Source organism: Chenopodium quinoa, unplaced genomic scaffold, assembly GCF_001683475.1.
Source record: "Chenopodium quinoa cultivar QQ74 unplaced genomic scaffold, ASM168347v1, whole genome shotgun sequence".
NCBI lineage: Eukaryota > Viridiplantae > Streptophyta > Magnoliopsida > Caryophyllales > Amaranthaceae > Chenopodium > Chenopodium quinoa.
The window spans coordinates 1-72089 of NW_018745207.1; the positions used below are offsets into that span (position 1 = coordinate 1).

General features: G+C 36.4%; 1 protein-coding gene, 2 long non-coding RNA genes and 1 pseudogene across 3 annotated transcripts; 3 read left to right on the forward strand and 1 right to left on the reverse strand.

Moving 5' to 3' along the window:
- Nucleotides 1–1313: 1313 nt before the first annotated feature.
- LOC110711062 lies at nucleotides 1314–3485 on the forward strand. The gene is made up of 3 exons (XR_002509249.1): nucleotides 1314–2203; nucleotides 2318–2389; nucleotides 2654–3485. It is a non-coding gene; the product is annotated as an uncharacterized LOC110711062 (long non-coding RNA).
- A 1972-nt stretch (nucleotides 3486–5457) lies between these two features.
- Nucleotides 5458–12926, forward strand: LOC110711063. The gene is made up of 14 exons (XM_021889437.1): nucleotides 5458–5882; nucleotides 5973–6081; nucleotides 6264–6359; nucleotides 7650–7754; nucleotides 8412–8495; nucleotides 8583–8698; nucleotides 9450–9551; nucleotides 9635–9748; nucleotides 9834–9890; nucleotides 10401–10467; nucleotides 10672–10725; nucleotides 11184–11258; nucleotides 12061–12096; nucleotides 12317–12926. Exons 1-14 carry the CDS (start codon nucleotides 5851–5853, stop codon nucleotides 12407–12409), a joined length of 1140 nt encoding a protein of 379 aa, XP_021745129.1. The 5' UTR covers nucleotides 5458–5850; the 3' UTR covers nucleotides 12410–12926.
- Nucleotides 12927–13079: 153 nt separating this feature from the next.
- Nucleotides 13080–18026, reverse strand: LOC110711064. The gene is made up of 3 exons (XR_002509250.1): nucleotides 17358–18026; nucleotides 16941–17082; nucleotides 13080–13564 (listed from the first exon to the last, which is right to left on the reverse strand). It is a non-coding gene; the product is annotated as an uncharacterized LOC110711064 (long non-coding RNA).
- Nucleotides 18027–59891: 41865 nt separating this feature from the next.
- LOC110711060 lies at nucleotides 59892–67780 on the forward strand (annotated as a pseudogene).
- Nucleotides 67781–72089: the final 4309 nt, after the last annotated feature.

Below are 72089 nucleotides of genomic sequence, written 5' to 3' on the forward strand. Positions count from 1 at the left end.
GGAAGTTCGGGTCAGTCGGCTTGTCAGAACAGGCGGTAGGCAGAAAAAGTCCGAAAATGTCAGAGCAAGTTCAGGGGTCCGAATGTTCTCGCAAAGTTCTCAAATGTGAAAATGACCGAAGTCAGCACTTCCTTTTATAGGCAAAATGAGAAGGCGAAGGGTCGCTTCAAATTCAAATTTGGGCGGGAAAATCTCTCGGCCGTCTGCAAGGTGACACCTGTAACGGGCCGTCGCCTGTCACCGTGCGACACCTGTCACAGGCGACACGTGACCAGTCGCGTGCCACCTGTGAGGGGCAAATGATTAGGGGATTTTTATCCACCAATCACCGTCTGACAAGTGGACCAACCAGGTTCCGCCACGTGTCCTTCACGAAGGCCAACAGGAGCTTGCCACGTGTCAGTCACAGATACGTCCTCCACGGACCACTTAAGACACGCCACGTGTCCCACCCATGCCAAAGTGGGACAACCGGCCATCAAGGCCCATTTCAGTCTAGAGGCCCGATCAGCCCTAGGTTTACCTTAAGCCTAGAGAGTTGCACGCTTCCCAAGGCTATAAATACTCGATTAATCCTCATTAATCAGAAAACAAAAAAAACAACCGAATAATTAAGAGATCAAGCAGAGAAGAACAGACTTATTAACAACCGGCTAATCACGCTAACAACGCAGATTACCAACACTAAGCACTCTCACCTAGAGAGATCTCATTACTTTACTTTCTGTATTGATTACTCCTTAATCAGGTACTAACTTGACCGTTGGAGGCGGAGCTCTCAGGAGTCTCCGTTATTTTGCAGGTACAGACGTCCGGTTCCAGTCTCGGAATTGTAACTCTCCCGCAGGACATCAGAAAACCCCGAAACAAAAGTAGTAAATTCAAAAATCGAAAGTGAATAATAATACATCAATTAAGTTCAAAATTAACAGAGCATTATAACAGAACAAATTAGGGATAATTAAAAATTGAAAAATTATGATCACAATTACTCACATTGTTGCACAAACGAATCAACGAAACGAAGTCCAGAAGGAAACACACGCTCGCAATCGCGATCAAAATCAACGCAATCTCCAGATGCAGAATTCGCCATTGACGATCGGTAACAATTAACGAATTCGTTCAAAAAAATCAAATGAAGAAGATGAATTAGCGAGAGAAAAATGTAGATCAAAAATGGAGGTTGGTTGATCAATTGAAGAGAGAGAAAAAATAGGGTTTAAAATCATATATATACATAAATTGAATAATAAGAATCAAAGGAAAAAGGAAAAAAGAGGAAGAAAAGAAAAAAAGAAAAAAAGAAAAAAAAAAAAAAAAAAAAAAGGAAAGAATCGCAAAAGAGAACTCAATACCAGCTACAAAACGACGTAGCATAGGGGGGTGTAGGGAACACACCCTACACTAGGGTGTAGGGTAAAATTTTCACGTGCCTAGTAAGTGAAGTTTGTGAAAATTCTGCTTCTCCTAACTTCCAATTTCAAAATTAAAGGCACGTGGCTGATGTGGGTCCAGGGAACTAAAATTATCTTTTATGCCACCTTTTGAAGGTTTTACAAGTTCGCTGAGAACACCCCACCGTAGCCACTACCTGCAGCCAACAAGCCTCCTTTCGGATCACCTTCTAAAACAAACAGTCCAATCACTGATTTTCACACCGGCGAATTATCCACCATGGTCTCCTGGGTGGACCTTCAAACTCGCCTCTGCCTATGTTGTCGTTGGCGACGAAACAGAAAAGTTTCACACTTCGTTACTTTCCTTTGTCATCCTCTGATCTTAATGGAAGCTTCTTACTTATGTCTTCTCTTTCCACCCCATCAACTACCATCTCATGTTCTTCTAGTATCTAAATTATTAAAACATCCTAAAATACCCTTAGCCTACTGATATTGATGCATAACATGTGATTTCTAAAAATTTCATATAAGTTGCAACAATGTTTTATTTCTTTGTTTGGAAATTCTTTGTCCCTATCTTTCTTTCTCCATTAAACGCTCAGCAAATTTTTTTGTCTTGGAATCAGTTTTGAGAAGTTTATTGCAACTTATTTGACACGGAGGAAGTATTAATCTGCTTATTATAGACAAACAAGCTCAAGCTGATGACTGATGAGCGAGACAAATTTAAGGCACAAGTTGAAGATCTGTTGACAAATGAGGATGAACTTAAACTTACTTTTCAATCTATTGAGGATAAGGTAAAATTCATGGTTTCTTGGCACTTTCATAACTCCATGTGTTATACTTGATAGCTACTAAAACTCTAAGCTTATAACTATAGCTTTTCCACACTAAGATCCATTTACTTGCAGGTTTCGACAGAACAACATGAAGCAGATTATCTTTCAAGGAGAGTAGCCAAACTGGAAGAGGATATGCATGATGTAAGTTGTGTGTGTGCCATTTTTTTTTCATGGTGCAATATTAGTTAATCCGTTCTCTCATTGCATATAAGTTTATCTAAATTTAAACTGTTAATCTGTTATAGTCTAATTTATTTTAAACTGGCTCATGGTGTTATAGCCTTATATGCATAAAAAGGTATCTAGTGGGTCTGTAGTGGTTTATATTAAAGACTTAAAAGGGAAAAATACTTAAATGGAAAATTCTAGGTAGGTTCTGACGATACTTTGTACTCCATTAAGCAGGTGATAGGAAAGATTTGCAAGGAGAATGAGAAACAAGCAAGTTGAGAAGGATGTGTACCTTTCATTTTTGTGAAGCTGTAAATCCTGTTTGTCCCTTTTGAAAGCTGAGAAGATGTAAATCCTGTTTGTCCCTTTTGAAGCTGAGAAGTTGTAAATTCTGTTTGTGCCTATTATTTCTTAGAGAAGCAAGTTGAGAAGTTGCAATCTCCGTCTGCACATTTCTAGTTTGCCTTGACTGCAGCAACACCCAGAAGAGTCTAGTGTGGTACAGTTAACAAACAGAAATTTTGGAAACTGATGTGATGTGAAATAGGGGTGCAGTTTCAGAAACTTGTTTTCATGACTATTGACTTGATGTCGAATCATCACCATATGTTCAAATTAACAGATATCAGAACTCTTTACATTACGAACAAATCATTGTCTTAATATGCAAATGCAGTCAAGTTTTTAATAGACATTTGGCTATCAGCGTACGCATATATATGTCAAAATAGAAGGGTTCAGATTTCTGTATGCATAAAATGTGTACATGTTTGTTTGACTTGCTGGTAGGGCGATCCAGAGTAAGGGGCTTGTAATTGAAGCTGAGACCTCAACGATATCATGGAGGTTTGGATGCTCAAGGTCCAAGTTCCACGTGTTGTAGTTCTTACAGACATTAGGATTTGTGATTGTAATCTCCTTTATTAGTTTTATAGTCTCCTTTATTAGTTTTGTAAAAGTCTTAAATTTAGATTATACGATCCAAGTGTAAAAGTGTCATTTGGAGTGAATACCAACTTCCCTATTAGGCTATTAGCTTATATATAGAGATTATTCATAATGTTTAGAATAAGGGCTTCTTTGGTGCACCTTATTTTTGCTTATCTTAACTTATATGATCTGATCTGAATGTCAAATTTGACCAAACTTTGACCTTATATATACGATAATCTATGCGGAAAAAATATATCAAGTGGGGTCTTGTTAGATTCGTGATAATGTGTACTTTATTAATATATGATTTTCATTACGAAATTAAAGATATTTAGCGATAAAAAACTGCACATAGAACGATGATCTGATTTGTACTTATATTTTCTGTTCTAAACTTATTTTTTCTGAAATAAGTAAAACTAAGGTGAATTAAACATGGCCTATTTTATATGTACGTATGTGTACTGATAAGGCATAAAGATGTCATCGAAGATTATCAACGCACCCCACGTCCCCACCTAAATAAGTCTCGAGATAGGAAATAGAAAGAACACAACTAATACAAAGGGTGTTAGCGCCTGTTCTCCCCAACTTCTTTCAGTACAATTCAGTTGAGTTTAGTTCAATTCAATTCAATTCAGTTCCTAATTTCTTCCTTTTATTAAATATTCTTTTTAACTCAATTCAATTCAATCCTAATTTCCTTCTCTAATAAAATATTCTTTTTACCTTAATTCAATTCAATTCAGTTTGGTTCGGTTCAATTCAATTCAGCTTAGCTGTTTTCATCCAAAGCAAACATGCCCTTAATTACTCTATAAATCATTCCAAATCATGATGGATTTTAATTATTAACAAGGTCTAGTTTAGTAATGTTAACACCCGTGCAAATGTGTGATGCAACACCATACTTATAAACCAATATTTGACTATAATAATTTAATTTCTTACACTTATAATCTAATATCTGATAATTATAATCTAATTTCTGACAATTACAATCTATTATATGATAAATATAATCTAATATCTGATAATTATAATCTAATTTTTGAAAATTAAAACCTAATACCTTGACACTTATAATCTAATATCTGATAACTATAATCTACTCGTAATATCTAACCATTATTATCAAAATTATGTTACTTTTAATCTAATATCTTATATTTATAACTTAATATCTGACCATTATTATGAATATTATCTAATTTATGACAATTAAAATTTTTTATTTTTTTTTTCTGTTTGTATGACCGGACTCACGTGAGTCCGTTCTACACAATACTTTCACTTTAATGTCAATCATTAAAAAATGAAGAGTATTTGCAATTAATGGTTATAATCTAGTATCTTCAAACCAAACATAAACATTGTTTCAGCTAATTTTTCTCAAACTTAAGAATTTAAAATTTCAAATCTCTACTACATTTATATGGTTATGTAACACTTTCTTGTTTTCATGAAACTTTAACTACACTTATATACTTATAACCCGAAACGCTCGAATCAAATCTCGTACGATTTGCATCACTTTATTGTTTTCATTACTAACTTTATTTTGGTGTTTCACCCGCTTCACCCTTTACACTAATTTGGATTCGGGGTTCTTCCACCAAGTGCAGCCTTATTACCACTTCACTAACAGTCAATTCAATTGATTCTATTACTAACTTTAATTGTACATAAACCCAAATATCTCGTATCAAATCTCGTCTACATCATTATTAACCGTGCGACACCATCTATCCATCTTGTACGGACTATAATTGTTTTCATACTTGTATTTAAAAAAAAAAGGAGGGCACAATGAAGAAAGGAAGAAAGAGAAAAAGGGTGTAAAGATCCAAAAATCCGACAGGTCAATAAAATGTTGCACTCATGTGGGTGGGGGTTAGTTCAACAACGTAGTGCCACGTACGTGGTTCCCACCTTCACATGCCTTCTTATGTGCCATATCTTGGTTGGCCGACACCAATCATAATAAAATTCCTAATTTTTTTTATTTTTATTTTTTTTTTGTTTTCACATATTCTAAATAAAATTAAAACACAAAATTAAAAAAAATAAAAATTAAAACCCAGAAATTTACAATTTTATTTTTTTCACCCAAAAACCTTAGTTAAATCATATTTCCTTCAAAAAAAAAAAAAAAAAACCTTAGTTAAATCATATCAGATTCTCAACACTGTTAATATTTCAATTTTTTTTTTTGACAAGATCTAGGTTGATATAACCTATTTCATCAACACTAATCTTTTCCACTTCGATTAATTTTCATTGATTTTTTCCCCAATTCAATTCCAATTTTAATTTTTCTCAATTGGAAAGATTTAGGGTTTTTGCCGCTTTTTCAATTTGAAATTTTGTCAATTGATCGCCTTGAGTTTGAGTACTAGATCGCCGATTACAGCGATTTGGTACTCCGGCGAACGGCGGACGTCTTGATTCTCTTGTTGAATGTGCTCGAAGTTTAGTTTTTGATTCTGGGAAGATTAATGCATAATAAAATGGGCCCACCTCTTCGCAGGTTTGAAATTTTTCTGGGAAATTTCTGGGCTTTTTTTGTAGTGATTAACGGCTATTTTTGTTGATCTTATTCGTTTGATTATGTTTTTAGTGGGGTTTCGAAACGATCGAATGATAGCGCAAGGCTTGTAATGACTACTATTCTAGGTGTTGTTTTTGGGTTCTTCATTGGAGTTTCATTTCCTTCAGTTTCTGATAAGGTACATTGATTTATTTTGTAATTAATTTTTCAGTTTTCCATGATTTGGGTTCCAAATAAATGAAAAATGTTACTAGCATTTAGTTTAATTTAATAATTTCGATCGGAATTTTGAATTATGCTGTTTTTTTTTTTTTAAAAAAAAATTAATAAGTTATGATTGAGCTATGATTTGGGTTTCAGATTAAATTATCTTCAAGACTTATTTCCTCTTTTGATGGAATTTCTAAAAGTTCCGCGAAGTCTCTTGAAGATCTTGCATCATTGACAATCCCTAAGGTATGTCATTAATCGTTTTTCGTGTTTCGAATCGCGTGTTTTTTTTTCATTGTTTTCTTACCTTTGCTAGCTATCTTAGAAACTTGAATGAATTCTATTGATGGTTTTTACCAATTGCCACTACTTATTTTATTTTATTTTTTAGATATTTTACAATGCTTTAAATGAACTTCCTATTTTGCCTTTGACCCTTTGTTGTGTTGAAATAAGGGATTTCCAGAATTCCAGTTGGTCCTAATCTGAAATTCAGAAAAGGGCCAATGAGGTCGGATAAGGGTCAATGAGTTTTAATGAGTTCAGACTTCTTAAGAGGAATTCAAGTGAAAATTAAATAATATGATAATGTTTTTATATTGTTGTGTGCCTTATATTTGGGTTGCTTGGGTGTTTGTTAAGTTATCATAGTTTCAAACATATTAATTTAGGCTGGCATTGTTTAAATTTCTGCATCATATTAATACACGAAATGCCTGACTAGAAGCTTTTGTTGTCCAATTATATGCTGTATCATGATTGCATAACTACATGAAAATATCATATCTTTATTTTTAATCAACAAGAAGAATGTATATAGTCTGCATTAAGGTTTTTTGAGAGTTCTGTTTTTCGACCCACCATCATTTATAGCAAAAAACTGTTACTCTCTTCATTGATTTATGTTTGTACTAGTTTCTTTTGCATAGTTTAAATGTAATATTGTAATTTAATATCCTTCAAAATTCTTGTAAAATTGCATTTTTGACAAATAGAAATAAAAGATGAATCTACAAGATTCCATATGACTATATTTTGAGGTAATGAAAACTTTTGAAGTGTTAGATTCCATTTCCATTGGAATCTCTCAAAATTCCAAATGAGACAAACAAAAGAAAACTGAGGGTCGAGGGAGTACATTTTCCCAGTATATAAATAGAATCAAATTTTGATAACAAAAACAATCAGGACTTATGTTTCAAATTTTTATTGCAATTTTTTTAGCTTTATTCTTATTGCAGTGCTATTGTATATGGAGACCATGGCAGTTGATCAACATATTATCTTCACTTTTCTGCCCTTTATTGTAGCTTTGCCTATGTCATAGACAGTATTTGTTATGACTTTTGATGGATAAAGTTGTAGAGTTGATTTTTTAATTTTATAGTAAGAGCTTTTATCGAAGGAGTTCCAGATCTGTTGTAGACTTGTAGCCTCACCAAATATCATATCGTGCCTGAATTAAAGTATGATTGTTATTGTTGTGAAACTTGCTTTATTCTGTGGCTGGTAACATTAATACTGGTATTCTTTCAGATATATGTACCGACCAATCCGCGTGGTGCTGAGATGTTACCTCCAGGAATTGTAGTAGGAGAAAGTGATTTTTTTCTTCGAAGACTGTGGGGTGAACCGAGTGAGGTATACTTCTGTTGACTCAACAAATACCTATATTAGTGCTGTTGAGTGTTTCTAAGTATCTGACTGATACTCCCTCAATTCTGAGGCTGAAACATTGCATAAGTTCATAATAAAGGAACCTTGCTAAATTCCCATATATTTTTCATTGAATTAAATTTCTCTGTCTGAGGGCAAAGCTGCAGAAAACCTTGAGACAGAAAAGCAATTGAAATCTAAATAAGTTGATTTAACTTCTCAGGATCTCAATTTTTTTTCAAATAGTTCTCAAAGTCTGTTATCTACTTATTTTGCATTAATGACCTGGTCTCATTGATGTAATGTATACTTTATCTAAATGAAAAAAGGCAGACTGTTGGTTTGAAGGATGTTCTTGCAATTTCTGTGTGCACTTTTCACTCAAATTGTTTCTTAGTGTCTGGACTGTCATTTTTTTTTCGCTCTTTACTAATAGCATACAAACTTATGCATTAGGAATTGTTGTTATGTCTTAATTTGATAACAACCCCCCCCCCCCCACCCCCACCCCCCACCCTTTTCTCTTTTTTTGAGATATGTTGATTGATTTTGAAGAAAAAAATTGAAACTACCCTTTCCTTTCCCTTCGTTTTTGCAAAAAAAACTTCTCTTTTTTCATTATTGTATCGCTTTTACCTGCAGGATTTGAAAAAGAAGCCAAAATACTTGGTAACTTTCACTGTTGGATTAGCTCAGAGGGACAACATTAATAAAGCTGTAAAGAAGGTATTGAAATGTTAGCTTCTTCTAGAATACCACTGAAAGTATAAAATTATATTCAAGGACATGATATGAGTTCAAACTGTGTTGCAGTTCTCTGACGATTTCCAAATTTTGCTCTTCCACTATGATGGCAAAGTTACTGAATGGGATGAGTTTGAATGGTCCAAAAAAGCTATCCATGTCAGTGCTCCAAAGCAAACAAAATGGTTTGAATCCTTCTTACAACTCTTGCTATGTATAGCTAATAGCCTAGTTCTGTAGAAACGGATAATGGTAAATGTTGTTCCTATAACACAATCCATGGAATGATAGAAGTATAAATGATGTTTATATATGGAGTACTAGTTTTGTCAATTTTTTTGTGAATACAACAGCCCATTTAGTCAATCTGATTTCTCTCACAAATGCTTTAGCTGTATGAAATCTATTTGAAACAATGCTGAAAGCTGATAAGAGTTGATACTTTTAGATTCATGCATGGTTAAAATGACTAAGTAGTCCTGAATTTTGATTGCCTTGCGTGCACACTTTGTAACATGATTAGAACAATGAAGTAAATTTTCTCCCCATTATATATTCTGTTTTACTCTTGGTTTTGGCGCTCCTTTTTGTATCATATTTCCATTTTCCTTGATCTTAATTTGTATTCTGTTCCATAAAAAATAAGCTTTGTTGAGCTTGTGACATGCAAGGCATGATTTTTGTAAAGACTTGGGGATCAATGGTTCTTATCCATCTAATTTGTCAGGACTTATCTCCAAATTGGCAGGCATTTCTGACCTTTTTCTTTTTCCAATGGTTTACGGGAATATTTGTTAGCATTAGGTGCAAAGAATATGTAATTTCTGTTGTAAGCTTGTAACATAGTGATGTAATATGATTTAGACATACAGCTTATTGTGCTGCTTATATTTGACGTGGTCACCTTGTTCTGTCTCTCACTTAAATAATCTGCAGGTGGTATGCAAAGAGATTTCTCCACCCTGATGTTGTTGCTGCTTATGACTATATCTTTATCTGGGATGAAGATCTTGGTGTTGAACATTTCAATGCTGAGAAGTAAGTTGAAAATTTTCAATTGATTTGGTTTTATTATGATTTTAATTTCTAAGACAACTTTTTCTTGTTCAATTTTTTATTAGGTATATTCAATTGGTGAAGAAGTATGGCTTGGAGATTTCTCAACCTGGTCTTGAGCCTAATAATGGTTTGACATGGGAGATGACTAAGAGGAGAGGGGATAGAGAAGTTCACAAGTGTGCCTTCTATTTTAAGTTATGCAGTTGACATCAGTAATCCTTTTCCTCTCATGTGACCAAATTGTTTTTTTTTTTGCACTAGGGATACTGAGGAGAAACCAGGCTGGTGCTCCAACCCACACTTGCCTCCTTGTGCTGCGTATGTTCTTCTGTTCCTTGCGCGCTTATGACATTTGACAAAATAGTGGGAAAAGGAGGCTGAAGTAAAATAGAAAGATAAAAATTAAAAAAAAGAAAAAAAAAAAGAAAAGAAATAATCCTTGTATCATGTTATGGGTTGTTTTTTAGGACCTTAATAGCTTGATTTAATGCTGGGTCACATAATTTGAGCAAAACTGGGGTCACTCTACTTTTATTAACATGCACATACTTCAGTATTCATTGCATGTTTAATAGCTGCTTGATTGATATCTAATGCAAATGAATCTCTGTTTTGCTGATTAATTGCAGTTACTTTTCATGATTGGGAATGTTATGGATCTCTGAAAATTGAATATTGTGTGAATAAAATAATCCGAAGCATATCTAGTTAAAGAAATCACTCAAAGCCTATTACTTATCTCATGAAAGATTAAAGGGATTAGTAAACCATTCCCACACATTCTTTCTCTTCCTATTTAACTGTATTTTTGCTCTGGAAATGCTGCAGATTTGTGGAAATCATGGCCCCTGTTTTTTCTCGGGATGCTTGGCGCTGTGTGTGGCATATGATTCAGGTATTTGGTTTACGTTTTACATTTTTTTTTTATTTTTATTATTATTGCAAATTATTATCTATGGTTTTAATGTGCATAATCCTGTATGAATATTTATGCGAAGAATCTAAGTTTTTGTGTTATGTTTCACAGTTGAAGTTCGATGTTGGAGTATTTTGATGTTCTTATATCTCTAATTGATTGTCATTCTTATCATGCTTTCAGAATGATTTGGTACATGGGTGGGGACTGGATTTTGCTCTGAGAAGATGTGTAGAAGTAAGTCTTTCGTTTCTGGTTGTCATATCATTTTCATTTTCACTACCTATTCGGAGAGTTATATTGTAATACTTGCTTTTTCTTCTGTCTAGTATGTAATTAGTGTGTCACTGACTCACTTTCAAGGTAATTCCTTGCTTGTGTTTTGACTTGGGCAGCTAAGTATAGCATTAATTCTTTCTATAGCTGAATTCTGATCATTTTTATAATTTTTTTTTTATTTTTTTATTGGTGATTCTCGACAATAATGCCAGATAATTTTTTTTTTAAGTAGGCCCTATTAGTTTGAGCTCTTTATAAATGATATTTATCTTGATAATTTTTATGATTTTTTTTTTCTTTTTTGTGGAATTGGCCAAGTGGCCCTATCACTATTCTGGCTAAAAGTTTTTATGATCTGCATCTTTCATTTCGAATAATGTACTCCATTCTTAACTTTTTTGTTGTTTGTTCTGTAGCCTGCGCATGAGAAAATTGGTGTTGTAGATCAGCAATGGATAGTTCATCAAGTAATTCCTTCTCTTGGGAACCAGGTAAATAAATCTTTAAATAGCATATTTAAAATCTGAAGTGCTACTCCCCTCTCTTTTCTCTCTCTCTCCCTCTCGTTTTCCAAAAAATTACACTCAATTGCGAGGGGGAAAATGAGTTATCAGGTAGAGGCAAAGTTATCTATCAAGTATTCGAGGTCACTTGGGACCTGAGGTGGTTCTTAGTACTTACAGACTGTATATAAAATTGTATCCATTGAAGTCTATCTGTACCCTTGTACTATCAGTTAGTAGAGATAGGGCGTCCTATAATGGTTTAAGATGATGTCTTGGTTCTGAGTATTTTTTGTGTATTTGGAAATCATCGTGTCCTGCAGAAACAATTTTGATAGCTTTTAAAGATTAACAGATTGTTTTGCATTTTTTTTTTTTTAAATGTTAGAAATGTAATCTTATTTGATGAAAAGGCTGTACACAATTATGAGATTTAACTTGATTTTTACATTTTCAAAACTTGTATAAGTAACGGTGAATTTGTAGTGGCTTTGGACATGTAAAGTCTTCGTAGGTTTTTGAGGTCCTAAAAGTGAAACTTCACATACAAGTGTTTTTTAGAGTAATATTTATAATTTATAATAATAAAGCATGAGTGGCTTTAAATCTTTGGAGACGGTGCTTCCCTATTAAATTGTTAACGATCTCCCTTCATTTGCAGTGTGTTCTTAATCTCACAAACTCGTATATTTACTTTCATCCCACATACATGCTATTCTGCAGCTTTCTTTGAATTCAATGTTTTATCATTTTGTGATTCTTTTTAAGTAGTGCATCTATCCATTTTCAGGGTCAGGCTGAGAATGGCAAGGCTCCATGGCAAGGGGTAGGGACTTGTACTTTAATATCTTTAATCTGCTTGTGAATTTCTCTCTTCTTCTGTTTCTTTTTGCTCACATTGATCATGTAGACATGTTTGCTCACATATGTTGTGTAGTAGATGTAATGTTAATCTTTTAACTACTACAGTCATGCTATATTTTGACTGCTTTTTCCCTAGAAGTTCCAAACTGATTTCTTTTGTTCATCTATGATCTTATATCAAGGTCCGTGAGAGATGCAAGAAAGAGTGGTCTCTGTTCCAAAATCGACTTGCAAATGCTGACAAGGAATACCTTGCACAACTCGGGAAGGGCTAATGACTATTCTTTATGTGTAGCGTAGCCGCATGCTAATGCTGATCACTTTTGATCTCTCTACCAGCATCGTGATTGGAAGATTAGTTCAGTTCTTACTAATGATGTGCTTTCTGGTTTGGTAATGGGTATTCCTTTGGCCTCTAAGGATATAGGGAAGAAATAACTACACATTGTGCATAGAATACTATATTAATGCTAGGTAACCTGTGTAGATTATTATTCTTCCCCACCTTTGCGTCCAATATTGCTGTTATATTGGATTTACCCTAGTGGTTGTGTTGCAGATATGCGTAGATTTTAGGGGTCATCCTTGTATTAAATTGTTGTACAAATTTTGAACAGCTGAGGCAAACTGTTAGATGAGACTTAGTCCCCATTCCTTTGTTTTTGCGGAGGCGAGGGATTGTTCATCCTTGTGGATTTCTTTGGGTAGCTTCGTGTTAGAAACATGGTTGATGAATTCTTTCTGCCACATCAACCGATTTTTCTATCTTAATTCCAGTTCTCTTTCTCTTCACTGTCTCTATATATCTGGTCCAGGTTTTTTTTTATCCAACTTTTACAGATTTTCATAATCTTTGTTTTACTTCGCTGTGAGAATTACTTATAAGCATTAGTGCATTACAAGTAATTAATTCTCTAACATTGTTGCATTTGGACTTGACATATGTGCGATCCTGTAGGCTGTAGCATGCATATTTGGCAAACTTAGATGTTTCTTGATTGGGATGCATTAAAAAACTTAAAAAATAATCTAATTTGTCAAAAAAAAAAAAAACAGTAATTTGTAAGTTGTGGAAATAGAGGGCTGCATACATATGCATTCTCAAAATACTCCGTATGATTTAAACCTTAAATAATCTCTTTATTTTGACCATTTTGAGATCTTTCGGATTTGGAACGTTAACCACCGTGTAATAAGTGTAAAGCAAGCGACTTTGTCTAAAGCCCTTTTTTTTTCACCAATCCAACCACTATTTTTTACAAACTTGCTCAACACCATGCATAAATAGAAAATTGGTTTAAAACCATATTTTGATCTTGTTGGTAAAAGGCAATATGTCTTAGCTACAACAAGGGCAAGCCCAAAACACGCGGCCCAAATCAAATAACCTAAACAGCATGTCCGCGATCCGCCCAAATCAACACCATGCTCTATAAAATGAACATTTAGTATTTAGTTAAAAAATATGAACATGGAAAAAAAATGAACATTTAATAACAAAAAATGAACACGTAAAAAAATGAACATTTAATACTAAAAAGTGAACATGTTATAAGAAAATGAACATTTATTAAAAATGAACATGATTATCATATAATCATAAATTTGGTAGACCATGACCTTAAAAATGAACATTTAGTTAAAAAAAAAAAAATCTGTGATAAAAAATGAACACTTAGTAATAAAAAGTGAACATGCCAAAAAAAGAAATGAACATTTAGTATATTAGAAATGAACCATCATATAACACTTTAAAAAATGAACATTTAGTATGAAAAAATGAACACTTATAAAATTGAACATGTAACAAAACGTTATGAACATTTAGGATATTAAAAATGAACATGATTTTCATAAAGTTTCAAATTCATTTTAGATAATTATTAATGAAAAATAAAGATAAAATAAATTAGTAAAATATGTTCATTTTTTATGTATTTAATATTCATTTTCGGTGTACTAAATGCTCATTTTGTAAAAGATGTTCATTTTTAAATTCTTGTGTGTTCATTTTTTATAATAGAAATTATATCAAGATTGATTGTAATTATTTAAACTCTAAAAAATTGAATATACACCTTAAATCTAATCTTTTTTTTTTTTTTTTTTTTTTTTTTTAACAGCTAGAGAAAAGGGAAACTAATCCCTAAACTTAGTGAAACTAACAGAAATACAATGAAAATAAGGAAATAAGGTACAATGTCATCAATTTTCTTTTTTATCATCCTATCCCCTTGTATGCTAGTGTGATCACTTTGCATCCACTTGAGAATTCTCCTGTTTGCAACCTCAATATCCAAGTGCCAAAGCTGTAATCTTTGTGCTTCTTCAAGACCTCTGAGAATCACACTCAGAAGTTCAGCTTCACGGTTCTACTGTTGCTGCTGATCTTCCCCCCGTTTGAAGGTGACACCATCAGATTTCAAGAGCCATTCCCATCTTCTTTTCTTTCCACTCCTTCGGTTGTGAGATATACCTAATGTGATAGTGCTGCAAGAACCAGCCCCTGTAACCAATTGGATACTGTCTATGTGTTGTGTACTCTTATCTAAATTAGTAACCTGCTCTTTGTCATGCTCATATTCGAACCCAGGAGAACCTGACTCAGAGTTCTCAGAGTCTGTAATAGCTTCAGATTTTGAGTTCTGAAATCTGGAGTAATGAAAGCTCATTTTTCTTTCCAAGGAAATGGTAGCAGACCTTGAATTCAGATTAATGTTCCTGAAAATTTTGTTGTTTCTAATTTCCCAGATACAATCAAGCACAGCAAGTAAAAGATTGTATTCCTCATTCCACTTTCTTTTCTTGTCGTTTAGCATCCTCATCCAATTATAAATCCACTCAGCTAGGGGAATGTCTGCTTGATTGGCAAAATTGAGACCTAGCCTGCACCCTTTCCACAAATGACTTGCAAAACTACATTCCCTAAACAAGTGTTCAATTGTTTCTAAGTGACTGCTGCTGGGTGAATCATCAATAGAACATAATCTGCAGTTGTAGTCATCTCCTAAACCTCTTTTTTTCCTTTCACAGCCCACAGGAAGAGCACCCTTCATGATTTTCCACATAAAGATTTTTTGTTTCGGGTTTCCTTTAGCTTTCCAGAATTCCTTCCAATTAATATTTTGCTTCACATGACTATTTGTGTTCCTGTCATTTTGATGTTTTTTTGCAAGAGAAATCTGTAGCCACTTCTTACCGAGTACTTCCCACTTTTATCACATTTCCATGTAATCAAGTCCTCATATCCCTCAATCATAGGCTTGATAATACAGATTTTCTTAACAGAAACATCAGAAAACCAATTATTACAAGCATCCAGGTCCCAATTCCCATCATCCTTTCTAAGCTTAGCTACACTACTATTGTCAGAGCTTCCTTGGTATCTCCATTTCGGGGTTGCACCATAGACCCAGGGATGGTGAATTTTTGCGAGGAACCCATCACCTATGGCACAAGAACAACCTTTTTTTAACACTTGTAATCCCCATTTGATACCATTCCAACCCCACGAGCCTAAGCTTTTCCTACTCCAAGACTCTTCAAAAAGAGTTTGCCGGTCAACACCATATTTAGCTCTAAAGACTTGGCTGATTAAAGAGTCTCTGTCATATACTATGCGCCATCCTTGCTTGGCCAGAAGCGCTTGGTTGAAAAACCAAGCATCAAGGATGCCAACACCACCCTTGTCCTTACTCTGAGTGAGGTGAGCCCACCCTTTCTAATGAACACCTTTATCACTCTTGTTGCCAAGCCACCAAAATCTAGCAACAATGCTATTAATGCGTTATAAGATTATAGCAGGGCACTTAAAAACCAAAAGCACATAAGTTCCTAGATTGGAAAGCACTGATTTTATCAGTGTTAGTCTACCAGCATAAGATAGAAAAATCGAGTTCCGAGCTGTCAGCCTTTCCTTCACCTTATCCACCAACTTACCAAAAATTTGCTATTTTGAGGAACCAAAATCAGCAGGTATCCCCAAATAAGTATCAAACTTATTGCTTCTTGAGATTCCAAGATCTTCACTATGTTTTTTTATCTCCTCCTCACTAGTATACAGGCTTGTCAATAAGACCGATTTTTCTTCGCTTATAACCTGGCTAGAGGCCCTGCAATAAACTTCAAGGACCTGTTTTAAAGTAGCCACATTTTTCTCATTCCCTTGTAAAAAGAAAGCTGAGTCATCAGCAAAAAAAACAAGTGGCTGATTTTAGGAGCTTTATTTGCCACATTAATACCAACAATACCACCTCTGCATTCTTCATTTCTAACGAGCCCCGAGAGACATTCCATGCGCAAAATGAAAAGGTACGGGGAGAGGGGGTCTCCTTGTCGAAGACCACAATTTGGAGAAAAATTTTCCCTTGGGGAGCCATTAATAATTATAGAAAAGGAAACCATGGTTACACAATTCATTATTTTTTTCACCATCAAATCTGGTAGACCAAACTTTATAAGGACATGTTCCAAAAATTCTCATTTGATCCTATCGTAAGCTTTGCTCATGTCAGTCTTTATAGCCAACTTCCTTCTCAAACCTTTTTTTTATTTTCCTTATATTTTTTAGGAGTTCGTGAGCTAGCTAGATATTATTAGAGATTGCACTCCCCGGGATAAAGGCATTTTGAAAATGACTGACTAGACCGCTTATCACTCTCCTTAGCCTATTTGTGATACATTTAGAAATGATTTTATAAACCACATTGCAAAGTCCAATAGGCCTTAGCTTATCCATGGTTTCCGGATTTTCACATTTAGGAATTAAGGCAATATTAGTGCAATTTAGTTCCTTTAAAATAATACCTGTTCTAAGGCAAGAAAGCACAACATCTGTCACATCTTCCTGTACCCAGCCCAATTTTTTTGATAGAAACCAGCAGGAACACCATCCGGACCCGGAGCTTTCCAAGGCTTCGTGGCAAAAAGAGCGTCTTCTACCTTAAATCTAATCTTGATTCATCATAGAGAAAATAATTATTGATTTGTAACATGATTAGAAATTAAAAAAAAAAAAAAAAAAAAAAGAGAGATAGAGAGGAGAGAGAAAATGACTACAAATTAAGCAATACAATTGATATTCATTAACAATCAAGCAATTTAATCAAGCAATTTGTGATATTCATCACAAATTCATAATAATTTCAAATAATCAAACAATAAATCATCATGCATGATCAACAAAATCATACAAAATACAATTACAAATTGATAAAATCTAACCTCCATTGTTTTCATTGACCTTCAATTTTTTCTCTCCTCCATATTTTTCTTTCCTTTTTGATAAAGTCAATTAATTGAATCTGAAACTCATAGATTTAGAAAGAAACGAGTAAACCCATCAAAACACAAATTACTAATTAAAAAATTTATATAAATAAAGAAGAAACTTTAAAGATTGAAGGGAAGTGAGGTAGAGAGGAGAGAGAAAATTTTAAATTGAGAAGAAAACTGAAGAGAGAGAAAAATAATAGAGCTAAGGAAGAAGAAGAGAGAGAATTAAAATATAAGGAAGAAAAAAGCGTATGTTCATTTTAATGTACTATATGTTCACATTTAATATTGTTGCAGCTAGTTTGGCTGCACTAGAACGCAGCCAAGAATTTGCGGGTAAGAGGTTTTAGCAGGGTGTGCGTGAGTGTGTTTTGAGGGGAGGGTTAAGGCGAGGCTGCGCTGGAATGGCTGGTGGCCAACTATGAGGAGGATAAAGAATGAGGTAGAAGGGGGATTTTGTAAAAATCGGGTGGGTAACAAGGTGGGTTTTGTGAAAAAAAATATCCATAATTTTTAGTGGTGGAATTGCTTGGGTAAGGTTTTGAAATTGGTTTTATAGTTCCAAATTAAGTTTAGAATTAGCAAATAAATAAATAAATGTAATATTTCATTTGGCGTTTAAAGAAGTGAATTGCTAAATACCGCCAACGTTTTTTTTATCAAATCGCCAACAAAAGAGATGAAGGGACAAAATCACCCTTACTTATCCACATTTGGCTTTCTCTCTCCTAAGTCCATCAAGACTCAAACTCATCCATCAACCACCACAAAATTAAAGCAACCACCCACACCACCACAAGTCCACGACCACCACCACCCACCACCGACGCCCACGCCCACGACCACCAAGAGATACCAGATTATTTTTTATATGTCGCCCAACAAACGCAGTCAACAAACGATGACCCACCACCTTCCCTTGTCGGCAGGAAGGTGGCTTTTTTTTTTAATTTCCGGTGACCAACACAACCGACACACAAATCAGGTCAATCGACATGGTAATCGGCGTTCAAAACCGGTTACCGTGCCGGTTGACTAGTTTTGGACGCCAGTAACCACGGTCAACCGGAGGCCAAAAACCGGTCAACCTGCACGGTAACCTTGTTTTGGACACCGGTTACCGGTGACGTTCACCGGTTTTGACTGCTGATTGATGACCCCAGAATAAATTAAAAAAAGTAACCCCTTCCCCACCGTTCCATTAATACCTCTCCGTTGTATTCGCCGGTCGCCGCTGCCTTTTACTCGCTGACCCCTACACTGTCACAAAGCCATAACCATGCATGTCGCCGCTACCCTACATTGTCACGCCGCTGCTACCCTTCATTGTTGTGCTGCTACTGCCCTTCACCTCCACCCAATATGGTTGTACATTAGTTTTTCTGAACAATGGTTGTATGGTAATTGGTGACAGCAATGGTGGATTGGTAGTTGTGGATGGTCAAAGAGAGGAAAAAAAAAAAAGAAAAAAAAAGAGTAAGGGTATTATTGTCCCTTTACATCAAATGTTGGCGATTTTGATAAATATTATTGGCGGTGTTGAACACCCCTCTTTAAGAAACAGCGCAATTGACACGTAAAACAAGACAATTACATTTTTTTGTCGATTTTGACCTCAATTTGGTTTTTCAAGAACTAAAATTATCTTATACCTTACTTGAACAATTTCTGCGGATAAAAAAAAAATAATGAAACGCATTCGTGCAAATGAGAGATTTACATGTTTTTTTTTAAAAAAAAAAAAAATTCTAAATGTGAGCTAAATTTGGTTCCATAATGGAACATTTTCTAACACGTAAATTGATTTTAAAAAAGGACAATGGCCTCACTAACGATTATTGAGTAAATATAACAGAATTCGTTAACAGCAGGATGACAACAAGAATATTGTATGGTTAATAATTAAACCCAAGGTTACAATGTGTAACTTAAAAAGGCACAACTTGGTAAAATCAATATTAGAGGGTTATAATGAAGAATTTCCCGAATTTCTTTGTTTGGGTTTTTTTATTTTTTTTACATTTAAACAATTCTAATTTGTCGTAAAAACTAAAAATGTACTTGTAAACCAAGTACAATTTTAATAAGGAAAATGTTATATGTAGCTCTATCCATTAAATACACACTAAAAAATTGTATAAATTTAGAAAATTATAAAAATATAAACACTAATTACTCTAATTTACACATATTTTTATCATAAATTCCTAATTTTATACGGAGTAAAATTTTCAAGAGTATATATATGAACTTTGGGCTTCTTAGAGCATTACCCATGAATTAATTGTAGGTAGTGCTACTACTCACTCGATACCATAATAAATGACAAAATCAAATTAGACATACGTACATGACTACATGTCAATATGAATTTGACAACTAATCCGAAGTAGATACCGTAATGGAAACATTTATTTGGTTCAGGGGTAATCGACTAAAATAAGGGTAATGTTATATGCAATCCTACGGGTTGTATATAAGCATTTAATATATTCCTTTTTTAAGTATTAAGTTGAAAATTTATTGACAATTCACGAGTAAATCGATGTAATAAATTATATATTTATAGCCTATTTCTCCACTTTTAGTCTCTTATATGCAGCCCTTAGGGCTGTATATATCTTTTTCCTTTTCAAAATAGTGCTTTTTAAAGATAGTAAATGACCAAAAAAAATAAAAAAAAAATAAAAAAAATTATACATAATTACATCCTCACTTTTTAGAAATTTGAGATAATTCTTATTAATACGGAGTAATTTCTAGACAATTATATTTAAAATGTTTATTTACATATTTGCCCTCAAATTTAGGCCCTGTTCTTTTGAGCTTCTGTCAGAGCAGAGCAGATTTCGACATTATTATTAAATGTTAAAATTATTATTATTATTATTATTATTATTATTATTATTTTATTATTATTAAGTGCATACCATTGATTTAGGTGAGTGAAAACACATATAAAAGCAAACATCCTGAAGTGCCAAGAATGAATTGGCAACCCCTTCAATATGCCCTATAACAATCGGGGTTGTCTGACTTCGTTCCTGGTCATGTTGTGTCGGCGGCGGCTCAGCGGAAGCGGGACAAGTATGGGGCGCGTTGTAGGGCTATTGGATATGGTTTTCTTCCTTTCTCCTTTTCTTCGTTGGGGGAATTAGAGAAGGATTTTATTGCGTTGCTGAAGCGGGTTCAGGCGTTCGCTAAGACTCAGGATATTGGTGCTCGTGCGGCTGCTCACATCTTCAGCAGGATCGGGTTCGCAATAGCTAGAGGGGTGGGGGCCCAGATTGTATCTCGGCTCCCCACCAATTTCTTGTAAATTGATTGACTTTTTAGGTTTTTTATATTAATAATAATATTAATAATAATAATAATAATAATAATAATTTTAAACACATCAATTATTATCATCAATATAATATTAATTATTATTACTACTAATTATTTATTATTATTATTGTTATTATTAATTATTAGTTGAAAGCAGAGCAGATTTCTTTTGAGCGGAGCAGAACAGCTCTAAAGAACGGGGTTTTAGAATATATTTAGGGATAGAGGTAATAGTAAAGATGTATAGTCAAATTTAGAATATAAATAGTGAGAAATGTCAAGACATGACAATATTCTCAAACAAGGTTAATTGAATCTAAGCAAGCACTATTATCTTTTCCTTAAGGAGTGATGCTACACATATAATGGTTGTATGTCGTAGCCCACTTACAATACTATTATATGTATGCCACGTTAAAATAGAGGAAAAAAATACAGAGGAAAAGGGAAAAAATAGGGAAGCAAGATAGGGAAGGTGGGCCTCAAAATACAAACCAATCAAATGCTGCCAACAACAGTTGTATGTGGGCCACTACATACAACTATTGTATGTGATTATATGTATCCTTAAGGCCTGTTCTGATACAATTATTTTCATTTCAGTGCAATTCTAATAAGTTCAGTTCAGTTCAGCTCCTAATTTCCTTCTCTTATAAATATTCAGTTCAGATCAGTTCCTAATTTCCTTCTCTTATAAAATATTCAATTCAGTTCAGTTCAGTTCAGTTCAATCAATCAAAATAGGCCTTAGTATAGAAAATCTAAAGCAAGCATTATGTTGAAGTGTAGGGAATCTAGGCATCTTCCTTGTTTCTCATTGGAACGAGTATTCTACGATAAATGATAATTTGTACTTTAGTCAGTTTAGTGCATATAAACATCGTAGATTGTGAAACACTAATGAACAACTAATTATGTCAACAATATTGTGCCAGTGCACTACTGTTGTATAGTCATACTTCGTACTCCGTATTAAGTTATTAACGGTGTAATCAAATCGTTACTAGCTTGCTACCAGCCTAAAACTGTACTGGTCTACTAATCTTCAAAAATTGGCTATGCTCACTTCATTTTGTTTGATATGATTTGAATATTTCTAATTAATTTAATTTTATTTTACAATTTAACTAAATTATAACCTTATTTGCACATTATTCCTTTAAACAAATTAAAAATTAAAAAATAAAATCAAATGAGATGTTAGATTTAATTTGTATTCATCTGTAGTTTTCGAACATAAAAGATTTAATATTTAGCAAATTTCAAGCCTCTATATAGAGATTCAAGTCCATTTAAAAACTGATCTTGAATTGGATCGATAAGTTATTTAAAATTATGCATAAAAATCCGTGAAAATAATTAATTATTTGATTTTATATCCATTCATTTATTAGAAAGATGTGTATAATATGAGTTATTTTATACCAAGTATTAGTTTAGGTCATAACCAAGAATTGGCATTAAACAGTTAGGCCCTGTTCTTTTGTACTTATTTTAAGTTCAATTCAGTTCAACTTAGTTTAGCTTAGTTCATTGTCTACTTCATTTCAATTTAGTTTAGCTCAAAAGAATAAGGCATTAGTCTTACTTCTTTTGCCTGTTTCCATCTTATTATAAAAAATAAAAATTAAATATGAAAACAAATATGTTAAAATCGGTTCAAACCATGTTTGGACGGACACTATAGGTATGGTCGTACATGGTCCCAATATAAATGATCCAATCTCTTGATCTCCATTTTCAAATTTCTGGTTTTCACTTAGGTTCTAGCTAGACCAATAAATATGTGAATGTAGTAGGAATATAATGGTGCCTAATTACTTATAACTCTTAGGAAAATTTGATTTATATAATCCAACATTTGACGTATTTATTTTTAATAATCCAACCTTTTGATTATTACACAATAATCCAAGCTTTAGGGGTGTCTTAGATTATCAGGCTAAGGTGACCTGCGACTTGTTTCTCAGGTAATTTTTTTTTTTCATTTCATTGGAAGGAATGAGCTGATGGAAATTATGGAGGAGAAGGAAGGAGGTGGGGTGCTCGGCAATTGGATGGACCGATTGTGGGTGGTCGGATTTTGGAGGGGAGGGTGGTGTCGTGCGTGGTGGTGGTCGGAATTTGGAGGGGAAAGAGTGGTGGTGGTCGATTTTTGGAGGGGAAGCGGTGGTGGTGTTGTCATGGAGGTTTGAAGGGAAGAACGAGGGGAAAAATAGGGGATTTTTTTTAATTTAATTTTTGCAAAATAAAAATTAAAAATACTTATTAGACTAATGACAATCCGACACGTGGAAGGTGACTTGCACTTTTAGGTTAAGTGACCTGCTAGGCCCGATAATCTAAGACACCCCCCAAAACTTGGATTATTGTAGAATAATCAAAAGGTTAGATTATTAAAAATAAATACGTTCAAAGGTTGGATTATTTTAATCAAATTTTCCTAACTCTTTTAACCCGGACTTCTGTTGTCCATTATATCAAAATTAAAGTTACTCCTTTTCATAATGGTCAATCAGATTAGTTTATTCAAGTTTATTCTACCTTAGGTGTATGATCAAACGAATGAAAATATTGGATGAGACGAGTCATGAGTCATCCGGTGTTTAGTGAAAAGAAACTCAGTACCCAAATTTTGAGCCTTATTGTCCAAATATATGAGACCCAAAATGGAATAAAACTGATTGCCCAAGTTGATTCCATTATTGGCTCAATCAGATGCAGCAAAAATCATAGGTTATGCATCACAGCTACTACCAAGAATATGATATTATTACTTGTCTGAAGGCTTTTGGTGTTTAACCCAAGAAAATACTGGAGAAAACGGCTTAGCCTTTGTATCGATTTTAATCACATAAATATACACAATACAATAGGAAATCTAATTAGCGGTATTAGCCTAAAACTCCTAATAAGATAAACTTAACATAAATACAATATTAACATAAATAAACTAAACCAGCTCTAATATTTGGTGAGAAGCTTACGTGTTGCTTTACATCAAAGGAAGTCAGCTCCATCAAGTTGTCACAAGAGCTTAACACTTTGATTTTAGGTATTGATGGATAATTGTGATGCTGAAAGAAATTATATGAACTTAGGCCTTGTTTGATTCACCTTAATTTTGCTGAACTGAAATTATTTTTACTGAACTGAATTTATTTTTACTGAACTTAACTTAATTTTACTGAACTGAAATTATTTTTACTGAACTTAAATTATTTTTGCTGAACTGAAATTATTTTTACTGATTTTCTATTATAATTCTTTTTTAAGAAAACTGAATTTTACTGAACTGAACTTATTTTTACTGAACTGAAATTATTTTTACTTAACTGAAATTAATTTTACTGAACTGAACTTATTTTTACTGAACTGAAATTATTTTTACTTAATATTATTTTTTTAAGGTGAATCAAACAGGGCCTTAATCCTTGAAATTTCAAATTTTTAGAAGAAATAAGAACTTAAGAAGTAAAAAAAATTAGGTAAATGTGATTAATTGATTATTATGGACAAAAATTAGCTATCTTAGGATATGAAAACTAATTGTTTCGGTAAATTAAATCTTACTAAACTAGATTAGTCTCTGTGTGATGCACAGTTTTAAAATAATAAGCTAAATAAATTATAGACTTTTTAGCTCATGTTGAGAGAAAACAACTGCTTTTTCTATAATACTTTCTAATTAAATATGAAAATACAATTTCTAAAAATCTGATTTTTTTTTCATATTTTTTTTTAAAATTCAATTAAACTATAGTATTAACTATTTTTAACAACTACTTGTAAATAATAAAATAGCGTAATACGCGTAGAAAACTTAAATTTTAAAATTCAATTTGAATTTATTTTCAAAACAATGTTAAATAGGGTAGCTCAAAAGGGGAAAAAAATATGACATCATCCTTACATTTTGGCAGGAAAAAATTAAATAAGAGAGTGACACGTAAGCAGTGATGATGTCAGCGATTGTTACTTTAGTACTCCTTCCGTTTTTAAATACTTGCTCCACTTTTCTTTTTCTGGACGTTTTTAAATACTTGCTCCATTTCCTCTTTTGAAAAGCTTTTACAATATTTAATTCATTTCTTACACTTAGTGGACCCAATATAATACTCTATCTCCTCTTATTCTTCCACTACTTTTGTTTTTTTTTACAACTTTTTATTTTCTCAACTACTCCACTACCTTCATATTTTATTACTTTATCCAATTTCTCCTAAAACTCCGCGCATAGAGAAATGAAGCAAATATTTAAAAACGGAGGGAGTAATATTTATAGATAAATACAAAGTATATTCAACATATTGTACCCAAAAAAAAAAGTATATTCAACATAGCCACAATATGTACATCTTTGTGTTAATGTGAAGTTAAATTAAAATATTGATTCTAATAAAATAATACCAAGTACACAAGTAGCTTAGATAGATCTAATAAAAATTACGTATAACACATTAAAAATTGTTCATGGCATAAGATCTGTATCATCGTTATATTTGTAGACACATCGTGCCTAGTTACTCTTAATTAATTTAACAATCATTAATACACATTTTGTAGAAGAGAGCTATTTTGATAAAGTCCATAGAATAAGATGAAAAAAACAAGGAACAAGTGCACAAATGTGAGATATAATGAAGTGTAAGATTAAAATGACATAAGAGCACTCCCAGCAGTGAGGAGAAAAGCCCTCACGAGTAAAAATAAGGGTGTAAAAAAAAATCCGAACACTACATCAGTGAGTGAAAAAACACTCACCGATGAGTGAAAATAAAAACCCTCAAGAGTTGAGGGCTTTTGGTGATGAACAGTAACATGTGGCCCCCACTGCTTTTGTTGTTTTTTTACAACGGTTATATTTTGTATTTGAAATATAACCGTTGTAATTATTTTAAAAAAAAAAAAAAAAATTCACCAACGACCATAAAATTTTTTTCTCTATAAATAGACATGCATTTGATATACTTTCAAAAAAACCCATAAATTAGAGAAATTAACATATTTTCCCAATTTCTTCTTGTTATTATTATTATTATTATAATTATTTCTTATAAAAAAAAATTCCAGTTAGTATTATTAATATTTTTAAACGTAATTATAAATTTTTATTAAATTATTTTTAAACGTAATTAAAAAATAAATTAAAAAATAGTGGAGGAGAAAGTGATGAGAGGTTTTTTTTCTCCTCATTACTGTGGTGAAAAAAACATTTGATGAGAGAAATTGTATGGGAGGAGTGAGAAAGTGGGTAGAGAGAGATTGTGAGGTTTTTTTTTTTCCTCACTGCTGAGAATGGTCTAATGGAAACCAACGTGGAGAGAGAAAATGAAGAAATAATTGACCAAATAAATGATCACCCTATAATAATAAATAATCCCTTAATAATAGTGATAATACAAACAAATTCACACACTCATCTTTTTAACTGCTTCCCTTCGTCCATATTTTGGGCACTAGCATAGCATACTTGGCTACTTGCATAGTTGCATACTCTACTCACTTTCACTGTCCTACACCACTCTTTGATTCTCTCTCCTCACGTTGGGTCCCACATTACCACCTCGATATCTCCCCACTCCCCCTTCACCACTCACCACCACCTGTTGCCGGTCCACCCTAAAAATAAAAAAAATTAAATATACAAAATAAGGGAGTTGATAGACTTAGTCTATGGGTAGCCCCACGTAGACAACCAATAATATTGCAACACATCAGCTTGCTAAAAAATTGATAAAAAGAAAGTTGAGCAGGAAAATTAAACTGCAAAAGTTTGTGTTGTGAGTGTCCCGCTAAGGAGAGAAGAACACTAAAAGTGATGATCTTATCCCGCCATTTTCATAAAAAAAAATAATAATAAAAAAAAATTACTTCTTCTCGAAGGTAGTTAAGTAGTTTTAGAAACCATTTGTATGGCAATGACAAACAACGGTGAAGAAAGTCATTGATTTGAAGATGAAGAGTTTCATTTGATAGCTGACATTCGAAACCATTTTTTGGCGACATCGAAACCAATTCACCAACAGTCACATACCCACTCTTTCTTCTCAAATGTTTTCAACTACTATAGTTACAGAGAACTCATCTTCTAAAAGATCTACAGTAATTAACTTATCTAATTCACAAACTCTTATCTAAATTTAGAAACTCGTTTCAAGTTGAAAATCAAATATTATACAAGATACAACCACTGCTAAGAATTTTAGGAACATAATTGACCAACAAATATCATAACAATTTGTGATATTTATGTCCATAAACAACCACAACTAAGAATTTTATATGAATTTTGTTTATAAAACATTCTTTTTTATACTAATATAATACAAATAATACTAAAACAATCAGTTTTGATACTAAAATAATACAAATGATGAATTACAAAATATTTTCAAAACAATTTCAATACTATAACAATACATTTGGTCTCCATCGTCTTTGTCGCTCTCTCACCCGTGCCTTTTATTTCACCCACCATTGTTTCAGACCATCTTGTGGACTACATTGCTCTTTGATTTCACCGAACACCGTTCATACTCTAAACCATTCTCTCTCATTAAATCGACCATCGGCCCTTTATTTCCTCTCAACCACCTTACTCACCTTAAAGCCACCTTCGTCGACCCTTGCCTTAAAGCAATCGTCGTCCTCCATAGTTTCTTCTCGCAAATCCTCCAACATTATTCACGGCTAAAAGTACAATTAAATTCAAATTAAGAATTCAAAATTCAAAATTTTTCATTTGCAAAACTTACAGCGAAAATTTTGAAAATATTGAAGTGGGACCAAGTGGGCCAATTGTTCCAACCAATAAAAACCCTTGTCTATGTGGGGTACACATAGACTATGTCTATGTGTACCCTTTTCGACAAAATAACTATACGTCTATACTCCCTCTTCTCAGTACGCACTTCGTGTTTTTTAAAGGCATCACTTTGACTTTTGCACTATTTATGTATCATGTTGATATAATTTTTCACCTCTATAAAATAAATAAATGTTATTATATACTAATATAATATATATTACGTAGTATTAGATTAGTCATAATGTTGAATTTCATAATACTATAATTTTTCTACAGTTTTTACTAAAAGACAATTAAAGATATTAATGGTCAAAGTTACTACCTTCGTTTTTAAATATGTATTAACAAATTTGCCTGTCAAAATTATACATTAAAAAAAGGGAGAATATTTGAAGTTAAAGTTGGGATCAAGAAGAGTTTTAAGAGGATAAATAAAATAAATGTTAGTGAGGTAGATAATGTAACAAAAAATTATAATAAAAGATAGTAGGTTATTATTTTATTGAAAAGTAAAGCGGTGTGAAAGGGGGGTGAAGATCATTGAAGGAATGAGAAATGATACTCGTAGTAAATTAAGATTATGGATCATAAGTGGGTATATATATATGTACTCCGTATTAAATTTTAAAGGTTTTATTAAAAAGGAAGTACTTCCTCCGTTTCTTTTTAGTTGACACGAAACTTTAGTCACGTTTGTCAATGCAGTTATTCAATCATTAATATCTTTAGTTATCGATAAAGAAAAATTATGAAAAGTTGATATCTTGTAAGTATATAACGTGAAAAATCTAGCAAAATCTCACATGACTATATTTTTCATTATGTATAAAGCACAAAACACGGTCAAAGGAAGGTGTGTGAATAGTGCTAAAGTCAAAACGTGTCAACTAAATAAAAACGAATGTAGTATTTCGCAATAATTGCAGGTATTTTACAAAATTTAAAGAATTTATACGGTGGAAAATTGTAGACTAGATGGGAAATTTTATTATACGTAGTATTTTCATTGTTCAATAAATCTGCAAAGTTTTACTCAAATTCCTCTCATATTTTTAGTTTAAGTGTTATGAACACAATTTTATGTTCAAACAAAGGAAATATAAAGTATTTTTAGCAACGTTTTCAAAATCGGGATTCTGCTTTGAATCAGAAGGGCTCTTAAAATTGAATCATAAAATCAAATTGTAGAATTTTAAGATTTTGCATAATCAAAATGCCATACCTTAATTTAATTAGATAAATTCAAATTATGTGTTTGAAACCAGATTGTTGAAAAAAAAAAACAGTTGTTTGCCCGTTAATAACCAATAATTAAAAATTTAAATATTTATAAATAATTTTGTAGGCAAAAGTATGTAAAATCGGACGTTATAAATGGTTCGAAGTAAATAACACCGAAAAAATCCTACTCATTTTTTTGCTTTCCTCCCGTTAAAAATAATAAAATAATATTGTCATCGTAAAGCCGTTATACAGTTATACAAGTTGTAACGCACTTATTTTTTTCAAGTTCTTAAAAATTGTCATAAAAATATTTCCAAATTGAGTTAAAAAAATTCTCAAGCTGTTTTTTTTAGAGATTTCCCAATTCAAAGACCGATAGACACGTTGTAGAGTTTGTACTCCTATAACTCATAAGATACTCTCTAATAGCTTTAAGCCCTTAAACTTTTTTTACTCCAAAATAGTCTACAATTATTGTTATGCAGGTAGAAATGCATAATAAGAGACATTCATATAATTACATTTATGTACGAGAGTGGTATTATTGGATAATCAAATAATACCACTAAACATACGATGGTACTATATATGCATATAGTGGTATTATATATGTGAAATTTGTTATATACACGAATACACCCTGGTGTACCGTACACTTAATTGACCTAAAGTTAGGGGCCGTTTGGTTCGCACGAGGGAATCGGAATGGAATGAACAAAGGGAAAGGAGAAGAATGGAATGAAAATACCCTATTTTTACTTTGTTGTTTGTCTTTAAAACAAAGGGAATTAATCCCACCACCACCACCACAACCACCACACAACCACACATTTCATTAATTTTTCATCTTTCTCAGCCATCAAACCCCTCGTCGGCCCTCTCCCGCCCCTCGCCGACACTCCCCCTCCCCTCACCGCCCTTCGCAAGACCTCCCCCTCCCCTCGTCGCCAACTGACAACCAAAATAAACTGCACCAACTGCTCCCAAAACCGCACCAAGAACGCCCTGAAACTGACCCAATAATGCAGTCTGAAAATAGCATCCTGAAGACCCCGAAAGAGCAATCTTAAAATACTCTAAAACTGCAAGTTAATACTCTGAAATAACGCTGGGAAATCAAACCTGAAACAGCCTGAAACCTGACCTGAAACCACCCGAAACCTAACCCGCCGAAGGAACTGCAGAGCCTGGAAACCGCCGTAATATCTGCCAGAATAGTCGCCTGAAATGGACGTGGAACCAGCCTAAAATTCGCCCTGAAACAGCCTAAAAACCCACCTGAAACTGCTTGAAATCTGACACAAGAGCAACTGACCAACAACCTTACACTTGAACTCCTATCACCGGCAGCTTTGCCGAAAAATTGACGTGGGAGGGCTAGGCGACGGTTTTCGGGGTTGAGGGAGATCGGGGCTAGGGTTTTGCGGGGCTAGGGGTGTTTTTTACGGGGGAGGGGAGGGCGGCGAGGCTCGGGGGGAGATCGGCGGTGGTCGAGGGAGGGGCGGCGGTGGTTATGGTAGGGGTGGCGGTAGTCTGGGCTGGTTTTCCGGTGGTGTTGGTAGGTGTGAAGGTGGTGATGTGGTGTTGTGAAGGTGGGTAAGGAATGGAAATAGGGGGTGGGGAATGAAGTTGGAAGGATTAGGGGTAATGATGAAGGTAAAGGGAATGAATAAATGTGCTAAACAAACATCAACAAGGGAATCGGCTAGTTGATTCTCATTCCCTTTCCTGATTACCCCTAACCAAACGGCCCCTTAGTGTTTCCTCTTCATTTGATGATTAAAAAATAAATAATCATCAAAATGAGAACAAAATACTCATGAGTGTGGTTGTATATAAGGCCCCTTTCCCTTCACCTTATTTTTGCTGAACTAAAGTTATTTTTACTGAAACAAAACTATATTTTCTAAACTTAAATTATTCTTACTGAACTTAAATTAATTTTACTGAATTGAAATTATTTTAGCTAAACTAATTTTTTTTTTACTGATTTTCAATTATAGTTCTTCTTTAAGAAAACTTAATTTTACTGAACTGGACTTATTTTTACTAAACTAAAATTAATTTTACTTAATATTTTTTAAGGTGAAGTGAACAGGGTCTAAGGCCCCGTTCACTTCACCTTATTTTTGCTGAACTGAAATTATTTTTACTGAAACAAAATTATATTTGCTGAACTTAAATTATTTTTACTGAACTTAAATTAATTTTACTGAATTGAAATTATTTTTGTTGAACTGAAATTATTTTTACTAATTTTCTATTGCCCGTATAATTCTTCTTTAAGAAAACTGAATTTTACTGAACTGAACTTATTTTTACTGCAGTGAAATTATTTTTACTGAACTAAAATTAATTTTACAGAACTGAAAGTATTTTTACTTAATATTATTTTTTGTAAGGTGAAGTGAACGGGGCCTAAGTTTTACTAAATTTATGCATAAATAGTACTATTGAAGATTCAATGGTATTATGTAAGCTTACAATGGAACAATTAGCATGTTGTTCCCCATCACATGAGACAATTTGATCGGAAAATAAGTGGGGTCCATACCTATAAACTTTTTCTCTTTCTAATAATCTCATATCTTCTCTTTACCATGTGTTTTTGGAATATTTTAATCATTGTTCGGAGCTTTTTTGGTGCAGCAGGCCACACGATGTGGCCTGCTGCCAAGTTAGTAAAAATAACGGATTCTGACGCGCGCATAACGAGGTTACTGTTCACGCGCATAACAGGGTTACTGGTTTTGTCAGGGTTACTTGTTTTTTTCAGGGGTTACTTGTATTTTTTTTTTCAAGATTTACTTGTAATTTTTTTTCAGGGGTTACTTGTTTTTTTTTTTTGGAAAATTTGCCAAAAATAAAACCACCTTTCACTCATCTTCCAATAATGGAACCACCTTTGATTTATTTCAAAATAAAACCACCTTTGACACCACTCTTCCAATAATGGAACGGTTTACTTTGGTGACCGGATTCTGAAGGTGAACTGGTGACGTGGCATATGACCGTTATGTTATGTTCCCTTAATTTAATAATTAATCCCCCTTCTAATCGATTACACCATTCCCTTTCAATTTTCTGTTTCCCTGTATCACTCTTGGCTTCCTCTGCCTGAATTTCTCATCTAAGGTCATATACTTCACCCCAATGGCATCAAGAAAGGGAAATTCGTACACATCAGGGTGTTCTTCCACCAGCAAAAGGGGTGGAAGTTCAAAAATTCGATGTGATTGTGGAAGGGAAGCCCTTATCAAGACTGTCAGAAATGGGCCAAATTTGGGGATGAAATTCTATGGTTGCCCTTTATGGCCAGTAAGTTTCCTAATTTAACTAGTTTAGTTACGTACTTTAACTAATGATAAGTTAATTACTTGTATGTTGAGCAAATTGAGTACGATTGTTGTACTGTGTAGGATACACAATGTGAGTTCTTTAAATGGGTGAATGAGCAAATTGATATGGAGGAGCAGCAGATGAAATTGTTAGAGAAAGATACTTTGTTGTTAGAGATGGAGGTTGAACAAAAAATCAGAGATGAGAAAATTAAGAAGTTGCAGTTGAAGAAACAAAATTTGGAGGAGGAACTTAAAGACATGAAGAACGAGGTGTTTCAAATGAAGTCTGAGATAATGAATCGTTCAAGGAATGAGAGAAATCTGTACATGGCTTTGTTTGTTTCATGGATTGTGTTTGTTGTTGTTTATGTATCTTAGTTATGCAGTATAGGTTTGACATGCATGAGTTTGTAATGGGATGGTTTTCATGGAATGAGAATGAGAAAGTTTTATTTTGCATAAAAGGTTTCACAAGTTTTGTATAAGGTTGCAATTGGAAAAAATAAAATCAAGAAAACCTCAACACTTGGCAGCATAACTTCACAAAAGATTGACATTACTTAATTATGATCCAAATCCAAATGGTGCCCTTATTTAAACACCACACTTACAAAGTTAAAGTTAAAGTTCTTAAGTTCCAAAAAAACTTCTAAAAACAGTCAGAAATATTACAGACAAAGTCTAGTAAACAGTAGTTAGCTAATAGTGGGGCTAATTGAGATGCTTCATTGTGTTTGGTGGTCAATGGTGGATCTTTGGCTTGACTGTGTGCTTCCTCTTGTCCTCCCTCTGGTATATGGACCATGTCACCAATACAAGCAATATATATCAGAATTGAAATTTGGAAAAAAAAAAATTTAAACTGAGCAAATGAGCACAACAAAATAACAAGACATACCAATGGAGTACCATCTGCACCAAACAGGACACCAACTCCTACAGGTGTTTGATTTTTGCCTCTTCCCCTTGCCCTTCCTATACCCCTTCCCTTGGAAGCACCTGAAGTAGTAGCAACACTAGATTCACTCCCAGCAGCACCCCTTCCCCTTCCTCTACCTCTTCCCTTGCCAAGGCTTGAAGTGGTAGCAACACCAGGCTCACTCCCAGTATCACCCCTTCCCCTTCCTCTACCTGTGCCTGCAGATTTAGCACCCTGACCTCCAAGAATCATTCTCCCCCCTCTGCCTAGTGCAGTTGGTAGTACAGGTGTATTGTGATGGGCAGAGGATGGTGTTGCAGTAGCAGCTGTTGCAGGAGTTGATGAAGAAGCCATCTGAGAGGGTTGTTCTTCTGGCATAGAAGCTTCAATTATTGGCCTCCCTCTGGCTTTCTTAGGTGTTGGTTCTGAGAGAGATTCTCCCCTATTGGAACTTCAGAAGGGGGTTTTAAGGGGGGTGCAGCTTGTTTGTCACTGAGATTTGGTTCTAAGGGTTTTAATGTGGTAGTTGGGTCAGTCAACTATTGATAAGAAAGAGAGTATGGTGCTTTTTTGCATGTGGTTGAATCTGTTTTTGATGATGTGGCAACATCTTTATCTTTATGTCTTCTAGGGATTATCCTAAGGGGTGTGAGAAGCTTTGTTTGTGGTCCCTTCTGTGGGGTCATTTTTTTCCTCTTCTTGACTTTGGCTGAGGGGGTTTCATGTACTTTATCTGTAATTTGGGATGGGGTAGATTTTGGTAAAGATTCTCCCTCTTTCCCAACTCCCTCCTCCCTTTGAATAGGATTGCACACTACATTCTCATTGTGCAAGAAATACACATCAACATGCATATATTCATTTGCAATTTTAATCAACTCCACCACTTCTTCATCCCCCTCTATTTTCCTCAAACCATTCTCCAAACTTAAACCAGGAACTAGGTAATAAAACCCATCCACAGTAATGTACCCACACTGATTAGCAAATTCGAATAACTCCCAGTAACACAACAAATCTGTATCTACCTTGATATTCCTACCCTTACCACCCACATACACCAATTCCCCATTATCTTGATGCTTAAAACTACCACCATGCCAAAACCTTATTGTAACATTGTCAAAGAACGTGCTCATTGCAACCTAGAATTATACAACATATTTAGGAATAAATAAACAGGAAATTCAACCAAAATTACTAACAAATGCAACAAGATCAACAACAACTCAGCAATTAACCCCATCATGAACCCTAACCCAGAAATCAATCACAATTCAATGTTCATGCTATTTATATGAAATTCCCTAAATTCAAACACGAAAATACCACATACACTTAAATTGGATCACAGTACAGTCAAAATCAAACGCGTCTAACTCACAGTTCAACAATCAATGCACCACATTGCAATTCGACATTGTTTCAATACAAGAAGAGGAAAAAATCGTACCTTTTTTGCGCAAATAAAGAAGCCAAGCTTGTCACTTTCGTACTGCAATCAACTCTACCTTCCTTATCAAGCAAAAATGGGCGATTAATGGCAGTCAATTATGATGATGAAATGTGGTTGAATGTCTACTTCAATGGAGTAACAGAGAAGTGAAATGAAAGAGGAGAGAGATTGTGAGAGGGAGGGAAATTAAATTAAAGAGGGAAAGAGGAGGTAGTTAGGATTAATTACTGCCACGTAGGCTTCTATAGGGGGGAATACAAGTCAAGCATTGACTTCCACCTACACCAAATTAATTAGCCTTTTTTTGGCAAATTTTCCTTTTTTTTTTCAGGAGTTACTTGTATTTTTTTTTTTCAATAGTTACTTGTATTTTTTTTCAGGGGTTACTTGTATTTTTTTTTCAGGAGTTACTTGTATTTTTTTTCTTTTTTCCAGGGGTTAATTGTATGGATTATTTATTCAAGGGTTACTTGTATTTTCAGGGGTTACTTGTTTTTTTTTTTTTCAGGAGTTACTTACATTTTTTTTCAAGGGTATTTTTTTAGGGGTTACTTGTATGGGTTAATTCAAGGGTTACTTGTATGAGTTACTTATTCAAGGGTTACTTATATGAGTTACTTCAAAGGTTACTTGTATGAGTTACTTATTCAATGGTTACTTGTTATTTATTCAAGGGTTGCTTGTAGGTTGGTTTCAAAAAAAAAAAAAGGTTGCTTGTAGGCCCCATACCAAACCAGTACACCCTACAAGTAACCCCCGACCAAAACCAGTAACACCCTACAAGTAACCCCCGACTAAAACCAGTATCACCCTACAAGTAACCCCTAACCAAACCAGTAACATCCTACAAGTAACCCTAGACCAAAACCAGTAACACCCTACAAGTAACCCCTGACCAAACCAGTAACATTCTACAAGTAACCTAACCCCTGACCAAAACTAGTAACACCCTACAAGTAACCCCTGACCAAAACCCTACAAGTAACCCCTGACCAAACCAGTAACACCCTACAAGTAACCCCCTGACCAAACTAGTAACACCCTACAATTTTTGACGTAGAATGTTCGATTTGAGATTCCACGAAGAAAAGGAGCTCAAATTTATTTGGTTCTCATCGATTTCACTACTTCAAATGTTGTTCATGATCTTAGGGATAATTAATCACAAATTGTCACAACAATTTGACACCCAATTTCTACAATTTCGGGCTTTAATTGTAGCAATTTAGCAAAGAGGAGAGAGAAAATGGGTAGAGTAGAGATATGGTTGTTGGTGATGTGTGGTTTGGTTTGAAGAAGAAGCTAAGAAAAAAGGAGAGAGAAATGGGTGGTGTAGAGATATGGTTGTTGATGATGTGTGATTTGGCTTGAAGAAGAAGCTAAGAAAAAAGAAGAGAGAAGAGTTGTGGTATTTTAAAAAAAATAAAAAATAAAAATTGTGGCTGGCCACACCGTGTGGCCAGCCACATACAAAAATTTGTGATCATTGTTATGTACTCCCTCCATCCCCTAGCTAATACAAAGCCTTATTTACTTTTTGGGTAAACAAAAATAAAATTTCTCTTTCTATTTAAATATTATATTTTCCTTCATTATTACCCTTTTTGGATGATTTACAAAAATAAAGTTACTTTAAAACTCATATACACTTTTTGTGTCGGAATGAAACTTATTTACAAAACTATTGTCCATGTATGCTCGGATAAGTTTAGCTTTGTTTTTTAATTAATTATTTTTTTTTCAATGTAAAGGTATCGGTAAGCCGGTAAGTAACGGTTTTGCCCTTTATAAATTGCTACTCCGTATCTTTACTAAACACAAACCGCAACTTTAAGTAGCGGTTTTAGACTATAAGGTCTATAACCGGTTGTCTCTAAAGAAAAATTATCCAAAATGTATAACCGAGCCCAAGTGGACTATATTTTCGTAATTAAGTTTCATTCCAACGCAAAACCGTAAATAAGTATTTTAAAAGCTATATTTTTTGTAAATCATCCACCCTCTTTTTAATGCGTTGTCATTTTTTTCTTCCCTTACTTTTTTTTGTACATTTAATATCAATTTCCAACACTTTCTCTTTCTATTTTTACAATTATTCCCAATTACTTTTTCTTTCTCTCTAACCCTTGACAGGGTAAAGTCGTATCCCCAAATCAAAAGTAATTCCTAAATCCTCTAACTAATGTAGATAGGAAAGTAGGGTCGAATCCACAGAGAAATGAGTCTTTCTATTCCTAATTAACTAATGTAATCTAGATTATGAAGTAACCAATATATAAATTTGAATATGAAACTAAACTACGAAGATTAAGAATAGGGAGAAAACAATGAATAAAAGGATCTAGGGCATAGGTTCACCAATAAATAATATTCCAGGGTAGAACATAATAATCAATCATCAATGCATACATTAATCAGATCATAAAGGGCTTTCGCTACGTATTATAATCACACAATTAATTTACCGGTATTAAATCTCATCTTTCGAATCTCGACTTAACCATTTATAATTAACCTGCCTATTGAAACTAGACCTAAACATCATACACATCTGTCGAATCTCGAATCAATATTGTCAAACTCATGCATAAAAGATCAGGCCTAATCTAGTCACAGAGCATTAAATCAATCAATAGGAAATTAATCTAGCATTGACAATCAACAACAATAAATTACCCCTTCATATTATTTATGGATCCCCACAAGCCCTAGAAATAAAACTACTTACACATAATAAAAACTAAACTAATCAAAACAATAGAATAAGACGTGATTAAAGGAATAGAATAAACAACTAAGATTAAGAGAAGAGAAATCGTTACCAAATAAATCTGGAATTAAGAATAGATTAAGAACAAAAGTATAAGAGAGAGAAACTAATCTAAAAGCTAAGTAGAGAGAGAAAATCTAAGAAAAATAATTAAGAGAGTAAAGAAGAGAGTACTAAACTTGTTTTACGGAGAAGTATTTATACTCCGTAATAATCCTAAACTAAAACAAACTTAAACGACGAAATTAACTCCTAATAATAACACGCGCCCGATCGGGCGCGCCTTTTTGCTCATTAGGTACGAATCTCGCGCCCGACCGGGCGCGTCACCGGGCGCCAGCCTTTTTGGTCGGGCGGCTCTCTTGGGCCACTATCTGGACTACGATTGGGCTCCAATTCTTCGGGCCAATCTTGGTTTCCTCTTCGGGTCTTGAATACTCGGTCCAAATGCCCCGGTATCACACATACCGAGCCCTTAATCAACGGTTCGATGGCTCTAACCGGTCCTGGGCTGTAAAAATTGGTCGTGCTTCTTCAGTGCTCGTGATTGCTCCATAATATCTCGGGAAAATGCTCCAAAAGAGCAAATCCCTGCAAAAGTCAACCAAAACAACGAAAACAGTAGAAAACACCAATTAGTAATAAAAGTGGCTCTAAAGAGCCAAAAACACTACTAATTATGACCAAGGGACGGGGGTAAAATACTATATAAAATAGACACATCGATCAACCCTACATGCATATATATACTTTTAATTATTAGTTGTTTTAAATAATTTACAATGTTTTAATTCCAGCTCAAAAATTAAAAGAGACTTTGTATTAGGGAACGGAGGGAGTATTTACAAATATATAACATTCCTCCCTGAAAAATGCCTCCTGGGTCTATAGACTTTGTAATACTTGCTTCATTTTTATTTAGGGCTTGTTTGGTTCACCTTATTTTTTCTTATCTGAATTTATCTAATCTGGTCTGATATGATCTAATTGTCTGATTTTACCAAACTTTGATCTTAAGTGTACGATAATGATGATCTATAAGGAAAAAATATATCAATTGGAGTCTAGTTAGCTTAGATTCGTAATAATGTGTATTTTATTAATATGTAATTTTCATAATTTTTTCATTACAAAATTAAAGATACTTAGTAATAAAAAACTGCATAAAACGATCATCTGATCTGAACTTATTTTTTCTTATTTGATCTGAATTTATTTTTTCTAATATAATCTGAATTTATTTTTTCTGAAATAAGTAAAAATAAGGTGAACTAAACAAAACCTTAGTTGACACGTTTAATTTAGGCACACATATTCCGAAGAGGAAAGAAAATGAGAGAAAATGATAAAGCAAGTGGAGTACACTAAAAACATAAGGTATAAAAATTACAAAAAAAGGAAACGTGTCAACTAAAAATAAACTTTCTAGCAGATTATGTGGTTCTTAAAAAAATAATAATACAATTGGCCAAATTGGTAAATAAAAAAGACCTCTAGCAACAATTTGGTAAATAAAATAACTCCGTCGACAATTTGGTTAAAAAAAAAGAACTACTATTCTCATACGACAATTTGGTAAAAAAAAAATTCCGACAAACTACTCGCAAATGCTTAATTTAGTTTGTTTTTCGTGGTTTTCTTACTTAAATCTCCAACCCCATCTCCGGAGTTAACAATTTGAAGAAAAATTATTGTTTAAATATTAATTTTCACGTAATTTTCTACCTCTTATAATCGAAATTTTAAAAAATTGGAGTAGGAAATAAATTTGATATTGAGATATAGCAAAATAAAAGGAGATGACGTATTAATTTAAATTTTAAAATAGGAATAATAATTTTAAAAGTACAATATGAATTTGTGTGCCAACACCTTTAAGCTCTAGTAATATGGAGTTGCGGGTGAGTGATTTAATAGACCATGATGCTATGTCATGGTGTGAGGATATAATTATGGACAATTTTAATGCATCTAATCAAGCGTTAATTTTGTCAATCCCATTGTCCCGTCGAACAACAAATGACATTATGTTTTGGTAGCCGAATAAGAATGGGGAGTACTCCGTGCGATCTGGGTACTTGTTAGGGAAGCAGAGCCTTACTTCAAGGCAATTTTAGCCAAATACGGATGTTTGGAGGCTTGTGTGGGGTCTCAAGGGGCCACGAAAACTTTCTCATTTTTTGTGAAAAGCGTGCAAGGGCTTCCTCGCTGTGAGGGAGAGACTGCACTATCTCCATTTGATCGATAATATGAATTATTCGATTTGTGGGAATGGAGATGAATTCGTGATCATGCTACCGTTGAGTGCAATGTTGCAGGGAAATTGGGTTGCTAGCAGTTTTTCCCAACTTATTGCACAAGCTCCATCTTCTAGTTTTGCTGACAGACTGGTTTGGGTGGCTTCTCAGGTTAATAATGATGAGTTGAAATCCTTTGCAACTCTACATGGGCCGCTTGGTGGTGTAGGAACTTGGTTGTCTTTGAAAATGCAAGTTTTTGCCTTGTTAGTATTGCTGCAAACTTGTCAAAATTTGTTGCTGATCATGGTGAGTATGTGAAGAGAGTATTTATGGGGCAAGGGGTGCCTGTGATGCAATCTGGAACATCTTGGATGCGGCCTGCTAAGGGAATGGTGAAGGTCAGCTGTGATGCTCATGTGGGAAGGGTGACTGGACTTGGGGTCGTGATTAAGGATGCTACAGGGAGGGTCTTTAGCTGTTGCTGTGAGACAGGAGAAGGCTGGATGGGCAGCAGACATTGCTAGCTGCTGCTTGTCGTTTCGGGCTTCAGGTGGCCAATAGGCTTGGCTTCTCCTCGCTGGTGCTTGAGAGTGATGCGTCTAATGTGGTGCAGAGCGTGAAGAAATCTGCTGCCAGCTTTACTCTCTTTTCTTTATTGATTGATGATATTTGTAATATCTCTCGATTTTTGCATTGCTTGCTTTTCTATTACTCATGTTAAACGTGCGGGTAATATTCTATCACACAATGTTGTTAGACGGGATTCAGAAGGTTGTAATGAACTTGTTTGCTTAGGTTACGTCCTTTTCCCCAAAGCCTTTTAACTTTGGCTGAAATTGACATCTATTAATAATATTATCCACAAGTGTCTTAAAAAAAAAGGAAATTTGAAGACTTTGTCAGAAAAAAAAAAAGAAATATTTTAGTCTAAATGTCGCTCGAGATTATTTTTTTACCAAATTGAATTAACTTTTTTTAATATTGTCGCCAGAGTTATTTAATTACTAAATTGTCGCCGGAGTTATTTGATTACAAAATTGTCGCTAGGAGTCTTTTTTATTTACCAATTTGGTCAATTGGCCTAATACAATTTTCACCCAAAAAAAAAATATTCTAATTGTGATATGTTGCAAGTGTTGTAAATTTTCGATTTTGGTGTATTTTGAGTGTTGTAAATCTTACAAAAAATCCATTTTAAAGCAAACACATATAAAAAAATGAAATAAGTACTCTTCTAGTGTTTTCCCCAAAACATAATTTTTATTTTATTAGAAGTTGTGTTCAATTTTCCAGCAAAATCAATAATAACTATATACTAAAAGGCACATCAGCAATGACACGTATCATCTCATGGTATGTCTTAAGTATTTTTTTTTAAAAAAATAATTTAATGGGGAATTTATTTAAAGATATTATTTGTAAAATTTAAATATTATATAAATAACAATGATATTTACCTTTATATATATATATATATATATATATATATATATATATATATATTGACATTCAATTAACTAATATAAACATAATTTTTACTCTAAGAGTATAATTGAGATTGACAAAAGTTAATGACTAAAATCTAGATATAATACAATATATGTTCACTGATAAGGATATAGATGTAGATTTTTTCTTAATCCTCTTTTTTTTTTTTTTTTTTTTTATAATTTTTTTATATTCTTCTTTCTATGGTTTTTTTAGGATTTTTTTTATATATTTTTTTATTCCTATAATAAATTTTAATCTTTATTATAGATTTTCTTATCTAGTTTAAACATTAGAATGTCAATTAAGCATGATATTCCATGTATCATTATGTCAAATACTTTGTTTTTGTCAATGATAAATTTAGACAATTTATGTATTATATTCTATCAATTAAATATAGCATTTGGTCTAAAAATATTAATATAACATTATTTTATAACAAAATATACGGAATAATAATAATTGTGCATGACACAAGACCTAATCTATATATATATATATATATATATATATATATATATATATATATATATATATATATATATATATATATATATATATATATATAGGGGAGGGATCCGGTAAGAACCCCTCCTTATATAAGAACCTAGTATATATAAGAACCAATCTAATCCGTAGGATTAGATTGTAATAGACGCTCCAGATTAAAGGAATGTTAGTAATGGCATTATAGTAAATATGAAAACAGACCACCACCATAAATAAACCCCAAATTTTCTCTCTCCTCAAACATAACCCACACTTCATAAAGTTTCTACTTACTACCTCACTCTCTCTCCTAAAACCCCCAAATTCTCTCCAAAAATCACGAAATTCTGATTTGATTTTTGTGATTTTTCTGATTTTAGCATGATTTCAAATCGATTTTTTATTTTTCTCATTTGATTTTCATTAATTTTCAGCGATTTTGGTGTTCAGATTTCAGTGATTTTAGGGCTGGAATTTTCAGCGGAGTTAGGGTTCGAATTTTAGCAATTTTAGTGTTCGAATTTCAGCGATATTAGGTAATTTCAGCACTACTTGATTATTTCTTGTTTGTTTTTTTTGCTGCGATTCTTTTTGGTTTTTTTGGCTTCATTTTAGTATTATTTCGATTATATTGCTACCTGTGTATTCAATCTTTTATTGAATAGTCTATGTTTTCAGTTTTTTTGATGACTTATTGTATGTCTATTATGTTTTGCAACTAATTATGTAATTTCGGAATTTCTAAATGAATTAGTTGACTTTTGTGAATTGTAAATTAGCTTAGGATGTTCTAAACTCTTTCTCATAATGTTCTAAACTCTTTTTCATTATGTTCTAAGTTAGTGATACCTCTTATTGCGTTCTTAATTGTTAGTGATATCATTTTTCATTGATCTATTGGGTGGTTGGTTGGCCTTTAGATGGATGAATTAGTGCTTTCCTTAGATTGATTGATTGACATATATTATCTTTGAGGGAAAACTTGGGGACTGAGGAGAAAGAGAGAGGGAAGGAGGGGTGGGAGGATTATGCTGGCTAGCTGGGCATTATTAATGAGTTCAAAGGCTTAAAATAGGTGGATGAACTTATAGTCTTATACCATGCTTATGAGTTATGAATTTATGATGTTGCAAACTTAACTGTCTCAAGATGAATTGTAGATGCCTGGCAAGTTAGGATGGTTTTGTATACATGATGGGGGCAATTTAACTTGATACAATGTGGCCATATCAATGCCAATGTAGCTTTCTAGTATGATAATTATCGATTTTAAAGTTGAAGTAGCTGCTGTCAAAATTAGTGGAGTATTGGGTGGGGGCCCTTTGGTTTGAGAAATTGTAAAATGTGAAGGGAGGAATGTATGTAGAATTTGAGTTTCTAAATGTGATTGTTTTCCGCCCCTTCTAAGGGGGAGTGGTGATCAATAATATACGTCTAAAACCTATTAGCTCAAGTGGTAGAGCACTATGTAAATGCATAGAAGATGTAGGTTCAAATCCTACATAGGTTATCTTTATAAATAACTAAAAAAAACTTAAAAATTAAACCTTATTATTTCTACTTATAGCCTAATTTAGAACAAATGTAATAATTTAGAACATAATGTAGAACATTGGAAATAATTTTAGAACTTATAGAAAAAACTTAGAACATAAGAAAAAACTTATAACACGGGATAAAAGTTTAGAGTACATTAAAAATTAGAACATAGGTTAAATAATTTAGAAAACATAGGGAAAAAATTAGAACATATGTAGAAAAATATTTAGAACATAAGAAATTAAAAGTCTCAGAACACATAAGAAATTAAAAGGCTTAGAACATAAGAAAGATAATTTAGAACATGAGAGAAAATTTTAGAACATAGGCAAAGAAATTAAAAAATGGGAAAAAAAATTTAGAACATAGGCAAAGGTTTAGAACATAGGAAAAATAGTTTAATTTAGAACATGAGAGAAAATTTTAGAACATAGGCAAAAAAATTTAGAACATAAAAAAAGGTTTAGAACATAAGAAAGATAGTTTCGAACATGAGAGAAAATTTTAGAACATAGGCAAAAAAAATTAGAACATAAGAAAGGGTTTAGAACGAACATAGGTAAAATAATTTAGAACATGAGAGAAAAATTTAGAACATAGGCAAAAAATTTTAGAACATAAGAAAAGGTTTAGAACATAGAAAGATAGTTTAGAGCATGAGAGAAAATTTCACAAGAAAAATTTTAGAACATAAGAAAAGGTTTAGAACATAGAAAGATACTTTAGAACACAAGAAAAAAATTAGAACATAGGGTAAATAATTTAGAACATTAGAAAACTAATTTAGAACATAAGGAGATTACTTTTACTGATTTAGAACATAGGAAAAATGATTAGATCATACACAAAAGAATTTAGAACATAGGAAAATAAACTTTAGAACATAGGTAGAAAAAATTTAGAAAAAAAAAAAAAAACTTTAGAACATAAATAGACTAAATTTAGAACATAGGAAAAAAAAACTTTAGAACATAAATGGACTAAATTTAGAACATAGGATTAGCCAAAAAAAAAAAAATTAGAACATACTTCGTATATGATTATACGAATCTATTTTATATTCTCAGTCATGGTTATTGTATCTAGCAATTTCTAGTTAACTTTACTACTTATAAATCATAAAAATCATTGATAGAAACATGAAAGACAACAAGGTCAAGGAAATTTAGAAAATTCTAAAAAATATCAGCAAAAAATAACAATTTATTATTATTACTAAAGAAGAAAAAGGCAATTTAGAACATAGGAAAACTCTCAAAACATAGATTTAGAACATTAGGGAATTTTTTTTTTTAGAAAATATTCTGAACATTTTTTAGAAAATTGAAAAAAAGCTTAGAACATAAGGTTGAATTACAGTACATTATTTAATCGTTGGGCATGCTAAAACCTATTAGCTCAAGTGGTAGAGCACTATGCAAATGCATAGAGATGTAGGTTCGATTCCTACATAGGTTATCAGCGTCATGCGATAATTCCACCGAAAGTTAAAATTTTTGGTTGGCGTGTTCTTCACAATGGGGTGCCTGTTCGGAGCTATTTAGCTAAACGGGGTATATGTAGTGATGATATTTGTCAAGTTTGTGGTGATGCTCTTGATTCTCTTATGTTAGACATGGTCTTACAATTGTTGTTGAGGCAGGCTTGTAGAATATTGAACTTGAAACTGATTTGCTGAAGCTGTACTCCCACCTGCAGAAAAACATCAGAGAAATTTCGCCCTTTGGTCTGAATGTGAACGTGTAGACACCCAAATGTGTCTCCCCAAAACCAAACCCAGTGATGAGTACCTTTCACATCGAATCATAATCGAATGAAACAAAAGTGTGGAAAGGTCTAGTGTTGCGGAAAGTTTTATTTCTTTTCTCTTCTCCCTGTTTTTGAAAACTTTATTTTAAGACAACAGCCAATCCAGTTTGGTTGGTCCATGATATGGGTCCAATAGTGGTGTAGTTGGATGGGGCTTGCAAAGACCTTTCCAACGATATATTATAAACCCAATTCCGATGAATATTGAGGAAGTTATGGCCAATTTACTAAACTGTGCCTGGTTTGAGCTTTAAGTACGGCCCAATGATCTAGGGGAGGGCCTAATATGATTTATCATTCCTAATGCAATTAGGAATGGTTTTAGTCTTCTAGAACATTCTAGAAGGTCTTATCATTCTTAATTCAATTAGAAATCTTCAGAGTTTGAATTAGATCAAATAGCATTTTCGACTAAAATTATATTATTTTATCTTCCAGTACGAAAATTTATCATATTTTCGAAAACGCGTTGAAATCCAATTTAGCGTCCAACCCCAGGCCTTGGCGCCTGGTATCAGGATTGGCGTCAGACGCCAGCCATTGGCGCCTGGCGCTAGCCACTGGTCCTGGCGCCAATGAGCCAGGGCTGGTGCCAAGGTATGTTTTTGATCTTCAGACTCTGTTTTTGATAAATTATCTTTTTTGGATGATTTTCTCTATAAATATCGTATCAAAAACTCCGGTTTGATTCATCAACGATCACTTTATGAATTACCAATAATCAACTCCGTTTTCATCATCAAAATTATTCATTAACTCTCTTCATTCATATACATCTTTCATTCACCAATGATCAATATTCATTGACCAATAATCAATTCTCTTCTTCATTCATCAACTCTTTTCATTAACAAATCGTTCATCAATTCTTTTCATCATCTTCATCCCTTTCATCAATAATTCTTAACATTCATTCATTTTTTCTTTCTTCTTTGCTTTTTAATACAAAATTCCGCATTCGCAAGATCTAGAAACACCTAGCCATATTTGAAGTTGCCTTCGCCCTAGACGTGAAAGGTTTTAATTTCTGAGGGTTTGGTCCCAAATCTCTCTTTCAATTATTTAATTTAATTGTTTTGATTATTATTTTCCTTGAAGTTACTAACGTGTGTATTTTGTAATTAGAAAGAGGTACGAGGCATCCAAGTAAGTACTTTAAGGGATTTTATTGATTAATTGATTTATGATGTAGATATCGTGCTTGGATTGTTATTTTGATTCCTAGTATCATGTCTAGGGTAACTTTAATATCAAGTATGATTAAAAGTATGATGCTTCCTATATTCTTCCTAATATTTATGATTGTTAGTATCATGTTAGGGCTAAAGATTTGATTTTTATTGCTTAGTGACATGCTAGGTGTTTCGGGGTTTTCTGATGTCCTGCGGGAGAGTTACAATTCCGAGACTGGAACCGGACGCCTATACCTGCAAAATAACGGAGACTCCTGGGAGCTCCGCCTCTAACGGTCAAGTTAGTACTTGATTAGAGAGTAATTAATGCGAAAATTAAAGTGATTGGGTCTCTCTAAGTGAGAGTGTTTAATGTAGGTAATCTGCTTTGTTAGCGAGATCAGCCGGTTATTACTGTGTGTAATTAATGTGTTTTTTCCGTTCTGTTCTCGTAATCCCCCTTAATGAGGATTAAGGGAGGTATTTATAACCTTGGGAAACGTGCCCATCCTAGGTTTAGGTTAACCTAGGGCCGATTGGGCTTCCCTCGGCAGTTGGGCCTGGGTGGCCGGTTTCTCCATTAGGCATGGAGTATGCCATATGTCATGACATAACAGGTCCAAGGTGGACGAATAAGCGCGTGCCACGTGGCAAGCCCTGACAGTTCCAACTGGGTGACACTTGGCAGGACCTGATTGGCCCACGTGGCGCATTCCGATTGGTGGGAGCAAAATCCCCTAATCATTTTCCCCTCACAGGTGGCACGTGATTGGTCACGTGTTACCTGTGACAGGTGTCGCACTGTAACAGGCGGCGACCTTCTACAGGTGTCAGTCGGCGAAAGGACGAGAGATTTTCCCGCCCAAATTTTGAATTCTGAAAGTGACCCTTCGCCTTCTCACTTCGCCTATATAAGGGAGAGTTGTCTTGAGTCATTTTCACACTTTGAGAACTTTTTGAGAACATTCGGACCCCTGAACTTGCTCTGACATTTCGGACCTTTTATGCCTACCGCCTGTTCTGACAAGCCGACTGCACAGGATTTTCAGAACTTCATCAACCGTCACTCGTTCAGGTAACTGTCAGTTCTCTTACTCTTAATTTTCTTTTTATTTTTTGAAATGGCACCACGGAAGCACACGACACGACCTAGGTTAGTGATCAGCCGGTCACCGGGGACGGCTGAATCTAGGACTAGGAGTGCCGCCTGCCCTTTTCCGGACCCATCTTTGCCCTTTATACAAAGTCCGACTGTATCTGTGTCTATGCAGAGCAGGATGGCCAGAACGAAAAAGACTGCTAGGATCTCAAATTCAGACGGCTCCTTCCACAGGGTGCCGCTTAGTGAAACATCTGACCAGGCGCCAGATGTGGAAGTGAAACAAGGCGGCCTGAATGCCGGCAATTCTGAGGGAGGAGTCATAGTGACCCCTTCCCAATTAACAGTTAACAAATCTGCTCCTTTTCAAAGAGAGGAGGCGGGCCCCTCCGGGAGAGGGGAGGAGTCGTCCTCTTCGGACTCGTCAGAGGACGATTCTGAGTCAAGCTCTTCTGGCCATGCTTCTTTGGACACAGAAGAGAAAAACAGCCGCCTGCAAGAGGCGAGACTTTCTCACGCAGTTGAGAAGGGGGACAATTGGGCGGAGCCATCCGCCTCTCACCGAGAGCTAAATACCCCCTATTACTGCACGGTACCTCGGGGCCGAATCACAGCCATGCAAGAAAAAGTGGAGAGCTTTATTGCAAACCACACCATGGGCCCCGCCTTTCTAGTGTTTGTGCCGGATCCAGAAGACACAGTCGTCTGGCCGGCTGGTTCCAGTTATGATAGCGCCTGCTTTGGCTGCTACCAGGCGGCCATCAAGGCAGGGCTGCGCTTCCCATTACATCCGGCTGTTCAGCGGATTTTGGATGGGTATGAGTTGGGGTTATGGCAGTTAGCCCCAAACTCCTAGGTCAACGTACTCGGCTATGTGGCCGGGTGTGAACTGCACGGGGTGGAGCCGAGCTTCGAGGCTTTCGCCCATATGAACTATCTCAGTCGGACCCCTAAGACAGGCGGTACCTGCTGGTATCAATTGACAAGCCACAGGGGCTACCTCATGACGAGAGGTAAAGCAAACAAGTGGAAGGACTGGCGGAGCACCTTCCTCATCATTGAGAGTTCATACATTGAGCTGAACAAACGCTTCAATAGGTGGAACAGGAATCCACCCCTTCTTGCAGGCGGCCGTAGCATGCCGCCTGTTCCCCCCAAGGCTTGGAAAGAGATCCTTGATAAAGGACTCTTTAAAGTAGAGTCGAGGGTCGACTCTACTTCAGGGGTATAAGAGCAAGTACCCCTACACTGCGTCCCGAGCTTCAAATGGCTCTACGACGAGTACTTTTTGGCCGCCTGTGGCCTCAGCAATCGGTGCTCAAGAGGTAGTCGGCCTGTCGAATACTCTGTTGTTCCATACACTTCTTGTTATGACTTTTATTAACTTTGTTGTTTGTTTTTGCAGCTGACGCCATGAGCAAAATCACCGCCTCCAAGACTGCGGCGGCCATGTTGCGGGCCTCTATCATGCAACAAGCTTCAACCGACTCCCCCAAGAAGGGGGCACCCTTGGTGAGCTCAGAACCTTTCACCCTCTTTTTGGAGTGTTTATGCATATACTGACTTTTTTCTTCCTTTTTAGACGGGTGCTCCAAGAGCTTCATCTTCCCAACAGCCGGACCCCAAGGCCCGGAAGACGACTGTTGGGAGCTCTCCTGGTTCTGCCAGGAAACAGGTGGCGGCTGAGAAACAGCCGGCCACTTCTTCTAAAACTCCAACTGGGCCGCCTAGAGGTATGAAGTTGTCCTTGTAAATTTTAGTCTTGCTCCCTTTTTTACTAGGTCTAATCCGTTTGTTTATGCTTGATGCAGCCGGCCCTCAGGAGCCTAACTTGGTAGAGATGGCCAAGTCTATGATCAGGGCAGTTCCTCCAGCTGAAAGGGAGGCGGTCAGGGGTGTCGGCACCCTTGACCTAGACGGGATTGCAGGGGTCCTTGCTGAGGTATACTTAGCATATTTTTGAGTATTTGAATTTCTGGACGCCTGTTTTCTTTTTTGTTTGGAAACTGACGCCTGTTTCTTTGTACTTAGGCCCTGCTCCGAGTGAACGACCTTCGCAAGCCGCTTGATCGGAAGAACAAAGAGGTAAAGGCTGCAAAAGCTATGGCCGCCTCTGACTGTGATAAGGCAATGTTTCAAATTGCCTAAAATGAAGTTCTGACCATTGATATTCTTTATTATCAGGCGTAGGCTACCGCCGCTGTTCGGGCTCAGTTAGAGGCGGCCCAGAAGAGGAATGGCGAGCTGGAGGCGACCATCACCAATCTCAAGGCCGAGCTGAAACCTCTTCGCCTAAAAATGTACTCTTACGAAGCCTTGGAGAAATCCTTGGCCAGCGTAAAGGAACGCCTGGTGACCCAGGAGAAGAGTCTTACCCAAGAGCTCTCGGAAAAGGCCGAGCAAGAGAAGAAAGAGCTGGTCCGGGAGATGATGGAAGACTCCTCTCAAATTCAGCGCATGACTTGGGGCCGCCTCTTCCCCAATGCTGACTTTGCCTCTTGGGAAAAAACTTACCGCCAGTGTTCAGATACATATAATCAGGAGATCCTGGCGGCTGCTGAGGAGGAGGCGTTGGAGGAAGCGTTGGAGGAGGAGGAGCCGGTAGTGGCGCTTGTGCCGCTTGGGGGTAAGGCATCAAAAAAGGATGCAGCTGAAGCCGAGTCCAGCAAGAAGAGTGCTGACCAGGCGGCAGCTGCTAATATTGAAGATCTGCCCCCTTCTTAAGCTTTATGTATTCTTTCCACGGCCTGCGTGCCGTTTGTTTTGTATTTACCCGGCCAGGGGGCCGGGACTTTGAATATTTTGCCGGTCTTTAATGACCGGCTTCTTTTTAATGAATTTTTGTTTTGCTTCAAATTTGTCTAAGTATTCCATATCTAATATCCAATTGTTCACTAGACCGACTGTTTTGCATGGCCGATAGTTGCACAGGTACGGATAGTTAGTCACGCCGCCTATGCCCCTGGACGACTGGTTGTCTGTTTCCAGGATAGACGATCAGTCGGCCATTTATCCAATCGGTAATCGAACTATTTTAAGGTCTGGATCCTTTTTAGGCAGGCGGTCCTGTCATTTGTAAATTTAACCAAGTAGGAAAGTGGTCTGACCAAGTAAACATGAGTGTTACCTAGTTGCCAAGGAACTGAGTAGTAGAGATAAAAAGCGGCGGGTACCGGTTGTTTCCCTTTATTCGCCAATGTTTGTTGGCTTTTAACTCATAATTTGTTAACCAAGCAGGAGTAGTGGTTGAGAGCCCCTGTTTGCTAAAAACAGGCGGACGACTCATACCTTTTAGGCTCCATACTAAGTTTGAGGGAGTGACTATAAGTTAACATAGGAGTTACTTAATCTCCGTCACACTCTAGATTGAGTAGTAGAGGTACCAGGCGGCGGAGGCCGGCTAGACCCCTTGATTCGCCAATGTTTGTTGGCTATTAACTCAAGAGGTACCCCCTGCATTTATCCCAAGTAATACAGGCGGTCATCTGACTCAGATGTCAACTGCTACCACTGGTTTGGTTAGTGATAGAGTTATCCTTGTCTCAAAAACGGCTACGTGGTTGCCCTTGGGGACAGTCGTATAGGTGCCGTGTAATTAGTTTATAGAACAATGTTCCACCCAAAAGGGAGTTGCTCTCTGCGACGAATTTCATCCGGAGGGATGCCGCCGGACGCCTGCTATGTTGTTGGGACAGGTCGTATTAGTTTTGTAGATTTGATCAGTTGGCTTGGCGCCTGGTCTGATCATTCGGCCTGTGGCCTTGGTAAGTTCTTGGTGAACGTAGGTGCTAAGTAAAAGGAGGGTAGCCGCCTGTTAGGCACAGGGTCGGCCAGGCCCTAATCTTTTTAGCTAAGTATTAGAGGGGTGGCTATGTGTTTGGAACCAGTCGGCCATCTTCTCATGGTGAGTAGCCGACTATATGTCCAGACGACATGCCCCTATTGTGAGTAAAATACTCAATGGAGAGTAGCCGACTGTAAAGGTACAGACGGCATGCCCCTCTGAAGATAGTGAAAAACTCAATGGAGAGTAGCCGACTGTAAAGGTACAGACGGCATGCCCCTCTGAAGATAGTGAAAAACTCAATGGAGAGTAGCCGACTGTAAAGGTACAGACGGCATGCCCCTCTGAAGAGAGTAAAAACTCAATGGAGAGTAGCCGATTGTAAAGGTACAGACGGCATGCCCCTCTGAAGAGAGTAAAAACTCAATGGAGAGTAGCCGACTGTAAAGGTACAGACGGCATGCCCCTCTTAAGCAAGAATAAAAATTAAACATGGAGAGTAGCCGACTATTTGTTAGTAGGCGTGCCCCTCTTAGTACAAAATTGAATAGTAAGTGCAAACTTTTATTAAGTAGCTCTTGACTATTTACATCATTCAAAAGAAATATTTCTTAAGATTATCTACATTCCAAGTTCGAGGCAACGGTTGTCCGTCTGGTGTTTCCAGACGGTAGGTACCGTCCCTGACTTCCTCATAGATTCGGTAGGGTCCTTCCTAGTTGGGAGTTAGTTTGCCAGACTCATTAGCCCTACCAACTGCTTCCATTTTTCTAAGTACAAAGTCCCCTACTTTGAGTGGACGCCTGTGTACTTTTTTGTTGTATGATCTAGTCATTCTCAGGCGATAGATTTCATGGCGCAAAACAACATTGCCCCTCTTTTCAGGAAGTGAGTCTAATGTCAGGCGCATGGCTTCCCAGTTTGCCTCTTCGTCATATAGCATTACTCGAAGAGTCGGCTCGTAGTGTTCTATTGGAAGAACAGCTTCCGCACCGTAAGTTAGGAGGAATGGAGTTTCTCCAGTCGCCCCTTTTCTAGTCATCCTAATGGCCCAGAGAACATGTGGTAGTTCATCCGCCCATAGGCCGCCTGCTCGTTCAATATTTTTCTTGAGACCGTCTGAGATGATTTTATTAAAGGCTTCTACCTGGTCGTTTGCTTGTGGACGGCCGACAGATGCAAAGTAGTTTGCAATTCCTTGGTCACCCAACCAGCTTTTGAGAACAGGCGTCTCAAATTGGGGACCATTATAAAAAACCATAGACATGGGAACCCCGAACCGAGTGATGACATTTTTCCAAATGAATGAAATTACATCTTTCGTCTTGATTCCCTTTACAGCCTCCGCCTCTACCCATTTAGTGAAGTAGTCAACGGCAACAAGTATGTACCTCCTGCCGCCTGTAGCAGGCGTATATGGACCCAGAATGTCCATGCCCCACTTAGCAAATGGTAGTGGGCTATGAATGGTAGTGAGGTCAGTAGCCGGACGGTGAATTAGTTTGCCAAACCTTTGGCACTTGTCACATTTTTTCACCATCTCCATTGCATCTGCTTCCAAAGTAGGCCAAAAGTAGCCCTGCCGCCTTGCCCTTTGAGCAAGCGTCCTACCGCCTATATGAGAAGCACAGTAACCAGAGTGAAGATCGTCTAGTATCTCTCGTCCCTTTTCTGGAGTAACACACTTTAAGAAGGGTTGAAGGTACCCCCTTTTGTGAAGTTCTCCCTTTATCATTTCAAACCAGGTGGCTCGTTTTTTCAGTGCTGCCGCCTGTTGAGGATCATCCGGCAGTGTACCATTTGTCAGATATGCCCTGATTGAATCCATCCAGGTTGAGCTTCTGTCTAGGATTCCAATAGGGTTTTCCTCGATTCTTCTCTTCTCCATTACTTCCCAAAAAACAGTTCGAGGAGTATCAGAGGAGGCGGATGATGCTAATTTTGACAGTGCATCTGCCTGGTTGTTTTCTGATCTCGGCACTTGGATTAGATGGAAATCCTCAAGGGAGCCGACTGCTTGTCGGACCGCCTGTAAATACTTGATCATGGCCGGATGGGTTGCTTCGTATTCGCCATTGTACTGACTCACTATCAATTGTGAATCGGAACAGGCGTCTATTTTTCTTGCCCCTGCCGCCTTGCACATGCGGATCTCGACTAGTAAAGCTTCATATTCTGCCTCATTGTTTGAAGCCTGAAAACTGAAGCATAGAGCATACTCGTACCTGTCGCCCTCTGGCGACTGACATATGACGCCTGCTCCACAACCATTTGAAGTAGAGCTTCCGTCCACATATACCTTCCATACTTGGTCTGGAACTTGAGAGTCAGGAGGACGAGTCATCTCTACAATAAAGTCAACGAAGACTTGCCCCTTCACTGCTTTTCTAGGCTCGAAAGTAACTTCGAGGCTCTGTATTTCTATGGCCCATTTGATCATTCGGCCTGACGACTCCATGATGGTAAGTGGCCGCTTGATAGGTTGGTCTGTATACACGACGACTGCATGTGCCAACAAGTAGGGCTTCAATTTTTTAACAGCCATGAAGAGTGCAAGGCCAAATTTCTCCACTAGAGGATACCTCAACTCGGCATTTTTCAGTACGTGACTGACAAAGTAGACCGGGAGCTGACAACCGTCTCTTTCAGCAAGGAGAACAGCGATTAACGCATGATCAGAGACGGCCAGGTACATGTAGAGTACTTCTTTGGGCAAAGGGCTGACCAGCCTTGGCAAGGAATGCAAGTGAACTTTCAATTTCTGGAAGGCGGCCTCAGCATCCGGCCCCCATTCAAACCTTGCCTTTTTCTTAATTGCCTGGAAAAAGTATAGGCATTTGTCGCCTGATCGGCTTAGAAATCTTCCCAAGGCCGCCAGACAACCTGTTAACTTCTGAACCTCTCGGACGGTACGAGGCGACTGCATGTCAATGACCGCCTGCACCTTCTCTGGGTTCGCCTCTATTCCTCTCTGATTGATAAGGAATCCGAGAAATTTCCCAGACTCAACTCCAAATACACATTTCTTGGGATTGAGCATGACATGGTGCCGCCTGAGTGTGGCGAAAGTTTCTCGGAGGTTCGACAGATGATCTTTCTGAAGTTTAGTCTTGACAATCATATCATCAATGTATGCCTCGACGTTTCTCCCAATCTGATCAAAGAACACAGTGTTTATCATTTGCTGGAAGGTAGCCGGGGCATTCTTAAGACAAAACGACATGACCGTGTAACAGTATAACCCCTGATCAGTGACGAAGGTCGTCTTCTCCTGATCTTTCTTCCATAAAGGAATTTGATGGAAACCAGAATAGGCGTCCATAAAGCTCATCAAAGCATGGCCGGCTGTTGAGTCGACCAGGTTATCAATTTTAGGCAGAGGGTAACTGTCTTTGGGGCACGCCTTGTTTAAGTCTGTGTAGTCTACACACATTCGCCAGGTGCCATTCGGCTTTTTAACAAGCACCACATTTGCAACCCAGTCTGGGAAGTAACATTGCCGAATGAACCCTACATCAAGTAATTTTTTAACTTTGGCGGCTGCCGCCTGACTTCTTTCTTCGCCATGGTTCCGCTTCTTTTGCCGTACCGGCTTCTTTTTCGGATCCACGGCCAGTTTATGTACCGCCAGATCAGGACTAATGCCTGGCATTTCATGGACTTCGAATGCAAAGATGTCCTTGTATTCTTTCAATAGTTTGTGAACGTCGTCACCAAGGTCTCTCAGAGCAGTCGTCCCAACTTTGACTGTTCGGTCAGGACGTGAATCGTCTAAGATCAGGTCCGCATGCTCACCAGCCGGCTGAGGGCGGAACTCATCCGACCGCTCCTCTGCCACTGATTGCTATTTTCTTTCTTTTCTTGCGGCCCCTGTTTGGGATGCCTTTCTCTTCTTGCCGCCTGCTTCTTGAACAGGCGCACTGTCCTTGACATTGTCAAGGTCTGTTTTTTCACCGCTTGACCCAGTGGCCATAACAGTGGGCTTGATATCCGAGAGATAGCACTCTCGGGCCATCCTCTGATCTCCCCTTAGGGAGCCGACTGTTCCATTATCCCTCTCAAACTTGAGCAACATAAGAGATGTGATTATAACAGCCTTGGAATTATTCAGGGTTGGTCGACCCAGAATCATGTTGTAGGCCGAGAGTTCTTCTACTACCAAGAACCGGACTACCATGTGTCGTCCTTCCCCTTTTTCACCCAGGAGGATGGGTAAATCCACTCGTCCCAGTGGGTGGACGACTCCTCCTCCAAACCCTAATAAAGGGTGGGAGGCCGGATGTATGCAATCAGTCTGATATTTTAGTTTCGACAGACATTTGCTACTGATGAGATCTGAGGAGCTTCCGGTATCTATGAGGATTCGGCCAACTCTCTGGTTGGCCACTTTACATTCAATGACGATAGGGTCGTCATGCGGCCCTCTTACCCCTCCTAGATCTTCTTCAGTGGTGACAATCTCAGGAAATGAATATTTGGACGGTCGTTCTTGGTGAACGGAATTTACATCTAACCGGCTGATATTGTCTTTGTTGCCCCTAATAGTGGGGCCGCCTCCTGAGAAGCCGCCTGCAATGGTGTAGACGACTGCATCATCTGTATCGGAGCTGTCGGCCTGTTGTTTCTTTTTGGCCGACTGCTTTTTTGAGGAAGTGTTCCCCGTAGATTTCTTGACATAAGTGTTAAGATCACCTTGCTCAGCCAGGCGGTCCAGATACCGCATGAGACTGATGCAGTCATTGGTGTGATGACCAACATCATCATGATAAGCACAGAATTTATCTTGGTTCCGGTTGTTTGCAGAACCCTTCATGGGGACCGGCTTCTCAATTGAGATCCGTCCCTTGATTTCTTTTAGGATAAACTGGTTATCCTTGTTAAACGCATACTTTGGGGAGTATGGTTTGAATTCTTTTTTCTTTTTCTGGGCCGGCTGTTTAGAGGAATCAGCCGCCCAGACCTCTTTTCTCTTCTCATCTTTGTTTGAAGACTGTTTCTGTCGTCCTTCTCTTTTGTCGAACCTTTTCCCGTCCGACTGTTTTACCGTGCAAAGATCAGTCGCCTGTATATAGGCTTCTGCTTCAATCAAGGCCTCTTGAAGAGTCGCCACCCTCTTTCGAACCAAATCAAATTTGAAGGTAGACCCGTCTTTGAGACCTCTAAAAAAGTCAGTATAGGCTACCTCATCCGGTAACCCTTGAATCTGAATTCTCATCAGGTTAAACCGCCTGATGTAAGAACGAAGCCCCTCCTTCTCGCCCTGCTGAATTGTTCCTAAATCAAGGGTCGTTTTCTTCGCAGGGATGTTCATGGCGAAGTTGGAGGTGAATAAGTAAGCAAGCGTCTTGAAGTTATTTACACAACCAGTCGGCAGGTTGCCGAACCATTGTTGTGCGATTCCTTTGAGAGTCGCTGGGAAACACTTGCACCAAGTGGGATCATCCAACCCTTGAAGGTACATCAGGTTGGTGAATGCCATCAGATGGTCTTCTGGGTTAGTAGTGCCGTCATAGGCGCCTACTAGTACATTTTTCACTTTGGCCGGCTGAGCAGCTTCAGTAATTTCCTTGGAGAAGGCCGACGGCTGTTCACCAAGTCTAAGCAACCGTAGCTGCCAGTCCATAGGTTGGACGTTTTTTGCTGCAGGTCCACCAAACGGAGGTGGCTGCAAAAAATAGTGTTGTTGCGGCACAAATGGTAAGTTTGGTACCGCCTGGTCGCTATGAAAGCCGGACTGACGGGAGGTGCCGCCTGACTGACTCTCATGATACGACTGAGTATGCCTCATCGAGGCATTTCGCATACTATCTTGAAAGTTTGAAGTAGAGGCCGACTCTGACAATCGGTCACTCTTCTTCTGCTCTAGCAGTAGCCGAGCGTCTGTGAATGTTTGCTTCGACCCGTCCGCCTGAATATGACGAACAGGTTTCCTATTTCCTGTAGGAAAACGGAATTTTGTGAAATCAAGGGCAGGTGGCTCCCGTTTCCTAGATTTAGGATGAGGAGTCGCCTCTCGCCCTTGAACTGGCCTCCTCTTTAGTGAAGTGGAGGGTTTCTTGGCCGACTGCTCCTTGAATGGAGCAGGCGGCTTCTTGTTGATCAACTCTTGAATCTCTCCCTTGAAGTTCCTCATGAAGGTCATGAGTTCGTTCCTTGTGATGGGAGCAGACCCATCAGTCGGCTGTTGCTGAACAGGCGGTGCGCCTGCTGGCTCACTTCCAGTTTGAAGATGTTCCCGTTCCCTCCTTTCGGTATGACGGGTACGTCGGGCCCTTAGGGTCCCGTCTGAAGCTGTGTGAGCTTCAACTTCAAATTCACTCTCGGTATCATGGTCCGACTGAACTTGAGGGTCGTCTAGGGGACGCCTCTCTTCAGGAGTCGGTACAGACTTGGATGCCATCTCAGAAGTACTCTCCCCACAGACGGCGCCAAATGTTTCGGGGTTTTCTGATGTCCTGCGGGAGAGTTACAATTCCGAGACTGGAACCGGACGCCTGTACCTGCAAAATAACGGAGACTCCTGGGAGCTCCGCCTCTAACGGTCAAGTTAGTACTTGATTAGAGAGTAATTAATGCGAAAATTAAAGTGATTGGGTCTCTCTAGGTGAGAGTGTTTAATGTAGGTAATCTGCTTTGTTAGCGAGATCAGCCGGTTATTACTGTGTGTAATTAATGTGTTTTTTCCGTTCTGTTCTCGTAATCCCCCTTAATGAGGATTAAGGGAGGTATTTATAACCTTGGGAAACGTGCCCATCCTAGGTTTAGGTTAACCTAGGGCCGATTGGGCTTCCCTCGGCAGTTGGGCCTGGGTGGCCGGTTTCTCCATTAGGCATGGAGTATGCCATATGTCATGACATAACAGGTCCAAGGTGGACGAATAAGCGCGTGCCACGTGGCAAGCCCTGACAGTTCCAACTGGGTGACACTTGGCAGGACCTGATTGGCCCACGTGGCGCATTCCGATTGGTGGGAGCAAAATCCCCTAATCACTAGGGTTTGTTATTAATCTTGTTAGTATCATGCCTAGGATCTTGCTATGTTTATTATGCCTTAATATTAACATGAACATGATTATGATTATGATTGATTATTATTAATGATATTTATTATTTATTATGTTGCTTGATGCTCATTATTTATTGCTTGATCACCTTTTATTGCATGCTTAAAGGGAATTTGTATTTGCAATCACGCTTAATAAGATAATTAATAATCTTGTTAGGTTAATTGTGATTATAAATTCAAGTGATCGCCAATAATAGTTTATTTGTGCATTAAATTCAACCAACATAGATTAAACAAGTTTAGGGTTAAACCTATTGATTGTATGTTAATCAGAAAGCGCACATGAATACGATCAGAATAAAGTAGAGGCCTATTATTAGGGCAGGTCCGATCTCTTTTAGGTTGTATTTGTACCATCATCCCCGGACCCTTATTTGGTTCATGACCTTATGGAGTTGACGGTCTCTTGAATCGTTAAGGGGTGTAACCTTCATCCTATGAACGGTTTACAAGTTCCTTAAAAACTTGTTGGCGACTCTTTTGCTCTATCTTTTTCCCTTTTGGACGCCACCGTACTTTAGTGTATGATCACAGTGGGGTTCAAGCTAGTGGGATTTTAAAGGCTTGAAACTATTCCCTACAGAACGATATTTTGTGCATTGCTAATTCTTGTTCTTCTTTTTCTGTCAGCCATGTTGGGAGGGAAGGGAATAGGGTGGCACATAAGCTTGCCCAATCTAGTAATGAGTTTGATTGTACGAGAGTCTGGATTCAGGAGCTCCCTACGAGTTTCATGTCTGCTGTTCCTTTTGATGCTCCTGTTGTGAGCTAATAAAATTCTGTTATGTTCTCCTGTCAAAAAATAAAAAAGAACCATAAAAAAATATATAGGACTAAGTTATACGAACAAAAAATACTTATCGAAACTATGTTAAAACGAAACTCTTTAAAGTTAAACATACACTTGTCTCCACATTACACAAAAAAATCGAACAATCAAACAATCGAACTAATAAATAATCAAACAAAATATATATAAATCGAATAGAAACTCGCCAAAAACAAAATCGAATAGAAAAATACCTAAAAATCGCCAAAAATCGCAAACGTATTGACGAACACTTGAATTAATGAAGAATTTGGACAAAATTCGTGAGTTCCAAGCAGATTTGAATGAATAATTTGATGAATCTTTCTTTGAAAGCTTTGAATGAATTTGGGGAGAGAACTTTAGAGTGAGAAAAAAGTTGTACCGGTTTTTAGAGAGAGAAAGAGCTGACAAACTTTTCTAAAATTTCTATTATACAATAAAAGGTTCAATAATTTACAATAGTGCCATTATTTTGATTCGGGTAAATGTTGAGCGTTAGATCTTGATTGATCCAATTACTGAAAATGGTTCTTATATATAATGGGTTCTTATATAGAGGAGGGTTCTTATATGAGCCTTCCTCTATATATATATATATATATATATATATATATATATATATATATATATATATATATATATATATATATATATATATATATATATATATATATATTAAGGAAAGATTATCATTAGCATATTAGCTTATAAGGTTGAACACAATAAACTACAGAAAATATGAAATTAATTTAACTACTTTACAAAATAACACATAGAAAAAAATGTCTAACTATTGCAAATTTTATGAAATGAAGGAAAGGGAGTAATAAGTTATGAAGTATTATGAAATGAAGGAAAGGGAGTAATAGGCCTTGTTTGGCAAATGACTGTTGGTGGTTGGCTGGTTCACTTGGTTTGTTTGATTAGCTGGAATGTTTGGCTGTTTATAATGACTTTTGAAATTGGCTGTGTTAAGCTGACTGTTTATAAAAGTGTTTGGTAAAATAATTGTTAGTTGTTAGCTGTTTATTACATAATTTGTGGGCCAACAAGCCAAAAGCCAACAAAAAAGCTACTCAAAGCAGCATTTTCATTTTGGCTTAAAAACCAGTTTTTTCGCTCACTAAAAAGCCAATTACCAAACACATTTTTTGGTTGTTTGACCACCTAAAAAAGCCAAAACCTAATAAAAAAGCCATTAAAAAGCCAATTACCAAACATGACCATAAACTAATAATTTCCCAACATATTTCCGTAATTTACAAAAAAAAACTGTAAAGTCCCCGCATTCTCCTGTATTCCTAGAGTGTAGCAGTATACAGTAAAAGAATCTTATTTTAATCCACTTCGCCCACTTGTGTAGTCACTCTCACAGTCTCACCTCCATTTAACTCAACTCCCTCTCTATTTCCCCACTTCCCCTCACTCTCTCCTCCTCTCTGAAAAAAACAGAGCATCACCAATGGACCGCTTCACCATTTTCTCTCTCCTCCTCCTCCTCCTCCTCCTTCCATTCTTCTCTCTTTCAGGTACATTCTTCTTCTTCCTCCAATTAACCCCATTTTCATCATTTTTAGATCTAATTACTCATTATTTGTTTGTTTATTTGTGCAACAGAAGGAGGAACCATTGGAGTAAACTACGGCAGAATAGCAAACGACTTACCTTCCGCTTCTAAAGTCGTCAACCTCCTCAAATCCAACAGCATTGATCGTATCAAAGTCTACGACTCCGACCCTGCCGTCCTCCGTGCACTCGCCAACTCTAACATTAAGGTCACTATCGACCTCCCTAACGAGCAGCTCCGCTCTGCCGCTACTCGTACCTCATACGCCAGCGCGTGGGTTCTTCGCAACGTAGTGGCGTACTACCCGCATACCCTCATTGAGGGCATTGCCGTCGGTAATGAGGTGTTCGTCGACCCGCAAAACACCACCACTTACCTTGTACCCGCCATGAAAAACATCCATTCAGCGCTTGTCAAATACGGGTTGGACTCCAAAATCAAGGTTTCTTCTCCTATTGCGTTGAGCGCATTGGGAAATTCTTACCCCTTCAGCCGGGTCGTTCCGGCCCGAATTGGTTGACCCGGTTTTTAAACCGATGTTGGAGTTTCTCCGCAAAACTGGGTCTGCTTTAATGGTGAATGCTTACCCCATTTTTGCTTATCAAGGTAACAGTGACGTCATCTCGTTGGATTACGCGCTTTTTAGGGAGAACCCAGGTGTGGTGGATGCCGGAAACGGGTTTCGTTACTTTAACCTTTTCGACGCTCAAATTGATGCTGTTTTCGCGGCAATGTCGGCGCTTAAATACGACGATATCCCCATTGTTGTGACGGAAACTGGCTGGCCGTCGAAAGGTGATCCGATGGAAATCGGCGCTTCCGTCGAAAACGCCGCCGCTTATAACGGTAACTTAGTTCGCCGGATTCTGACCGGCGGTGGAACTCCGTTGAGACCCAAGGCGGAGCTGACGGTGTTCTTGTTTGCTTTGTTTAACGAGAATAAGAAACCCGGGCCGACATCGGAGAGAAACTACGGGCTATTCTACCCATCCCAGTAGAAGGTTTATAACATTCCGCTGACATTGGAAGAGGTGAAGAGCTGGAAAGATGTCAAAGGGAGTTCGCCGGCGCCGGCGGTGGGGACGCCGGCGGTGAGTCCGGCGACCGGGAATGGTGGTGGGACAGGGAGAGTGACGGTGAAGGAGACGTGGTGCGTTGCGAATGGGGAGATGAGTGAAGCGAAGTTGCAGGCAGCTTTGGATTACGCTTGTGGTGAAGGACAAGCTGATTGTCATCCGATTCAACCTGGTTCTCCATGTTTTGATCCTAATACTCTTGAAGCTCATGCGTCTTATGCTTTTAATAGTTTTTGGTTCTTGTGACTTTGAAGGGGCTGCCTTTGTTGTGTCTAAACCACCAAGTACGTTTTCTCTCTACTCAATTCTATATTTGTTTCATATTTTTATGTTTTACGTGTCCAAGATTTGAGATTAAATGCTGTTTACATTCTCAAATGAATCAAGTAGTCTAGTATAGTTTGTCATAAGATTAGAAATTAAATCCGGTGTACATTATATAGATATGGACCAATTAACAGTATATATTGAACTAATTTAAGTTTAGAGAGCCTAAAATCAAGTGAAACGCTAAACATCGCCCGTAATTTACCATATAAAGCCCACAAATATGATATGGTTTGACCATTATGCCCTTTTTCTAAAATTGAAATAATCTCGGTGTAAAAAATGTGGAGCCGTACTGGCTCGCCGGGGGAGACCGGAGGGCAGGCCGGAGATGCGGGGGACGCCGGAGGTACGTCGTCGTCGACGGAAAACGAGGTAAGTCACCGTTAAAATTCACGGTTTACCGTCGGAGTGGCTCCGGCGCCTAGGGTGGACGCCCAAACCGTAGCCTGGACGTCCAAGCCAGACGCCAGAACCACCAGAGTGGCGTCCAGCCCACACCACCAGACTGGCGTCCTGGCCAGGCGCCACTCCACTGGGTGAGGCGGCCCTGCCAGGCGCCAGTCCAGTGGCTGTGGCAGCCCTGACAGACGCCACCCTTATAAATTAATTTTTTTTTTCTTTTTTGATTTTGTTGTTGTTTTTTATTTAATTTTTTTTTAAAAAAAAAATCGAAAATGATTTTTTAAAAAAATTCGAAATGGTTTTTTTTTAAATTAAATTTGAAAATTCGAAATAGGTTTTTTTAAAATTAAATTTGAAAATTCGAAATGGTATATTTTTAAATTTAGTTTGAAAATTCGAATTGGGTTTTATAAAAATTAAGTTTGATTATATATAATTATGCTTTTTTTTGTGTTAATTCTGTGTAAATATAGAAATTAAATGTATTATCCGTTAAATGTATTTATTGTAATATATAATTGATGCAGGACTATGGTGGAGACGGAAATGATTACAGTGGGATATTTGGACATGATGGTCCATTCGAAGAAGCTCAACAGGCGATTGATTGGGCAAAACAGGTTGCAATTGCAGCTGGATTTTGCTTGGTAGTAGTAACTCATAAATCTCAACGGGATGGTAGAATGGATCGCATTTTGAGATGTGACCGTTATCGCAAAAGAGAAGAAAGAGATTTTCGTACAGCCACTCGGTTTGATACAAAGCGGAAAGGTTGTGGGTGTGAGTTCAGAGTACAGGTTCGACAACTACGGAGTCGTGACGGTTGGGAAGTGATTGGTTACTCTAAATGGGGGTATCACAACCATGAGATGATAGTATATGAAGAGGGTCATCGACAACTGAGCGGCTTAAGTCCTGCTGCGAAACTAGTTGTGAAAGAAATGAGTGATGCTCAAGTGAAGCCTGCTAAAATATTAGCATCTGTGTTAGAGAAATTTCCAGAAGACCATCCAAACCGAAGACACATCTACAACGTCAGACATCAACTCAGGTTTGAACGGTCAGAGGGAAGGAACCCTATACAGCAGCTGCTACACCAGGCACAATCACGTGGTTACCTGTTCTGGTTTGATTCTGATGAAGATACAGCGGAGGTAACTCATCTTTTCCTTGTGCATCCTGATTGTGCTGATATGATCAAGTCTTGGCCATTTGTGATTTTGATTGACTCAACGTACAAGACAAACAAGTACAAGTTCCCACTGGTTGAGATGGTTGGGATGGCTCCAACGAACCAGAACTTTCTGATTGGTCATGCAATCATCAGGAATGAGACGGCTTGTACTTGTTTGTATGACCAATCAGAAAGTTCTGGTTCGTTGGAGCCATCCCAACCATCTCAACCAGTGGGAACTTGTACTTGTTTGTCTTGTACGTTGAGTCAATCAAAATCACAAATGGCCAAGACTTGATCATATCAGCACAATCAGGATGCACAAGGAAAAGATGAGTCACCTCCGCTGTATCTTCATCAGAATCAAACCAGAACATGTAACCACGTGATTGTGCCTGGTGTAGCAGCTGCTGTATAGGGTTCCTTCCCTCTGACCGTTCAAACCTGAGTTGCTGTCTGACGTTGTAGATGTGTCTTCGGTTTGGATGGTCTTCTGGAAATTTCTCTAACACAGATGCTAATATTTTAGCAGGCTTCACTTGAGCATCACTCATTTCTTTCACAACTAGTTTCGCAGCAGGACTTAAGCCGCTCAGTTGTCGATGACCCTCTTCATATACTATCATCTCATGGTTGTGATACCCCCATTTAGAGTAACCAATCACTTCCCAACCGTCACGACTCCGTAGTTGTCGAACCTGTACTCTGAACTCACACCCACAACCTTTCCGCTTTGTATCAAACCGAGTGGCTGTACGAAAATCTCTTTCTTCTCTTTTGCGATAACGGTCACATCTCAAAATGCGATCCATTCTACCATCCCGTTGAGATTTATGAGTTACTACTACCAAGCAAAATCCAGCTGCAATTGCAACCTATTTTGCCCAATCAATCGCCTGTTGAGCTTCTTCGAATGGACCATCATGTCCAAATATCCCACTGTAATCATTTCCGTCTCCACCATAGTCCTGCATCAATTATATATTACAATAAATACATTTAACGGATAATACATTTAATTTCTATATTTACACAGAATTAACACAAAAAAAAGCATAATTATATATAATCAAACTTAATTTTTATAAAACCCAATTCGAATTTTCAAACTAAATTTAAAAATATACCATTTCGAATTTTCAAATTTAATTTTAAAAAAACCTATTTCGAATTTTCAAATTTAATTTAAAAAAAAAAACATTTCGAATTTTTTTAAAAAATCATTTTCGATTTTTTTTTTTAAAAAAAATTAAATAAAAAACAACAACAAAATCAAAAAAGAAAAAAAAAATTAATTTATAAGGGTGGCGTCTGCCAGGGCTGCCACAGCCACTGGACTGGCGCCTGGCAGGGCCGCCTCACCCAGTGGAGTGGCGCCTGGCCAGGACGCCAGTCTGGTGGTCTGGGCTGGACGCCACTCTGGTGGTTCTGGCGTCTGGCTTGGACGTCCAGGCTACGGTTTGGGCGTCCACCCTAGGCGCCGAAGCCACTCCGACGGTAAACCGTGAATTTTAACGGTGACTTACCTCGTTTTCCGTCGACGACGACGTACCTCCGGCGTCCCCCGCATCTCCGGCCTGCCCTCCGGTCTCCCCCGGCGAGCCAGTACGGCTCCACATTTTTTACACCGAGATTATTTCAATTTTAGAAAAAGGGCATAATGGTCAAACCATATCATATTTGTGGGCTTTATATGGTAAATTACGGGCGATGTTTAGCGTTTCACTTTTTTTTAAGGTCAAGGGCAATTTTGGCAAACCAAGTGAATTTTGTGGGCTTTATGTAGTAATTTGTGGGCGATGTTTAACAAATCCCAAAATCAAGCTTAAAGTGAGAAAACAGACGCTAATGTTGACTGTTATCTCATCTGATGTTAAAGATGAACGTCTTTTTAAAGGGTAAAGTTGATGTTATTCAATTTTGTTTTAAATCAACGAATGGTCTTGGTCTGGCAGTCTGGCTATAAATCAAGTTGGCATTTGTTTATCTAATTTGATTAGACAACATTTTTTACGTATTTCAATTGTTCTGTGATGATAAAATGATTGTTTTTTGAGGGGGAAAATGATTGAGTACTTAATACTCCGTAGTCCGTACTTAGGACGTAAGTTTATTTATTGGGGATCGGAAGATACTCTGTATTTGATGATTTAGTGTGTAATTTACTTCATCTAAACCTAGATGATTTAGTGTGTAATTTTTCTTGCTTTCGAGTTAGAAAAAATTAATGTATTAAGAGTTAATGATAGCTTAGAGACACATTCAATTGTCCAATGCATAGATTTTGCGACAATATATTGTCACATAGTCATAAAAAACACATTGTATTTGGAACAAATAGAATTAGACAAGAAAACAATTCATCACATATATCAATTAACACAGGACTTGAACCTGATTTAAAGTTGCCTAGATTCGACCCTACCCTATCCCGAACTTAATACTCCGTACTTAGGACGTAAGTTTATTTATTGGGGATCGGAAGATACTCTGTATTTGATGATTTAGTGTGTAATTTACTTCATCTAAACCTAGATGATTTAGTGTGTAATTTTTCCTGCTTTCGAGTTAGAAAAAATTAATGTATTAAGAGTTAATGATAGCTTAGAGACACATTCAATTGTCCAATGCATAGATTTTGCGACAATATATTGTCACATAGTCATAAAAAACACATTGTATTTGGAACAAATAGAATTAGACAAGAAAACAATTCATCACATATATCAATTAACACAAGACTTGAACCTGATTTAAAGTTGCCTCGATTCGACCCTACCCTATCCCGAACTCAATAACTCATCACCATATACAACCCACAACTGAATACGACCCCGATTAGATCAACTCAATCGGAACAACCCCAACACATGAATAGTCCATATGACTCGTGTAAAATCTGTTACAATAACACAAACTTGCTAAGAGAAGTGGTCCTATAGAGTTGTCAAGTGTTGACGTCGATTATTAATGCTGTCACTGTTTTAAAACTAGGGTAAAAACTAAAAAAAAATGAAGGGTGATGATGTTAGTATAATGGTGACCTCGTGCTCTGGCAATCTGCATTTGAGACCGTAGATTTTGCTATCTTTTTAATGTTGGTTGTATTTGTATATGAACGCAAATGCGTGCAAATGTGCGGCATTGGACCCAGTTAGCCATGTGGTAGATGTTGTATAAAAAAGGTTTTCATTGCTGCTGGAATTTGTCACTGAGAATCGACAATTTAGTCAAATTTTCTGCAGTTGTTAACACTAACGATCAAATTTTAGTGCCACATTATTACTTTTATGATAAAAGTGTTCATTTTTTTTATGTTTATCTCTTTTTGTTTTTATTTTGGTAACATGTGATTAACATATTGTAATGTTTGTTCTTGCATATTCTCGACCAATGTTGGAAGCATTGAAATTTGAGTCGTCTTTATTCAAAGTGTCTTGCAACGTTAGATACTTTTGGAACTTTGGATCTCATACTTGTTTTGTCTTAATAAACTTGATTATTTTATAATCACTATAGAAAATCTTCTCCCTCTTCAATCATGAGAGTTTGGTAAAAAATCATGAGAGTTTGTATAAAAATAGCTTGTGGTGAATAGTGTACATAAGGATGATATATAAAGTAATTGTGGCTAGAGTTAAGGCCTGTTGTGATAAATTGAGCTGAGTTGAGCTGAATTGGGCTAAACTAAATTATTTCTAACAGAGTTGGAATTGAACTGATTTGAAATTATTTAGTAATTGTGGCTAAGAGTTAAGGCATGTTTTGATTTATTGAACTGGAGTGAGCTAAATTGAATTGTTATGAGAGAATTGGAATTGAATTGATCTGAAATTAAGCTGATCTTATAGAGTACCTATCTTCATCCTCATCATTTTACTCTTGAGAGTTATTGTATTAAGTCGGTAACACTAACCCGAGATCTTAAACTAACCTAATAAAAAAAAATGTACTAAAAGTTATTAGAATCCTACACGACCCTACTAATCTCTATGAAATGAAGAAGGGAGTACCAAAATTTAATTATTGTGTAACAGACTAACATAGTACACTTACTATTCCTTTTTTTAATGAATGAAATTTATGAAGTAGTTTTTATTTTAGTATTCTGATAAAACCAAACTTGTACAAATTGTGCAGGATATGGAAAATGCGACTTTCCAACGGGATATTAATGTGAAAGGATGACGTTACGAAGCGTGTGAGAATAGTAGTTGAGTTATAATTATGTAAGCTACAGTACAATTATTATTATTATTATATAGTCGTTTAGTTAAATTTGGGGGGTGTTGTTTTTGTATTTACTTGAATAGTTTGGCAGGGGGCAGTTAATTAACATTAATTGGAGAACTACTAGTAGTAGTAGAAAGCATGTTAAAGTAGTTTTGTATCATTGGTATGTAATTAACTATGAACCAACTCTAACTTGCTTTTTTACGGAGTATTATATAGAATTGATGCATCTATTTATTACGAAGTACTGTAATATTCAGTTGGTTGTTGGCTTTTAAAGAGCGGTTTTATTTTAATCATGTTATGCTTGTTCTCTAGTTTTGTTATTACAGATTTACAGTAATTCCAGATTTATTTCAAAAATTGTTCAGTTTTATCGAAGTTAATTGAGGTCCTAGGAAATTGTCTGGCTTAGGGGTGTTAACAAAGTAAATAAACCTATCTAATCTAGTTTACAAACTAAAAACAACAAAGTTCAGCTCGAGAAGCTTGTAAACATACTCTTTTTTATTTTATATATTTATTTATTTAACGACTAATGAATTATTGGTTGGTTGCTTATTACACTATACCCTCCGTTTTATAATATTAATTTCATATGGAATCAATCTTATAAAATAAGAAAAGAAGAATAACATTAAAGTACAAAATAATCCATAATTAATTTACCTTATTCAATTTTTTTTATTTTTTTATTTTTCTTTTGGGAAAGTATAAGTCATAAACTCATAATGCATTATTCAAGGAAGAGACTATATCATCAATTCGCAACCAATTAATTCTAAAAAAATTAAGTTAAAATGGGAATATATTCAATGTGGATAGATATTTTTAAAACACTCAAAATAATATACGAGACTAAGATTATGAAACGGAAGGAATATTAAAGACTATTTTTTTTTTTGACAAGACTATTTAAAGACTTGTTTGATCTTGTGCTTGGTGTTTTGTTTCCTAATTCCAATTTATTGCATTTTTTTTTTATTTTTTTAAAGCAATTTATTACATATTGTTTTAACAACATTCACTTTTACAAACACATTATTTTTCCTATCCCGTAATTACAAATTTTTAAATGAACCTGATTCACATTAATTTATTGTGAACCACTAATATTAGTGAAACTATGGTTGTTTAATTAATAAAAAAAAATCACTATAATAAAAATAAGGTCATTATGTTGAAATAAAAGTCATTTTTGTAATATATAGTCTATAAGAGGTTAAATTTTTTAATGAAATATTTTATATAATGGTCAATATGAAAAATAAAGGTCACTATGTTAAAATTGTAGAGTGATTTAGAGTATGGAGATGAAATTCATGATTGTTAGATTGATTTGCTTAGGTTATGGTGTAGCAAATTGATTAGCATAAGAATTAGAGCATGATTGAACACCAGGCAGCAACAGTAAAGGTCTTTCGATCGGGATATTGCAGCCCGATCGGGCGCGAGGCTTTGGTAGAAAAACGCTGAGTCTTAGCCCGATCGAGCTTGTACAGCCAGATCGGGCGCGCATGGAAGCTGCGTTGATTGTATTCAGCCACCCGATCGTGCAAGTGTAGCCCGATCGGGCCCGTATGCATTCAGCGAAAGTGATATTTCTTCGCCCGATCGGGCGGTGCCGATTTCGATCGGGCCCGTACTTTTAACGGGTTGATGTTCCTTGCTTTTTGACGGTTACTTTTGGAGTTTTTCTCTAAGGATGTATATATACAGAACGTATATGATGAAAATGATGGTGATGAAAAGTTAGTTTTTAATAAACTTCCTTTATTCATTATCTTGGTTTTGCAAAAAGTTCTTTAATTATTATTATCATCACAAATATCAAACACTTATCTACATTGTTTTGTAATCATCCTACTTGTTATTGCAATTGTTTCTTCGTTGTATCTCCTAAGTAAATTTCCGTGAAAACCCGGTTGTAATATAGGGTCGGAATTATACTTTTGGGAAAGTGATTCCGTTCACGCCTCGAAGATTTTCTATTCTAATTTGTTTGCTATTTTTGTGACCCTTGTTCAAACACAAATTTCTCCAACAACCCAAAAGTATAATCTCGAAAATGGCAAATGTTAAGGAATTGATGGCCAACATTCAAAAGTTGGACAAATTTGAGGGTGTTGATTTCCGAAGGTGGCAGAGGAAGATGCATTATTCTTCTTGACTACAGTTGGGGTGGCCTATGTTCTTGCTACTCCGAAACCCGAGGAGAAGGAGGAGGAAACAATTGATGAAGCAAGGAAACGCAACAAGTGGGAGAATGACAATTATATTTGTTGTGGTCATATTCTCAACAGTATGTCTGATGAACTCTTTGATATCTATCAGTTTAATGATTCTGCTAACTCTATGGGATGATTTAGAGGCTAAATATATGGCTGAAGATGCTTATAGCAATAAGTTTCTTGTTAGTAAATTTAATAATTATAAAATTATTGATAGTAGGCCAATTATGGAACAATTTCATGAGATACAAAGAGTATTAGGAAGTCTTAGACAGCATAACATAGTTCTTGATGAGACATTTGTAGTGTAATCTATAATAGACAAATTACCTTTTTCTTGGAAAGACTTTAAAAGTGGTTTAAAGCATAGGAAGGATGATGTTAACCTTGAGAGTTTGGCTTCTCACATTCGGATTGAGGAAGAAACCCGGGTGCAAGAGGGAAATAAGGATGGAAATCCTAGTTCTACTACGGTAAATGTAGTGGAGGATGCTAAACAAAATGTGAGAAAAAGGGGTAATGACTCAAACAAAAATAAAGGCAAAAAGCCTAAGTTAAGCGGTGATGGTACAAAGTCACGTGCTTGTTGGGTTTGTGGAAAACCCGGTCACTTTAAGAAAGATTGCACAATCTGGAAGAAAAGAATGGGCAAGAAGAAGGCTCAATATGGGAATGGCAATGCTAGCCAATCCCAAGACAAACAAGGTAAATCTTGTGCACAAATTTCATTTAATTCATTTATGAATTATATGTGTATGATTTCTGAAATCAATTGTGTACAGCCTGATAGTTTGTGGTATATCGATTCGGGAGCATCGAGGCACATGTTCAAGGATAGATCATTGTTCAAGACCTTCTTGGAGGTTGATGATGGAGAAATTCTCTATATGGGCAATGACTCTACAACTAAGGTGCTTGGAAAAGGACAAGTGGAGCTAGTCTTTAGTTCGGGAAAATCTCTTATTTTAAGAGATGTGTTGTATTCTCCTGAACTTAGGAGGAATCTTGTATCCAGTGCGATCTTGAATCGATTAGGTTTTAAGATGGTGTTTGAGTCAGATAATTTTATTTTGTCTAAAGGAGGTCAATTTGTAGGACTTGGTTATTTGTGTAATGGTATGTTTAAATTAAGTATTTCAAATACTTTGAATGATGTTGTGTATGTTGTTAATGATAATTCTTCTCTATGGCATTTGCGACTTGGTCATGTTAATTATAAAAAGTTGTATTTTATGTCAAAGTATGATACCTGTGTTTGATCCAAGAATAGAGAAGTGTAGAACATGCATGTTAACCAAAATCACAAGAAAACCATTTCCTCAAGTTGTTTAGAAAAATAATTCATTGCTTGATTTAGTGCATGGTGACTAGTGTGATTTTCACAACACACCTTCTTTAGGGAATAAGAAATATTTGGTAACTTTTATTGATGATTATTCAAGGTTTTGTTACATTTATTTGTTATTCTCTAAAGATGAAGCCCTTGATAAATTTAAAATTTACAAAAGTGAAGTAGAATTGCAAACCAATGAAAGGATTAAAAAGCTAAGAACAGATAAAGGTGGTGAATACTATGATCCAAGTTATTTCCAATCTTTAGGTTTAGTACATGAAACTACCGCAGCATATACACCACAAAAAAATGGTGTAGCGGAAAGGAAGAATAGGACACTAGAAGAAATGGTAAATTCTATGTTGTCATATTCAGGTTTAAGTGATGGATTGGGGTGAAGCCGTTTTAACGGCTTGTTACGTGTTAAATCGTGTTTCCATGAAAGGGAAAGATGTAACCCCATATGAGCTATGGTATAAAAGGAAACCAAACTTGAGTCATCTCAAAGTTTGGGGTTGTAGGGCAATTGTAAAAGTGCCGGAACCTAAACGTAAAAAGTTAGGTGAAAGAGGAATTGAATGCATTTTTATAGGATATGCGGATCATAGCAAATCCTATAGGTTCTATGTAATAGAACAAAATGACTTTTGGTCAGTTCACACCACCATTGAGTCAAGGGATGCATTGTTTGATGAAAATCGATTTTCTTCAATTCCTAGACCAAAGGACATAACTCCAAATGCCAATGCTCAAAGTATTATTAAAATTGTCATTGATCAAGAGGTGGATGACCAAAATCATTTAGAGGAGGCATCTACATCATTATCACAACCTAGGAGAAGTAAGAAGGCAAGGAAAGAAAAATCTTTTGGCCCGGACTTTCATGTATATTTAGTTGAAGGATCAAGGGAATCTGTTTCAACACAATTTCCATACATTTTTAATGTAGAAGATGATCCTTTGACCTATGATGAGGCTATGAGGT

What these genes read in the sequence shown, in the direction of transcription:
- LOC110711063 (XM_021889437.1), top strand. Translation starts at nt 5,851, where the DNA reads ATGCATAATAAAATGGGCCCACCTCTTCGCAG. An exon ending in TTCCTTCAGTTTCTGATAAG is followed by an intron (nt 6,082 to 6,263) that starts GTACATTGATTT and finishes TTTGGGTTTCAG; the next exon opens with ATTAAATTATCTTCAAGACT. An exon ending in TTAATAAAGCTGTAAAGAAG is followed by an intron (nt 8,496 to 8,582) that starts GTATTGAAATGT and finishes ACTGTGTTGCAG; the next exon opens with TTCTCTGACGATTTCCAAAT.